Here is a 72,089-nt window from a genome sequence, read left to right on the forward strand (position 1 = left end):
TTTAGTATCTGTATATGTAATAATACATGTCTACTGCCTCAACCGTTTCCTCTGCATTGTGCACATCTTTAGAACATGTCATTATTCATAAATTCACAAAGAAAGTGTTAAGCAACAAACCTCACCATTGTCAAAAACTCTCATGTTCATACCAACTCAAAGACATCTTATTCCTTGGAAAAAAATCAATGGAAGTTATTCACATATGTTAAAAAATCATCTCAAAAACTACTTTTTCTATAAATAAATACATTTTGTGTAAGTAAGCCAAATGTACATAATGTAATTTAGATACACTTGGCATCCTAAAAACACTTGGGAGAGTATTCATGAAATCATTCACTAAATGCTATAATATTCTGTCACTGAATCATAATATTTTATATGCAAAATATGCCCTTCCTAAAGTGGGCCTAAAAACAGTCATTTCTGAGACGTTTATCTGGAATACAAGCGTGTTAATGCACTATGGGGTAAAACACTCAAGTGCCTAAGGATTTTCACTAGGTCTCAGAAATTTATCAAAAGAGAAATTTTTCATTCCTTTTAGTGTACATTCAAAGTTGTTAGCATTTAAACATTAAAGTGCTTATAAAGTATTTTTCAAGTTCCCATTCCATGACATGTTACCCTCTGCGTGGTTGAGATAAACTGGGATGTTGTCTTTGACATGCAAGGGAAGCAAGATGAGATTGGCCAAGAGAAAAAAAGATGGCCTCCATCAATTTATGAGACCACTTTAAGCTTTATCACTGTACAATTCCATAAATAGACAAATGCTTACCTCCCGAAGAAGACGACAAATGTTAACTGCCTCAAAAGTCAACCTAATTCACAAAGTACACATTATAAATATTGCACGTTATGTCATAGTTAATAACAATGTTCTTGTACCCAAAGAAAATTCAGGCGTTGTGTAATGACGTAGTGAATTTGAAAGGATCTAGACAACTCATTTGTACAATCTCATTGCATAACTAACTCAGCTTCCTTAACATGGCCCTCCACCCTGGTTGGACTTGTCCTGTGCTTTCAAAAGACAGACAAAGGAATCACAAACATCACAGAAAGAAAAAGAAGTTCCATAATCCCTTCAGGAAGTTTTGTGGTTAAAAACCCAAGCTCAAAATAATGTAAAGATTAAACTGAATAAAAGGTTTAACATGCAAACTGAAGAGTTAGGACTAAGATTCCACATTGAAGCCATGACAAGGCTAAAAAGGAAAAAGAAATGATTAAGAAAAAATTAATGTCACCACAAATTCCTCGTTATTGAACAAATTACAATAACAAAAGCACTTTACCATTAAACAGTTTTAGCATGTAGGTATAAGCAATGTAAATAGAATAATCCAAAATTCAACATTATTTTAAATGATCAGAAGAATTAAGAATATCTAAAATCAGCTAATCACAAAAATGAAAACAGAAACCAACCCCCTGCTTTATCCACATTGGTATTTTTAAATGCACAAATAGTTACAGCAGAAATGTTCCTTGTTAGAAAAGTTTATCATTAGTTTTACAAGAAAAAGTCAATGATAGCAGCTTTGTTTACTTTAATTAATTTTTTGTGCAAAAATAAGGTCATTTTCTCACTAAATCATTAACACAGTAACAAAAGTAAAGCAATTTAGCGATTATAAATGTTTGCTTCCAGCATAGTCTACCTGTGTAATTTCTGCTCTTTTGCTTTTTAAGGCAAAAATGATTAAATTAAATCTCTGGGCCAAAGAGTTTGCTAAAATAAAAACAGAAATTATAACCACTTACAAGATGGAAAAAATCTACTGAAATCTTACAGCATCCTCTCCACTTAATAAAACTGTCTAGTAAATATAGTTCACTGACTTTTATTAGGGTAATGCATTTTTTAAAATATTATTTTGAACAAATAATAATAAAGAAAAACACTTGGGATCGCCTGCAGCGGAGTAAGAGGTTACCACACAGACACTTTATATGTCATCTTGAAACTACAATTATGTGTGAGTTTAGTATAAAACACACCTATTATAAATTTAAAGATACTCCGGATAGAACCAATTGGCTATAATTGACACAAGCTATCACATACTAGCTATAAATAACAATATCCCCCAGAAATGTAAAAACAAACGTTGGTGTTTTTCCTTTTTTCCAATCAGCACAGTAAATCCACCAGAGTTCAGATATCAACGTTTACTATATAGCTTAAGAGAAAATACCTATGTGCTCCCCCAATACGATATCTCACTGTAGAAGCTTAAATTATACGTATAGTAAACAGCGGTTCAAATAAAGACAGACTATAAGTCAGTATTATCATGGAATCATACATAGGATCCTATCCAGAAATAATGACACGCAGCCTTCTGCAGCATGAGCGCCCTGGAAGCCTGCATATGTTGGCTTCTCAGCAGCCTGACAGCAGGCAGTTTCAAAGTGCATGGGGAGTGGAGAGCTCATGTTAATGAGATTCTCCTTCTGCATCTCTCTACCTCACACGCTGCATCTTCCAGCGCAGGAAAATCACTTTCTTACTAAGACAGAGAAAGCAGGACACCCTTATGAGCCTGGAGTTCACTTCCTTCTTTTTTTTGTCCTTTTTGCCACTAATGTTTTTACAGCCATTTATATTTCTCATTGACACTGGAAGAAATCTTTTCCTTTGCTTGGCTTCTAGAGCAGGATGCTTTGTAATATCCTTTCCCTCACTTCCATGCTTATTATTATTTAAAGTGGCCACTCCATTTCATTCATACTTTTCCCTTCTAAGCTGAGCCAAATTTCAGAAGGGCATGCCAGAGAAAACACTAATAAAAGACAAATGAGAACCCTTCTTACTTCTTTTATCAATTTTATACTGGGTTGAGTTCCATCAACATCACTTCCATTATGAGGAGAACAATTCCATGAGAGTAATATTTTATTAAAAGAAAATATTAAAATCCTTTTACTACATTGACCAAGGTAAGACTTTCCTAGTATAGAATATATGGTCAAGAGTAGATCTAATGCTAAGAAGATCTATGAAAGTAGGAATGGTCCTATTTTTAGGATAGCTTCATTTAAGATTCACTCTGACCTTTATTTGAAAGCATCATATTTAATTCAAACTACAAAAAAAGTTTTTCACATTCTAAATTGAAGTAAACTATTGTTTTTTCTTCCTTTTCCTTCTTTTCATCTAAAAGTTTTCCTAGGAGTGAATAAGCAATATTTTTTGCATTAAAAAAATAAAGCAATACAGTTTACTACTTCCTGAAAATTGCTTCCATTATTTTACAAATGATGTCACTGTAAACCATTTTTCTGATAATCTACCAAATCCCTCTTTCCTTATTTTCTTCCTTGTACCTCAAAGTTATTGCCGCCTTCATTCAATCTAAACAATTCACCTCCTACCTTGGTATTTACTCTCTTCAAATAATCATACATGGTTTTCTTGTCTCTCCTGCCCACTCTACTGCTTGTCTTGTTTGGGTAAGCAATACATAATTTGTTCTTGTAATCTTTCCTCATAAGTCAATTGCACGCCCTTAATCATTTTTGCTGTGGCTCTCTGAAATCTGTCCAATTTGTCAACATCCCTCTGGGGCTGGGATGTTCAGGACTGCAGGCAGGATTCTGGCCCCGCCTCATCAATGCTTTCTACAGAAAAAGATGAGCGCCTCTCTTGGTCTGATGGTGAGAGTCCCTGGGCATGCAGCTTAAAAGCATACAAGCTTTTTTGCTCTAATTTTACATGGAATATTTCTACCTAATTTTTTATGTAGCCTTCACTCCATGCATTCTCATTTTACAAATATTTCTCCTGCACGCATACTCTGTATTTCAAATTTGTTATACTGAGACACATATTGTATATATTTGCTTTCATCTTTCTCAGCTGAGAAGCGCTTTATTTTCTCCATGCATGCCTCACTTGTCTTTGTGCCACTGTATTTCTCCATTCTCACCAAGTTCTCCATTCCATACAATTAATACGATCTTTGCCCATTTTAAGGATTATTAATAATAAGATTAAATAGAAATCTTATAATAGCACCCCCACTGAGTCACTCCATGTCAGCTTATTGCCAGATAACAATTCATTTTATTTATAGTCATTCCACAAATTTTCAGCATATGTGACGGTGCTCATGTTAATCTGAATAAGATTTCAAATAAGATTTTGTGAAACTCTCCCCCAGGTTTCATGTTCCTTTTAATCCCCAGTTTTGTAATTTGATCAAAGGGTTGTTAGGTTTGACTGCTGTGGTTCAGTCTTCAATTTTGGAAGTTACTGTTATTAGCTGGAGAAAAAAACAATGATTAGGCTATTCACAGTCCTGGGAGACTGATTTCTCCAAGTGAAAGCCATAGGAACATAGACTTTTAAAAATAATAAGCGTTCATTGCAAAATCATATACATTTAATAATATCCCTAGTTTCCATATTTATGGTCCTGTTTCACTAAGTTATCATCGAAATTTATGAATATGTCTACATAATGCAAGTATTTGTATTCTGTAACTAGAACTAAACTTCCTTTCCTATATCATATATTGCTACTTGCAATCTAATGAATGATGCATTTCTCCCCCACACCAACTTTCCTATAATCATCAAATTCCATAACTATTTTATATTATGTTACATTGGAATGCTTATTTGGAATACATGTTAAGGGAAATTAACTCAAGGAAAGACAAGCACTTGATTTTCTTTTTCTTGCTTTTCAGTTAAGTACATACAAGAAATGTAATGAATGAATCAACAGTACATATTTTGATGAAAGCAATGTTAAGCATACAAAACACTGCGCATTCAAGGAAAGCCTTGAATTTTTTCCTAACTCATAACATAGAAAATGAGATTCACAATCTTGTTAGTGTCAGACTATAATCACTCACATTGCTCTACAAATCAAAATAATATTTTTAAAAGAGCAGCATGGCACCTTCAACATTAAGGTTTTCTGTTGTTTCATGTTTTGTGAATGAAATTTTGCTCAGGAAGACCCTTAAAGGGATGTGAAAGATGGAAGGCTTTGTTAGGCAAGAAGAGAAACTGGGAGCATATTCAGAGATAGTGCATGCAGCTTTGTCTCTTGATCCCATTTGAATTGCAAGATTCGACATTAAATGCTTGTGCTAACTACAAGTAAACTTATGGTATTCTTGTCAAACCCCGGGCCACAATTGCTGTGTGTGTCATAGAGGTGACGTGTTAGTCCCCAGGGAGAGGGTACAGAGGAAAGTGCACACAAAACTTCCACTCCAGAGGAAAAGCAGCCCTGACACCCTAGACAGAGAAAGTTGCCCCTTTGTCCTCCCACCTGGAGGGACAGTGCTGTCCTGGCATGTGACAACAGGTGGAGATTAAAATCAGGAGAAATATCTGGGACAAAAAAATGTCAAAGCCTTAGAGTCAGTTACGGTCTTAAAGAGAATAACATTTAAAGGGAAGTCACATTATTAGCAACATCAGCTTTAAAGGGGGAAAAGGTAATTAGTAACTCATTAGTTCTGAATTACAAAACTTTCAGCCAAATCTATCCTTAGTCTGAATAGACATTAGAACAGACTTCGGGTAGCACTCATGTTTATCACAAAAGGTCAAAAGTGGTAGCAAAAGCTTTTCAAAGTTGTTGCCTTTTCCAATGCTCAAAAAACAAATGGTAGTTCTTTTGGTAACACAGTACTCATAAATTTGAAAAATGCCCCACAAAAGATTAGCTAAAACCTTTGAACTCATTTACTGAGCTCTGCCTGGAGAACTCATATAGGAGATGGTACAAAGGGAAGACGACCACAGAATCAAGCCTATATCTTATTCAGAGAATGCAGTTGAAATCTCTGATTCTACATGTATTTAGGCATATATTTTCTTACAATATATTATCTCAAGGCCACCTAGATTTCTCAGTTCAGTTGGTAATTCCCTACTAGGGACCTTTTCTCTCTTTCCAAAAATACATGAATAGAGGAAAATTTTAAATGCAACTCAGACGGATTTCAAAACATCTATTCATAAGACCAAATTCTGGTACACAAATTCCTCAGCTTCTGAAAGCATAATCATTCCATAGAGTTGCTTTTTCCTTATTTGCTAATCCAGGAATCTAGGAAAGTTGAGATGTCTGACATGTATCAAATATATTTTTTCTTTAAAAACTAAAAATCAAATTATTCTTCTTTGTATTGCCCTCTTTTTATGGACATAGCACGAAAAGCAATAATAGCCTGATTCATTAAAACATTATTTGCATAAATAACAACAAATCATTCATCCAATAAGCTGGCTTATAGACCCCAAATATAAACACCAAAAGCTGCATTTTAGTAAGAAAATATGCACTATTGGGGAAAAAATGCAAGACAGACAGAGCATTACACCATACATAAAATGTCAAACATGTCAAAACACTCATGAATACCAACATCTCCCACCACACCACGACCAATTTTAAAGGTTATTTAGGGCTAACACATCTGCAAGTGCAGATTCTACAGCAGCAGACTTTATTTTTCTCAGATATATTAAAAATAAGTCACTAATGTGTCATATGTTTTTGATGTTTCCACACATGTGGCCCATGCGTATTCTGCCCAGTACTTCTGAGAGCAGGACAGTTACACAGAATACATACTCTTGGCATCAAATAGATTCATTATGGATTTCTGGAAGCTTGTTTTTAGCCATATCAATTCACTATGCAGGAAGGATAATTAAGTGAAAGACCAAGAAAGCAAATGTAGCTATCTTCGTTCCTCAAAAATAAAAACCCCTATTAGGGTCTCCATAATTCAACTTTTCAGAGCTTCATTTCAGAAAGGCACTTTCAGAACATGTCACAAGGCTTCCTTGTCCCTAAGTCACTGATTGTGAATTATTTCCGGATAGCTGCAGACAAGCAAGTTTTATAAAACAAGAAGCATAACACATGCAGAACATACTTATCTTATTCCTGGCCCTCAGATAAGTGAAGCTTAAATTAAATGTCAAAGACAAACAAAATCTATTGTATAAGCAAACAGCTGACCTAAATCCACCATATTTTGTTTGTCAAGTGTGTATATTCTAATAAATTTTGTAACATAATAAGACTATTTTTGCAACCCTTTAACCACCACGCCAAGTTAGATGCAGATAGTCTTCTGAAAAAATATTACTATCTGCTCGACACGCTAAGCAAAATCTATTCATACCATTTGGTCCACTGTGAGAGTAGCTTTTAAGAAAATGTTAATAACAGTGAAATGTTGTGGACCACGAATACAGGAGAAGTAGAGGAAAGAGTAAATGGCTCGTGCACGGCCAGTTGTTACAAAGTGGTCTGCTTGGGGCTGTGACTAAAGCGAACTTACTGATGTGCAATTTGACTTTCCTAATAGGAAACCTAGAAGCTGGCTAAAAATCAAATGATTAAAATAAGGAAATTCACACAGCTTGAGGAGGAAAAACATTTTTCCTCTTTACTACCTTTACTATGACTTTCTCACTGACATAAACATGGGCAGCAATCATTCCCATTCTTTTCTTGGGCAGTCAAGCAAACAACTTGAAACTCCTTCATGCATTAACTACAAAAAGCAATCAAAATAATCCTTTTTAAGAGAAGAGATTATTCTCTTAAAAAAGAAAGAAGAGCAATATACTATCATCACTACCCTACCGTATGACCTCACTTCAATGCTCCTCTCTGGAAGTCTGAACCCATCTGAAACAACATCCTCAACTCTCAACAGAAACCCATAGTCAGTGTCTGTAGAAGTTGTGGAGAAAGGTACAAGCCTTCTGGACCAAGTAGTGCAAAAGCAAGGCAGTTGGAATTGCACGTCCTGGCTCTGAGTTCAAATTTCAGCTACCCCATCTACTTATAGGCCAAGATATTTAACAAGACCTTTGAGCCTCCTCTCCTCATTTGTAAAATGGAAGTAATAATGTGAACTCACAGACTGGAGATGAGAGGGTTACATGAGATGAGATCTAGGCTTGTAACATATACTAGCTAGAGTTACTGTAGTGGAGGAGTCTCAGAAACCATGGAAGGGAGCCTCATAGCCACATGGCTCTGCCTTTCACATTGGCCCGAATCTTCGGAGTCTACATCACCCCTGCCTGGAGACTGCAGCCCCCTGAGTTAAACAATCCTGCTTTCAAGCCCTTTAGCTAGAACAGAGTGACAAGGGAGGCACCTTTGCAAGCTAATGCTTTTGTTCCTTTTAATTCCTTTATGATATAAATTGAAACTTCTGCATGGTCCCTATGAGCACGAGGCTTCCCACACCTAAAGCAGGCCTCTCCTTACACAATGCTTCTGCTATACCCTCTACATCCAGCTTTCATCTCATACCTGCCTACCCACCCCCCAGCATCCTTTATGTGCCCTTTTTCTTTGCTCTCATCTATCTCTACTTTTTTCTTTAAACTCATCCATGGTATTGTTGGTGCCTTGGCATCCTGTATTTCTAGGCATTTTAGTCCTCTCCTTGCCATCTCCGTGTGCCTTCAATTCTAGCACTCTGCTTAAATAAATCCTCAGGTTTTCCATCCTCTTCCATTTCCTTAGTCCCAGCTCATCTGTTCATTCACAGTGTGGTTCATTAGCTTTATCCATTCCTTTTTCTACCTATTTCCCTCAAAAGCTTTTGTTTCTTTCCTTGTGTTGGGCAAAAGCTTATAAACGAGAAGATCTGGCACTGTGGTGAGTGGACCATGTGACATCCACTCCCCTCCCTTCTTTTTAGCTTCCCCAATGACCTTCTTCACTGTTCACTCTCTTCCCAGGTGCTAGGTTGCTGAGAGAAAGGAAAAGGGGGTGGCTTTATGTGCTTGTCCCCTGGCCCTTACTCAGGATGCTCCAAGCACACAACAGGCCAGAGGATAAAGAGATGTGAAACCTCGTTGGAGTTGGGGAAGGGAAGGAGAAAGATGAAGGAAAAAAACAAACAGAAGGGAGAGGACTGATCACAAAACCACATTGCTGAAATCCCCTTATCAGCATCTCTCAGCACAGAAAGACCCTCTCCTTCACTTCCAGCACAGTCTGATCCATCAGCAGTGGCTCAGACTTTTCGGCTGAGACCCACACTCATAAATATATTTTATATTGTGGTCCAAGAAAAGTTTTGGCAAACAATGCTTAGACATCTTATACTTCTGCTACTCTCTACAAAACACTCATGATTTCTGTTCTGTTACCCTTTCATTTCTTTGAAAGAAAATTCTGATTGCAAGCCATTATATTGATTTTACAGGCCACTAATAGGTCGGGACCCTCAGTGTGAAAAACACGGGCCTACTTGCAGCTTGCTGATGGAGAGTCTTCCCTCTCTCTACCTGGTACCCTTTCCAAATGTCGACTTTAACTTGAGATAGTCAACACAACCCTCTCGTGCAAGCTTCCAGAGGCAGAAAGTCTTAGCAGGTTCAGTTCCTTGGAAGTCCCTCTAGTACCCGATGGCGTACTCGTGCAGCAGCCCCTCGAACCACCACCCTCTGCTGCCCCAGGAAAGTCTCTAACAGAAACTCGGGCACTGTATCTGTTACGACAGGTGGTGCATATCCTGGGAATTCTAGTTTCTCTAAACACGAGTGTAGATAGAAATACAAAGAAATAGGAGTAAGAAAGATCAACTGGGGGAAGCAGAAAAGCGGAGCAAAGCATTGGAAGCAGATCCCTCCGAGGAGCCGGGTCACTGCTCCGCGCTATGGCCAGTGCAGTCAAGCCCGACAACCAAAGCCCCCCTAAGCCGAGAAGACTGCCCCCAGCCGCCGGCAATCGGCGTCTTCAAGGGAGGAAGGAACGCAGCGGCGGCAGGAGGATAGGCAGACGGCTACCCCTCTGCCCCACCGGGCGCAGCAGTCATCTGGCCACCTGACGAGTCGCTGTCTCCGGCGAGCGGGCCTAGGGCTGTCACGCCGATTGCGAGGAGACCTGAAAGCAGGGCCAGGATGCGCGCGATCTCTACTTGGAGCTTCGGAGTCGAGCGCACACGTGCTGGGCAGGCGTGTGGCATGGGTGTGTGGGCCCCTCTCCTGGTCCTTCCCACGATGCGGACGCGCCTCCGACTGGCGCCTTGGCGCTTCTGCCAAGTCCCTGTGTGCGCCTCCACAACTAGAAAAAAAGGTTGTACCCAGTGTGCTGTGGATGGATGCTCCAGCCCGGCTCATAGCTCCCGGAAGACCCAAAACTGACCACTGATCGGTGGGTGCAGGGGAAGCCCGGGGCGCGCTCGGCTGCAAATGCTCGCGCCCTGACGCACCGGACCTGGCTACGCGGCGACTGGAACCTGTTGCGGCCTCCCGCCCTGAGAGACATGAAACAGCTGGGAAAGAAGCAAGGAGCAGCTGGGGAGGGCAGGGCAGGAAACCGAGGAAACAGAGAGTTAACTCGGGCAAGTTCCTGCTAATTGCTCCCGGGCTCCCTCGGCAAAGTCTCCTGGAGCAACCTGCAGAGTCAAACTCTAAGTCTCCAAAACGCAGTGGGTAGAGCAGGAGCGCTCGCGTCTCCATATTCACCTCCGACCGAACCACAAACAGACACACGTCCTCTTCAGTAATCCTGGGGCCTCAAATCAGACCACGCTGGGAGGGGGCCCTAGAGAGAAGGCGTGGGGCGGGGAGAAAGAGGCTAGAGCCCGGCTCTCCGGAGTTTTCCACCACTGTCTGTTGGGCCGAAGCGCACGTCGCAGCTAGGGACCCAGCGCGGCTCTCCTCCTCACGCCCCCAGCGTGGGGTGGGGCCCTGCTTGCGTGCTCCTGGACAGCTCCAGGAGGCGCCCTCCGACCGGAGCAGGACTTTCCCTAAGGAAACGCAAAGTCAAAGTCGGAGGAAAGACCTTGCGGACCCCAGCGGTCGTTTCCAGTCGTGCTCAGCAAACATACTAAGGGAAAATGGCTTCAAATGACAGCCTCGCCATCCTAAATGGTTATGTGTAATAGCCACTTTGCGGTTTCTAGTAAAATTAAAAAGTAAAAATGAAAATTGGATTTTTGTGTGTTTATTTTATTATTAAGAACGAATTGCTAAAAAAACGACGGCTCTGATTGGAATTCATATCTTGCTTTACCAGTGAAGTCAGCCAGTATAAACTGAATCCCAAAAATACATCTATGTGAAACGTGATTGCTCTGGTTCGAGTTCTGTCAGATTCACCGATCTAAGCAGAACCTTTCCCAAAGACTGTTGCAACTGGGTGCGCTCTTTTTAGTCGCGGCAGTGACCTACGCAGAAGAAGGGTTGACTGGGCGTCGGCTGGTACCCCCAACCCCATCCCTCCTCCGTGGGACTTTAAAATTGAGTCAAGTCCCTGTTCGAGGGGTGCCCGGGCAGCTTGGATTGCTGAGAAATTCCCAGCCACGCCCACGAAGCGACAGTTCTTGTTTCCGGATGGTGGAGACAGGTGGGGAAAAGAGGATGTCTTAGAGATACTCTCGGACCTCTGCCCAACCATCAAAATAATACTGAAAAAAGTTTCTAAATCGGCGGGACTAGATACCCTCTTTTCCCCTCCCGCCTTGATAGAAACTGTCTTCATTTTGAGGTGGCTGCGAGCACACGCGGCTTCAAGATGGGCGACTTTCACCGAGAGAGAGGCGAGGAGGGCCCAGGAGACCCCCAGCCCTTACTCTCCTCTCCGCAGCCACCTCGGCGCTGCCGCGCCGCGGATAAAAAAGGAAACGGACGTTTGTGCGGAGCTAGGCAGGGAGCTCATGGCGCGAAGATGCGCAACGCGCGCGATGCCTGGAGGTGCTCTGGCGTCGCCATTCTGTACAGGGTCTGGCGGGATGGAAATGTATCCTCTCCTGGAAAACTCTGTGATCAAAATATTACAGTGAAATAAAACTTTTCCCTCACAGACCTGTTTGTGTCTTGGAAGTATTCACTGCCGACGTCTAGATTTTAGAATATAATTAGATAATTGGATATTCGTGTTGACACACTGACACCGACAAAGCCAAGAAATTTTCAAGGCAAAGTGAAATTGAACCTTCAAAGTGACATTCTAAGTTGGCAAGAATATCTGTTTCTCCTTGTCCGGCTCCCTGCACGCTGAGAAACAGTGTCCCATAAGACTTACGATCAGTATTTTTAGTGGAGGGGGCACCCAAACTCTCTAGGGATGGACTCAAGCAACAAAAAGAAATACACAAGATAAGGTCGTTGGGTGCCGCTGTCACTGCAGGGTGCTATCAGCTCCCTGGGCCAGGCGTATCTCTCTTGTTAGAATCAACATCAGAAATTCAAACTCTCCCTCTCTCTCGCTCAGTCTCTCCGAAAGCTTGCGGGTCCAAGTGAGAGCTGCCTGGGCACCAAGAGAGACTGTCGCGGTCCCCTGGACGGCGGAGACGGGGAATCTAACCAAGAAGCAGGCAGTAGCGCTGCTCCCCGTATTTGGAATTAAGGGCATCTCTCCCTAAAGTCAGGCACCGCTCAAAGTGGGTATAGACCCCGTGATGACTAACATATGACCTCTTTCAGAGCTGAGAAGTATATGGTCATGTCTTCAGAACAATGATTGTATATTTTCCATAGCTGAAAAGATACCCAATAACTGAAACTCTTAAGAGGACTTGGGGAAAGGTGAGTGATAGGAAGTCTCCACTATAAAGTTTTAATCTGTTTCTAAAGAAGTTCCATGCAATGTCTGGCTTTTGCAATGCAGCGTGTCTGTTGCTTTTTCTGGGCTTTACTTCTAGAAAGACGAGGACAGGAAAAGTCCTCAGCTTCGCGGCTCTCCGGAGATGCAGCAGAGACGCGTGAGAGGCTCTTTCCTCGCACAACCCGGTGAGCAGCCGGGAGGTGGAAATTAACTCGGTAATAAGCAGAAAAAAGCACTAGCCACTTTGCAACTTAAGACACAACTGAATGTACGCAGAGCTGGTGGAATCTGCACGCGGACGTGGGAGAGAGCCGTCCCTCCCTCCTTTCACCCCAAATTCTCAGGAGGCGCACTACCTGACACTCCATTGGCCTCGGGTGATGCGCAGCCGCTTCCTTAAAGGAGAACCGGCAACAGAGTTCGTTTCTGGGTTCAATTCTCGGGGATTCTGAGTCGGAATGTGATTGTCTCGGGGCTGCAGACACCTGGGAGACGAGCGCTGACGGCTCTGCAGACTCCCAGCATTTCTAAAGAGATTTCTCTTTTTCTCCGCTTATTAGTGCGCGGCTTTGGTTGGGCAGAAGTTGTGAAAATACAAGGAAATGGCAAGCCCCATCTTTTCAAGAAAACCAGGAAATTGGACATTTCGCTTATTATTTAATCTCTTATGTGGCCACCTACGTTTGCCCCTCAGAGTTACCTGCAGAGAAACACATCTTGTAAAAATAACCTTAAATTACCACGGAGACCTGCCTTCTCTCCCCCCCCCCCCCCCACCCCGGCCCCCGCAAAACACGTCTTTTAAAAAAGAGGAAGAAAAGGCAAAGTAAAAATACGAAGCTGAGAACTCTCTCGGCAATGTACTAACTCTGCATTTTAAAAATAATAACATTCTCTGTAAATCGCAGTGACCCAGAGGCCATCTGTAAGTCACCAGGGTTATGGAAGAAGGCCGTCCCCATCTTGCGCTGCCAATGAATTCGCAGTTAGCCTGCAGTGAAACTCGAGGGACTTCGACTCCACCGCCCAAGGACCTGGTCGCTGAGCGCAAGCTCAGACTGTAATCCGCTTCTACAGCGTTAGTTACTGTCTTTGCTAAAAGTTGGTGCTAGGTGGAATCCTACAGGCTGTGGTATAACTGATTTATGCCAGACACAGGACCTGACAAACGGATATTTTATCATTTCTCTGACAACCTTCAAGGCAGAAATATTATTCCAAAACTGCAAATTGAATCTCATCACTATTCACTGACAGAGAAAAACAAAAAGTTGTAAGAAATGCCCCTGTGGAGTTCTGCTCAATACCAAAGACCCCTGACCCAAGGCCCAAAGGGCCAGAAATGTTTGGCCCTTTCTCCAAGACCCTAGACAACAGTAGTAAGAACAGGAATTGGAAAAATCAGAGATTAGGTACAACACATTTCAAATCCATGTTGACTTCCTGAGTCTTAAAAAAGACTTTCTAAACATTGTACCAAACAGAAACTTGACAGGACTTTGGATCTTGCAAAAGTTCAAAATCTGTGTGGTCTCCTGAACTTCTCTTCTGAAGGCTGCACTTAGTAGCCAAGTTAACAGAAGAGTTGAGATAGTCTCAATTGATTCTGATCAATGTAGGTTGCTCCACTGGAAAATTCTGGTTAAGGAAAAATATTGGACTGAATTCTCTGGATAATTAGTTCAATGCTCCAGTTCCTTTTGCCAGAATTAGTCTAGGCTGTCAGTTTGAAACTCAGATGTTGAACAAGTGACCTATCCCAAATCAATCTTCAACTCTGTCTATTGTATATTGCTATTTAGTCATCATTTTTTCCTCACCCAGAAAGAAGACAAAATTCTGTTCGTTTACATAGTTTATTGTTGTAAACATTAAAATTGTCTTTCTCAAAGAAAGAATTTATCAGAAAAAAAAAATCAGCATCTCTAACTGTCATACACCATAGAAAAAAAGGCAGTGACTCATATCATGTGCCATACTGGAAATATACAAAGAAAAATACTACAGAATATGGCAATATTAAAATTCTTACTCAAACATAAAATAATATATTAACTGACAATTTTAGACATTAAAAAAAACAAAAAAATTCAAAGTGCTCAGTAATTTCCAGGGAGTTATGTCTATTATAAGCACTCTGGAAACAGTCAAAAGCTGCTGCATGCAAGTTCTGTTTAGCTTTAGACAACAAAATAATCAAGATATAAACTTTCTTTTATCAACATCAACAGTACATACAACACTTACAAACAAGGAATGTTGGACGGTGTTACAAACACTATGTGTCCCTTTTGTCAGGATTTTCTGATGTGTAATACTTGTGCCCACCTATTTTACAATTGAGAAAATGTTTAAGCTCAGATAACTACCAATCTTTATAAAATCTAACAGACTACATAGTGTCTGAAATACTATTTATATAATATAGACATTACTGAAGTAGCAAGTGCCTATAACATTTTCAACCTAGAATCAACATGCTTGTCCCTTTTTTGTGTAGTTATTTCTTTTTTTTTGCAAACACACATTTTTTAGAATTTGTAATATTTATTCATAAATAGGCACAAAATAATTTAAAAAGCCAAACTGCATTGGGTAAATTTACAAGCCTTTGCCTTCTTCAACTCATGCCACCCACGCAACATTTAGTTTTACTATATATTACAGCTTTCTTTACAGCAGAAAACTTTGAAGTCTTTTAAAGGGCAATACTTGTGGGTCCCCTTACGAGATGTGTGTGTGTCTGTGTGTGTGTGTGTATTACATTTGTCTTAACTGCAACAACCAAACATGGCCAAACATTTCCCATCATACATTAGGAATCTTTCTTCTGAACAATAAACTGAGTTTGAAACTGATAATAAAAAGTTTATACCACTGTATTGTGTGTAGTCCGTGTCCTAAATCCAGGATGCCCCGGAGCCAAAATGCCCTTTCAGGTTCTGCCTGCAGGTTAGGAAATAGCAACAGTTTTTGTTTTTTTGTTTTTTTCTTTAGGGATCAAGGGGCTGGGGGTTTTATGGAAGGGGCGGGGGCCGGCTAGAGCTGAGGCAGCTCAGAGGGATATCTCTGCCCTTGTGACTTGCCCCCTCTGGACAGTTTTAGGTTTCTTTCCAGTTCCTTTGAAGTGCGTGGGAGGAGGTCTTAGAAAGGTAAAGTGTCCAGGAAAAGTTTGTCAATTATTGCTGGCGGTGGTACCAAGTCTTCCAGTTTCAGGTAGAAAATGCGCTGTAGCCCCTGTGTGCAAAGGGTACGGAGTTCTGGGAGCTTCCCCAATAGTTTGGACAAATAGTTGGGGCGATTCAACCCCCCATTATTGAAAGTCACGTGGTCTTTGAGACAATTTACAATCTTGTTTTGCAGTTCCTCCACTCTCTTGGGTTCCTTGAGCCCGTGTCTCTCTGCAGAAAACACAATCAGAAACAAAAGAGGAAGGCACAAAGCTGTTAGCTAGTTGGCAGGACCAGGGAGCACCGGTGGTGAGGGAAAACCGGGACAAATCCCGCTGGGCAGTTCTGGAGGAGAAGTGCCCTGTGCCTGTGGTACTGACCTGTGACCATAGCCAGGGCAGCAATGCAGGAGAAGGCAGAAATGTCGATGTTCATATTCTGCAAGTTGGAGGAGAATTCAACAATGGAATCAATCCATTCCCCAAAGCCACGAACGCATTGCAACCTGTGCAAGACCACCCCATTGCAAAAGATGAGTTTACCCTCCACTGGGTTGGACCTGCAATTAATACCAAAGAGAGAGAGGGGAGAAAAAGAGAGAGAGAAAAGCTAAACAACTAATTACTTGAAGAGCAATAAATGAGGGATTTAAGAGGCACCTAATTACCGAAGAGTTAATAAAATGTAGACCAGCGGACCTTGAAAGGGTTTAATTTCATAACAATCAAGAACGCCCCCTATCCCACCTCCATTCCATTCATCCAAGGCTTCTGGGCTCCCTCCTTCCCTTCTCTTCCTTTAGTCTACTAGCCTTTCCTTCCTTTTTCCCTCTTTCATTTCCTATTCTGTCCTTCCCTCTTTCCCCCCCTTTCCTTTTCCCTCTTTCTTTTCCTTTCTGGATTCCTATCTTCCTCCTTTCCCCGCCTCCCTGGACTGCCTCCTTCATTACCTGTACGCTAATCGCAGCACAAACAGTTCTAAGAAAGCCGACTCGAAAAGCAGGTCCTGGTCGGCTTTGGGCAGGTCAGCGAAGCCCGGGATCTTCTCCGCCCAGCCCCTGATGATCTCCATGGAGCCAGTGAGGAGATCATAGAATTGCTGGATATGCTGGGTGTCATCTCCACTCATCTGATAGTCAGGGTTCGCCTGGAACTGGAATTTCATTTTAAAAAGCACTTAATGAGGTTCTCTAAAATATATAACCCGTGAAATTGCTAACCCCGTTTCTAGTAGGGGAGCCAGGTTTTTATAACAATTAAACCTTTCTCTGACCAGTACGGAAATTAGATGTTCCGGGGCAATTAATTCAATTAGGGATGGTGCTATGAGGTCGCTGCTTTAAATATGTAAATTACCATTTCCATACAGACTAAATACAGTGCCATCCAGCCCTGGGAAACGTTCACTCTTATCTCCACAAAACAATTGACACGTTAGTATTCATGCCAGTCCCAGAGTGGGTCTGGAGCAGAGACGCCCTTTGCAAATCTTCATAAAATTGCAGTGGCTTCTAGGTTTGCCCAGCACACTCCCTCCAATTAAAGCCCACACATTCCTCACAGCTGGGGTAAAAAAAGGAATCTGACCACTTGACCCCCGCCCCACTGCCATTCCTTATACCCTCTCTCTTTCCCTTCGCCAACCCCCAAGCAGGCATCCCGCACCCTGACAGAGCCAGAGAAGATGAGGACGGAAACATCTCTGGAAGATGGGGGATAGAATCCAAGTGGGGGCATTTTGCACAGCCTCTGCTTTTGGCATGAGAGGCATTAGTGTGTGAGTATGTGTGTATACTGTGGTAGTGGGAATGGGCAGCTCACACAGATTTGACCACTGGGGCCTATCCTCTCCTTCTTCCTCTGCCCTGTCCTCACGGGTACACCCCCAGCAACACGGTTTTTCTGTCTGTCTCTCTATCTCCTGCTGAGCTGACCAGAGCTGGGGAGCCACAGCCCTGCTTGCCTCCTTTATCCCTTGAGCCTGGGGTTAGTGATGGCTGTGGGGAGGGGTCCTGCCGGTTTGTCCACATGATACCCCGTCAGCTTCTTACCCTGGAATAGTCCAGGCTGGTCATAGCCGGGTTGGAGTCGACATGGGCCCTGACGAGGGCACTGATCAGACTCACCGGGGGCGAGGGGGGAGAGGGCTCCTGTGGGCTCTTCGGTTTCGAGGGTAAACGACCTCTCCGGCCTTTTAAACTGTCGGTGCGAACCACTGCAAAGGAACAGCCCGGTTAGCGCCGATCCCTCCAGCAGGACCCAGCTGTCGCCTCGGCCCCTCCCTGGGGAAGGCCAGAGCCGCGGGGCGCCCGGCCGGGCGCAGGGCCCCAAGGCTTGTAAAGCCCTCACTGACGCCCTCACTGACGAGACACTTAAAAAATGCAGGGTTGCTTTCCATCTTCTTCCAAACAGGCCGTATAGTTAACGGAAAGTATGGCCCGGCGGCTGTCTCCAGGGCAGGATGAGCAAGCAGACAGCTGCCGGGTCGTGGAGGCCAGACGCGGGTGGGAGGACCCGGGAGACCCCCGGCTCTGGGAAGTGGAAAATGGGGTTGGGGTAGGAGCAGCGATTTCCCAAGAGCGCAGACTGGGGAGTGGGCTGCTTGCCCCGACCTACCTTCTTTGACCATCCCAACAGCCAGGCACTTCTGAAATCGGCAGTACTGACAGCGATTCCGGCGCCGCTTGTCCACTGGGCAGTTTTTATTTGCTAAACACACGTATTTCGCGTTTTTTTGCACCGTGCGCTGCAAAAGGAGATAATACAGGCCGAAAATTATTACATTTTTCTCTTGAAAGTCCAGCAACCCAGGGAATCCAGAGACAATTTCTGAACGGCTGGATCTACACTCCCTCCCTACAAACAAATACATACACACAACTCCTTTTTATTTTTTCCTTCTCCTTTTCTTTCTCTTTCCTTTCTTTTTCCTCCCCCAGGGCATTTAACTGAAGAAAATTGATAGCGTTAACATTTGAGCTAACCTTGCCGCTCCTTGCTGTGTTTTATATGCCAAGAGAAGGAGAAGGAGACGCTCAGTAAATACAAATCCGTGGGCATTCATATTATTTACATTCCTTGGAGACCTTCTCTATTTAAAATGATAAGATTATTCAATCAGGATGGCGAAATAAAGAGATCACTTAATTTGACCATAGGGAATTCTGTTCCACTTGGTTAGCTCAGACACGGTTCTCTGTCCTAACCAATTTCAATCTGAACAGAGAAGACAGCTCCTAGCACATGCAAATGACCCTCTTCCAACTCCGGCTCTAGCAACTTCGGGCGGGGTCCTGCCGGGTCGGCTGCGCGCAGCGGATGCGACCCCGGGTCTCCCGGTCTTCCTACTTGCCGTCCTCAGGCACCCAGGAGCCCCGCCGCAGGCCGTCGGTGGCTACAAGGCAGCCTCGGCGGACCCAGGAGTCGGACCCCCCAGACCAGCTGGTGTGGGAAGCCTGCACCAAGGCAGAACGCGCACTCCAAGGCTCCGGGCACTAGGGGGCCCCTACCTGCTTCCTCCGCCCCCGTTCTTGCTCACCTTAAAGAAACCTTTGCAGCCCTCACAGGTGCGCACGCCGTAGTGCTGGCAGGCTGCATTGTCGCCGCACACGGCGCACAGCCCCTCGTTGGAGGGGGAGCCTCGCGACGGCGGCGAGGGCACCTGCGTGTCGAGCAGCTGCGACGCGTGGCCGATCTGCAGGCCTGGGAAGCCCATGGACGCGGGCTTTCGGATGGGGTTGGGCACAGCAAAGGTCTGCCCGTCCACTACGTGGTGGCTGCCCGCCGGCTCAGGGTTCATGGGGACGTGCAGGGGCCCGTCGAAGCGCATCTGGCAACTAGACACTGGGGTGCCGGGGGGCGACTGCTTAAAGGAGAAGAGGGAGAGGCGGGAGACGGGCGTTTTCCTCTGCTCGATCATGTGCGTGGTGGCCACGTAGTTCTGGTGGAAGTTGTGTAGGGAGCCTGGGTCGTCCCACATAGAGCTGTGCTGCACCTGGAAGCCCGGGGTAGTGGGCGTCGGGGGCGAGGACGGCTTGTAGTAAACCGACCCGGAGTGCGGCATCATCTCCTCAGACTGAGGGGGCAGGTGGCTGTGTTGCTGGTAGTTGTGCATCTGAATGTCTTCTACCTTAATGGAGGACTGCTGTCCGGACAGGGGCATTTGGTACAAGCAAGGTGGCTTGACGTCGTAGCCTGTGCTGTAGTTGTCCATAAAGGTACTGAAGCTGGGGAGAGAAGTGGTGGCAGTGATTTCAGTGTTGGTGAGGTCCATGCTAAACTTGACAAACTCTGGAGTTAAGAAATCGGAGCTGTATTCTCCCGAAGAGTGGTAACTGTAGCTCTGAGAAGCGGGGCTGGCTCCTTGAGGCGAGGACCCATACTGCGCCTGAACACAAGGCATGGCTGGAAATGAAACAGGGTAATATACACTCAGCCTGGTCAACTGAACACTTTCTCCCGGGCTCGGGTACACCTGGAGCTACACCGGCAGCCCGCGGCGGTGAAAGGGGCGCGAGGGGAAGGGCGGAGAGCGCGACTGCTGCGGAACAAAACGGTGCAGGGCATGGAAAGGCTGATCAAATAAAGACCCAGCGCTAGAGAGCCATTGAGGGTCTCCGTTCCCGGATATTTCCAAACGCCTCCCCCTTCACCCTCTTCCACGGACAATCCCGCTCAGATGAGCCTTTCCTCTGAGGCTCGGGTTCAACAAGCTCATTCTAGAAATGAAGTTGAATTGCACAATGAGAAAGTTGTTCCCGAAGGCGATGGGTCGGGAAAATCTTAAGTTACAGGGTTTACTGAGGAAGATCGTGTCACCCTGTTTCTTGACGTTTAGGCAACTGGGGGAAGGGAAAGAAAGAAAGGAAGTTGCACTAACCTTCAGCCGAGTTACAGGCGTTTTGGAGGAAATTAAAGGTGGACAGTGTCGTAATTCAATGAAGGACAAAGTTTCCAAGATTTTTAGAAAAGCAATGGGGAGTCCAGCCTGTCAGATCTCTTCCCTGCAATACAGACACAGGAAGCTTCAGGGCGACTTTCCAGACAGATTCAGCTGGACATTTGTACACTCGCCAGGCAGGCCCTTCTGTGCCCTCCTTGACTGTTTCATTGGAAATTAGTGTGTGGCCTTTATCAAACTTAGCAGTTAAAATGCATGTGTAAAAGCAATGGCTGGAAACAACAGAAAATGCCACTCATTGCACTGTGTAAATCCTTGCAGAGAGAGGGTTCTGGAGAAGAAAAGGTATTCCATGTACTTATTTAATACTTATGTAATAAATTGGCCCCTTTGCTAGGATGTGAGTGTAGGGGTGCAAGGGGAGTGTCATTTCCACTTTAGTTTAATTCCGACTTCAATAAGGAAAAACTAGAGTCTAATAAAATACAGCATTGGAACCCTGTCGAATTTTTTTCTGTGGTGAAACTGGCTTTTCTTTTGGGAGGGCGAAGAAAGTAGAAGTCAAGAATATAAAATGAGAAAACAATCTCTCCCTCTACCCCCACCGGTTACAAAACGTTAGCAAGGCCTGGGCAGCCCTGACGCCAATCTGAATGGAAGCATCTGGATTTCCCAAGTGCTTCTGGAGAGCACTGAGTTTGGGAATACAGGTGAATTGGCATTCACTTTTCCAGGAAACTTGCCTTTCAACATCTTTACTGGTCAATGGGTGGAAAGAGGAGATCCTGTTTTTCCAGGAACATCTTAGATCAATTGCAGAGGGAGGGAAATACTGGTTATCTGGTATTGGCAGCAACCTGAGAAGCACTTCCCAACACAGCAAGCGGAACATCCTCCCTATATACAGCCTTCCCCACTCTGCCTTCTTGCTGGAACAAGGCATTCTCTCGTCCTAGTAACTTTCAGATGTTCCCACTGGGAAGGCATTCTTGAGCATAGACTATCTTATTACTAATGAAAAAGAAAGCCAAACACGCACTCCTTCTGTCCACCCCCCCCCCCCCATAATCTTGCTTCACAGGGGAGGGAGGTTAACCAGAAAAAAGTGGAAAGAAAGGAGAAGCTTGGCCCCCACAGGCCTGAGAGAGATGCCTGTGCTGGATATTAACTCCCTGATAACTTCGCAGCTTCGGAACTGTGCTTTTTACATATTCTCTCTGTCTCTGTCTTTCTCTGACACACTCACATACACAAGAGCGGCTTATGTCAAAACCAGACATTTCAGGCAACTTAGTAACAGGACACTCTACCAACAACCCCCTCCCCCCTCCCTCACTCGACAATATCCAGGAAACCCTGGCACGCTGGCCAGCCGCGGTGACACAGTTCCCAAGCAACACATAAACTGAAGAACTTTCTCTCTCCTTGTCACTTTGTAGGCAGCGTCCAGGCCCCTCGAATACACAGGACTTGGAGTCCCCGTGCCCAAAGGCCACAATCAATTCCGCACTAAGAGCAAACTTTGCGCATATTTCCGTGAGCAAGTTCGCAGCTCCCCTAACTATGCAAGCCTCCCTTCCACCTCTACCAATAGGAGCCTGGAAGCCTCTGTTGGGAGCCAACTCCCCCCTAGTGCCAAAGCTGGAGTTCGGACAAATGCCCTCTAGCTGCGCGCACCTATTCCCCATCCTCCGGCCCCGCTCGCGCGCCGCGCCTCTGGCGCCCATTTCCAAAGAACCTGTACACGCATGTGGAAGGAGAGACGTGCAAAAGAAGAAAGAAGGATAAAAGAATGCGAGCTGCACCGGCTGTAACTACTCACTTAGGGGTTCTCGGCGTCTCTCTTCATTCATTCAACTCGGCCGAAGAGTAGTTCCCTCTGCGAGTCCGGGTGGCAGGGTCGGGGAGGGTGGGCGAGAGGCGTGAAGGGAGTCGAGCCGCCGAGAGCGGGGTGGGAGCAGGGCAAGGCGGCCGGCTGGGCTGGCGAGCGGGACCACAGAGCTTTGCGCGAGCCGCCGGCGGACTGGCCCTGGCCGCCAATGTGCCTTTGTTTATGTGGCTCGCGCTGCCGCTGCCAACATGCACCTAAAGTCTCCGCGCGTCAGCGCGCGTCAGCGGCCCGCCGCCCAATCGCCGCGCCGCCGCGCTCCCCGGACTCCTGGCCGGCGCTCGCTTTGGTATATTTCCGACCTGACGTCACGAGCAGGGCCGATTTTAAGGTGGGAACCGTTCTGGGTTCACCTTGGTAGCCAGCTTGGGTTTTTTTTTTTTCTTTTTTTCCGAAAGAGGTGTGACCTCTCCACTCAGGTCCGCGCAACCCACAGCGCCGCGACATCTCACCTCACCCTCCCCCAAGCCCCCGCGCCACCGCTGCCGCCCGGCCGCTCACACGTGGGGGAGGGTGCAACAAAAACCGGAGCAGAAGAGAACGCTGGCGTGGGCCAGGTAGCGAGCACCTGGAATCGCACGGGATGGGGTGTGCCTGGCAGCGCCCTGACCTCACCCACCACAATTGTCACCCCCATTAGCGGAAGCGCTACAGATGTCCCATGACACAAGACGCTCAGAGGGCTCAGGCAATTGGGGTGGGACTTCCCTAGCCCGGTGCATCCCCCCTTTTCCTGTCCCGTCCCTGGCCTCCTCCTCCTCCAGCATTCTCTCTCCCTCTCTCTCCATCTCTCTCTGTCTCTCTCTCTCTCTCTGTCTCTCTCTCTCTCTCTGTCTCTCTCTCTCTCTCACACACACACACAGAGTCCAAGGTGGAAGGGAGTGAGTAGGGCCTGTTTTTTCTGTTCCCTTCTTGCCTTGCACTGCCCACGTGCGAGGTAGGACGTGGTGCGTAAAGAGGGGAGGGGAGTAGTAGGGAGGGGGTAGACAGTGACCTAGCCCTTCAGGGACCCCAAAAGTCAGAGTGAGGCGTTGCCCACTTTCCTTTCGCAGACAATGCAGCTGAGCAGCGGGCAACAGGTGCGCCTTCTGCAGAAAGGTGCTCTAATCTCACGTTTTGCCAACTCTAATACTTTCGACACTCCTCAGTGCCCGCCAAATCGTACCCTTCCACGAGTTCTAGGGAAATAAATCGACCCTCCTCTGAAACACAGGGGCTCTTGCAGCCTCACTCCCAGAGCCAAGAGGGAAAGACAAAACATGGGGAGAGGGCGAGGGGACGCGGACATCTCCGCGAAGCGTCAAGTGTGTGCGTCCAGCCCTCTTAGGAGAGAGGCTGCGGCTGGCAGGGGGAGCATGCCGCACCCCCGCGGCGCTCCGAGTCGCTGCCGACCCCGCTTTGCGGAGTCCATCCACCCGCCACGCCGAGTGCGCAAGGCGCTTTCTAGCAAAGGAAATGTCACTTCTCCCGGCAGCGAGCCCCCTTCCCCGTCCCTCGGCCCGAGCTGGGCGGGCCTCTGAGGGCTTCTGGCGAGGGACGGAAAGAGGCTGGGAGGAGGGGAGGGAGGTTCGGAGGCGTCCCCCTTCTCCGCCTGCGGAGAGTTCCAACAGCCCCTCCTCCCTCGGCGTGGATTGCTTCCAGGCTGCGGGGGGCCCATTTGCAACTCCCCCCCATCCTGATGTTCCCGGTCTGGGCCGAAAGCGCCGTGGCACTCTAGGCGTTCCGGAGCTGCTCGACTCGGGTCTGCACCCCCGCCTCCGCCCGCTCCCCGCCGCCTCCGGCTCCCCAGCGACCGGAGAGGCGTTGCCGTCAGGTGCCCTGCGGCTGCCCCGGGAAGCCGCAGGCTCTTCTGCGCCGCAGCCTCAAGAAAACCTACGTGACCACCTTAAGTTCCCCCCAGATGTTGCGACTGCCGCTGCTGCTGCCGCCGCCGCTGCGGTTCAGCGGTGCCCTAGCGGGCGCGAGAAAAAATAAAACCAGGAAGTCTGTGTGTGTGCGTGTGTGTGTGTGTGTGTGTGTGTGAATGGGGGGTGGGGGGGGCGTTGTGGTGGCGGGTGAGGGTGTGTGAGTAGGGGGATCAGGGGAGGAGGGTGAAGAATAGCTTATTAGCATGCGCTCGGTAGCGTCAGAGCCCCGTGGGCAGAAGCGACTCCACACGAACGAAAGGGAAAAAGTGAGAGTTTGGAGAGCAGGGGAGAAGGAAAGGGGTGGGGGTGGCGGTGACGCAGGGGCGCAGGCATTGACGCACCCGCCGGGCTGGGCCCAAAATAGCAGCAGCTCTAGCTCGGTGGCGCCCTCCCGGGTTCCCTTCCCCTTCCGCGAGGGAGCAGGGCGCGGCCACGGGGAGCTTTCCTTGATCCCAGCGGTGGGCCAGGCTCCAGGCGGCTATTTTCAGGCAGTCGGAAACTCAAGCGCAGCCACGCTGGGGTGGCAGTTATTATTTTTTAATACATTCCTAGGAAAGCGGGGGCCGGGAGAACTTTACGGCTGTAACCATCACCCTCTATACACAAATATGCACATCCAAGTATATGTGTTCCCTCCACACGCTCCTCCTCCCCTATTGCCATTAAAAAAACACTTGCCTTTAGCCTGGGTTGAATCTGGGGACAACCTGAGAGTTCTCTCCCACAGAGTGGAAAAGTGTTCTGGAGTTCTTAAAGTGAGCTCCACGGAAGACAAACATTGTAATGTGATGCTTTATTCTGTAACAGCAACCTGTCGAGTCTGGCTTCTTGATAACAGAGCCTTTGCCCAAGTTTTAACGCACCCAAGACCCGAGAGGCAGTTTTCAAAGCAGCTTATAATAATTATTAGTAACTGGGAATAGAGTGATTAAATACAACATTAAAATGAGAGAAAAGCTGGACTTTCTCCCTTCTATTCTAAAATCCGTATAAAAGTCCTCTCTCTCCTCTTCAAATACCTATTCTAGTTCCTGGGAATCGTTACTTCTTAGGAAGACACACTGGATGCAAGACCGATAAACTCACCTAAACCAACTTTGGATAAGCTACTTCTTGGGTTGGCTTTTTGGGTAGGGCTCCGATGTGCTTTCGGGGTGGGAAGAATCCAGCACGGGCATCAGAACGTGTAAAGAAAGACCACGCTCAAAACTCCAGTCTCCTGTGTCCCAACCAGGGGCACAGGGAACCAAGTCTCAGTAGAACCGCCAATGTCTGTAATTGACTGATCCTGTCAGTAGGGGGCCTGACTCCACAGCGTTCAGGAGGATAACACGTACACACACGTGTACACACACACACACACACACACACACACACACACACACAACTAGCTATTCTAGCTATTTACTACTTAGGCCAAGCCCGAAAAGCACATGCTGCAGGCCCAAATATTCGTATTGTGGTGGAATTTATAAATAACTACAAACCTTTGACTGTCTTCCATTTTTTCTAGAAAAGGGAAACAGTTTGACACGTGGAATTAGGTTCACAACAGATTTTCTTTATTTCCTCCTGCCCATGTTTAACTTACTGTTAGATCACAGAGGGAAAAAAACTGAAATGGTAATAAAATCTCTCATTTTATCACTAAGCAGTTCAAATTGGCATATAGTTTGGAAAAATGAAAGCATGTTTTAAAATCCTATGATTACATGTTTAAATAAATTATAGTTTAGAGGGGGATTCCTGTGGGTGTATTTGCTAGTACATAAGAGAATGCTTTTGTGCATAGAGGTTTAATTACACATATAATGGAATCAAAATGTAGAATGGAACAACCTTTAAGAAAATGTTAAAATGATGCTTTAGGCTAAAAGAAACTGAAATTCTGCATTTATATGACTGCAACCCTTCAAGATTCTTGAACATAAATAGACTCTTGAATATAATCCATTGTATAACTCAATGAAAATGACAATAATGGTTTTTTTAAGCCTAGAATCTGATATAACTTTATTGCCATGTAAAAATGTATAATGTTACCCCAAAATGAAGGTCTATTTTCTTAACAATTTAAATAGGAGTAAAAATTGGTCCTATCCATAGGTAGCTCCTTCTTTTGAAATCAACTAAAATAAATTACAAAATTATTGTTACTATCAATATATACCATTAGATGACCTCAGAAAAGCGTTTAGGAAAGTAATGTTACTACATTATCTCTTATGATATTAACCAATATTAAGCAGAACATATTGATGCGTGTATAGAAAAATATTTTTATGAAAAAGTCAATATAAATGATACATAAACTCACATCTAAACCAAAGTATTTTATTTTATGCATGGCTTGGTAGATTATACTTAATAAAATTGAGCTTTTGGTATAATTTAGAAAGCAAACATGGATGTAATACCATAGGATTTTCTATCTTAATGCATGGGAAAGGGGCCTTTGGGGATTTATTTCACTGTTCTCCCAAAATGAACTCAGAGTAGCCATTACAATTCAGATATAGTGAATAGACACAACTGTTATGCTGTCAGAGTTGAGGTAACTTTAAGATATTTCATAATAAAATTACTTAATGGAACCTATTTTAAGCATAAAAATGAGCTATATATTTTAAGTTATATTTGGACAAACTTAACATTCATGGCATTTGTTGCCTTTTGGCAGAAAGTTTGACATTAGTGATAGAAGAAAGAAATTTTCACTTTGAAAAAAATTTCAGTTTCTGAAAAATATAAAATCATTTTTTAACCTTGAAGTGTTTTGTTTGTCTTTCTCCATTTCATTTGCATTAAGAGGATACTAGTCAATCAATCATTTGTTCCTTTCCTATAGGATGCTTGGAAACAAGTCAATTGCTTAGCTGATGTTCACATTTTGGGTGGCTGGGGCTTCTACTCAGCCCATTTTCCACCAAAAACCACTTAACGCAAAGAATTGAAAAATTATGTCTTACTTCGATTCAGAACTCAGTTCTAGAAATGTGTAAAGATGTGCAGAAGAAAACAGCACATTTTTTCTAGAAGCATCTACTTGTAAATTAAAATTATAAAACTGAACATATGGTAAAACCTCATGCCACTCAAAAAGTATTTTGCATAATAAAAATTCTTCATCTTTTCTCTAATGCTTGACTCTCAGTAACAATCTCCTAAATATTTGCTTTTAAAGTAACCACTTAATATTTTCTTTTTCGTTGTGCTAAAATACACGGAACGTAAAATTTGCCATCTTAACTATTTTTAAGTATACAATTCAGTGATGTTAAATACATTCACAATGTTGTGCACCCATCATCACCATCCATGCCCGTAACTCTTCAACTTATAAAACTGAAACTCTATACCCATTAAACATAACTCTCCATTCTCCCCTCCTCCAGCCCCTGACAACCACCAATATTTTCTTATGTAAGAATTCTTTTTGACTAAGCAAGGAAGAGTAACTTTGGTTTTGGATTTCATTGCTAATTTCAGTAAACAGGGGAGTCATTAAAATCTACAAAGTCCTAAAATATGTTTTAAAGATTCTGAAAATAAGTTGCTACATGCTAAAAAAAAATATCAAGGACACTTGAAATTCTACAAGTAGCTAATTACATTAATAACCATCACAGTATTATATGGCTTTTTCTTTAAGCAGATAAAATATATACACTTTGTAACAGTTTTTATATGTATATCACAGCTGGCTAGTTTTTGTCCTATCTTTTGTGATAAAATAACTTTCGATGTTTTTCCTCAGGCTAACTGGTGGATTGGAACCCCTCAATTTAATAAAAAATGAAGATACGGCATTGATATATTATGACAAAGACAAATATGCTATTTTCCTCATCATAATTCTGCAATTATCAAGTCTACAATTTTAACACTACAAAAGTAACTTATAGCAAGGACCCTTATAGTGATAAGTAATAAATCTAATTACCATATCCTTCAAATAGATGTAATATAAATTTCATTGCTCACTTAAAAGTTCTAAAGTTAACAGCATAAACTTGAAGTTGAGTAATTAAGTAATCCTTATATAGACACTTATTAAAGTATTTATACATATTATCTTAAATCTACATCTATCATTTTGCCAATTAAAATTAGGACTTTAATTGCAATTAAGTAATTTAATTGCCAATTGAACAGCAAAATTGCTAAGTGACTAATTTTAATGCCTATTTTAATTACCAATCATGACTGGGGAGGGAGCTAATCAAGTTACATCAAGCAGTACCAGAGTAATGATGTGAAGAAAAAAAAAAAGTAGAACAAACATTCAAGGCTACATGCTTTAAAAAAAAGAAACATAAATTAAATAAATGCAAACACAATCTTATAAATGTATAAAAATACTGTATTTCAATATCTGAATACAGAACACGAGAGAGAACAAGATTAATTAAAAGAAGTCCCTGTCAATCTTCAGTCAAAGTAAGGAAAACCAAGTCAAATTTTTCTGTCTAATTTACATGGCACTCACACCAACCCAGATAAAAACAAAGCTGCATAGAGCTGGAAATAAAAGACTGTTTCCTGCTTGGCTGGTTAAATATTTACAGATTGACAGTTTTTCAAAAATTCTTTAAAAATGAAATACTATAAAAGAGAGAAACAAGTTTCCAATGCAGCAATGTGGGTTTTGAATTTGAAAAGCACACAGCCAGTGTGCTGGGGACTATAAACTCTTTCCTGATGGCTCTCCTCCCCACCCCCACTCACTCACTCGAAGGAAGAGTTCTGTGAGAGGCCTAATGCCTAGCCATAACTTGTCCCATGTTACCTTGAGAAAGGCATAAATCTGCCCTATCTTAAATATTTTAAAATACATTCGTGAGTCAAAAATAAGAAAGCAGCTAGGATTACATCACAGTTAAAATGACTTAGAGCATGGGAATAGACCTTGTTCTAACAGTATTTCTTCCTTTTCAGTTAAAATAAACATGCCAGCTCAAGAAAAAGGCTGTAAACCAGCAGGCCACAAGAAACACCCGTGCAGATCGACTTGGCGAAGACAAACCCATTTCCAAAAGTTTTCATATCCAAACCAATTCTTAGATTAGCAATGTGGAAGGGCAATATTGAAAGAGGGAGGTGAAGTTTAGAGCTCAAAAAATAGAAAGCCATTCCCTGGTAGACAATAACGACGCTAGGACTTTCCAGCTATAGGGATCGCCTTGGCAGTCAGCCACTTCATTTAGAGTAACAATGGACATCCATCAAATCTTCATTTAAAATAAAAGTGAAGATACAAGACACATATTTTTATTACTGTGTATGTTTACCAAAAATAAACATGGCTTATGTCTACAAAAGGGCCCAAAATTATTCACGAACTACATGTAATGTTATAACTTGAGCAAAAGCAAATGATGCTGCTTAGGATTTTATTTACTATGGGACTTGAATTCTGACAGGAAGCACAGCAGGACTTTCAGCCCGGCTTTTGAAGGAGGAACACGTTAATAATCATGGGGCCTAACAAAAGGCTGCAATATCTGCTCATGACAATAACAGCTTTATAAGGCAAGTGCAGTGTGACTGATTAAAGGACACACTCACTGCCTATTCAGAAGTCACAGAGATGGAGTCATTATTGACAAGCTCGATACTGATCAAGGGTGACACTCATTGAGTGCTGATGCTACAGAGAGAAATAAAATCTCAGCCATGAAAAGATTACCAAAAACAGCCGCCAGAAAAGACTGCCACAACTCAGATGTATCTTAATGTGTTCTGTATAAGATTTTCTGCTATATACATACACAAAAGATCTTATATTATTTGATGATAATCAAAATTATTGCACTAACTCAAGCACTAGAAACAAATCATCAGCCATTACAAAAGGAGACAAAAAGGCAAAACATTATCCTGTAATTTCAAAATGATTCTGAAAGGACGTAATGTGTAGACAAACTTTCAAAATATTAACTTTCTGAAACTTGACATGAATGAAAATATGTACTTTCTTAGATTGTTTATGTCTATTTTGTGTATTTTGCTAGTTCACATGAATTAACATGGTTTACATATTGTTGGAAGCAAAATCTTTTAAAGACAGTCTATCTATAGCTTTCAGATATCCCTTAATAGGTAAAAGTCAAAAAAAAGTCACCATAAGTTATTTTTTGACCTTATTTCTTGTTTTTCAGTGTTGCCTCTCTGCATTAGTGAAGGAAAAAGGAGGGATACGGTAAAAAGACAACCATGTTTGTAATCTAAGATTAGAGGCAATCAATTAAACATTTTATTAGTCACCAGGATATCTGAAATAAGACCAGTGAAATATTACAGAATCATTCTACTAGAATCTAAGCAGTGACTTCAGTATGCTGTTACTCACACGTTGGGGTGGGGGAAAACAAGACCCGTGCCACCACATATGTGATCCAAGTTAAAGTACACACATGGGGGGGGGGGGGAGCTACAGAAATTGGTTTGCTGAGGTCTTCCTTATATCTCTTACATTTCATATTTCTGAGCACTGTTTTCTGTACGTTACTTTACTAAGCTTAAGAATGTTTGAAGCGTAAAAAAAAAAGCCCAGAATTTCAAATAGTTAATGGATTTAGGAGTTATATTGAAACAAGTGGCAGAACACATTTTGCCTAGGAGTCCTCTAATTTTTTGGATTCTAAAAGTGTGGTGTTCCTAAAGATCGCTACCTCTTAAGTAACGAGCTGTGGAAATCATATTTTCCATTTATCCACACTCTCATCGATTAGTATTTGGTCGGCTGATTGGCAATCTCTAAGACAACAGTGTTGCTAAACTTTATAAACTTTGTATCATCCAGAGGTGGCAGAGGGGAGGGGGAAGGCAATACAGAAACAGATTTTACAGCCAGAAGGATTGAACAGGGCCCCTCAAACTACAAATAGATGTTACAGAATTTGAAATGTAGCTCTGTCGCTCAATTTATACACAGGAACTGTGAGATGCTATCTTCCTGTTGTTATAACGGATCAGGTCAAGGGATATAAATTGTACCAGGTAATTCATTTTGCCGTTCAGAGAGTCATTAAGTTCTTCCCAGAATATATGTGATTGATATCCCTGGAGGTGAAAGGCTAAAGGAACCATATGGCAACATGTTGCATTCCGTATGCTATCTGCCCATCCGTGCTTAAGCTGCCATTAGCAACATCTGTACCTTACGGAAATCCAGCTGCGCCGACGACGGCTGACGGAATTGTACTTGGGGGGGAAATCTAGCTTAGCGCCATTAACTTGAGACTTCGAGTCTATCTACCAGGACGGATGGAAGCTTTCACAATTAGACGAGACGACACAAATGCTTTATTAAAGTTTAATTTTGAACTCCCAATTAACGAAACTGCATTACAAATCGACTGCAATTTCCTAGAAGGCACAGCAAGTTCTCTGCCTGCCTGCCACGTGCGAGGGGCTCCAGGGCAAGCTTTCTCAGCTCCCGGCAGCTGAAAGGAGACGGTTCAGAGCTTGTCTCCGTAGCCCAGGAAGTCCCTAAAATCCTCGCCAGCCCCTCCTTCCGCAGGGCGGGGGCCGTACAAGGACAGAACCCGAGGGGAGGGGGGCGGGGGAGTCCTCTATTATCTCGGCCTCCCGGGAGGAGCCTCGTCTAGTCAGTTACGCAGAAGTTTCTCTTTCGCTCTTCGCGCCACACACCCAGCTGGGCTTCCTGCGCGCAGGCGAGGGGGGCGAAGGAGCGGGGGAGACAGGAGTCCCGGCGGGGCTGCCCGGCGTTCACACGCACCCCGCTCCCCCTCCCCCACCCCACACAAAGCCCCGCTCCGGGTCCGGATACGTTACCTGCCCGGCGCTCCCGGCCCCTTGGTCACCGCATCCCCCGCTGGGCGCGCCTTGTGCGGCTCCCGCTCCCCGGGACGCATAAAGTGGTGGCCCCTGGCAGGCTACATCCCCCTCTCTCGTCATGTTAGGGGGCAAGAGAGGGGAACCAGGGAAAGTGGAAGTGGAGGCTGGGGCAAGAGGAACTTACTGATGAAATTTATAAAAAAAAAAAAAAAAAAAGGAAAAAAAAGAAAGAAAAAGGAAAAGCAGCTGGCGGGGCCCGGGTCCTGGCCAGGGGCAGCAAAGGCCCATCACCTTTCGGGGGTCGCGGGCGGGAGGGCGGGGGGTCGGGCAGCGGCCGCCCGCCCCCCTTTCCCGGCCCCCAGCGGCGGCAGCAGCTGCACACACAGAAGCCCATTGTCGCCGGCGCCCGGCGCGCAGCCCCGCGGACTCGGCCCCGCGGCCAAGCGCGTCAGCGGCCCCGTCAGCCGGGCCGGGCTCCGTGACGCGCGCGCAGCCCGCTCTATAAATAACCCGCCGCCGGGCGGCTCGGGCGGCTTTCCAGTGACGCCGGGGCAGGGCGCGGGAGGAGGAGGAGGGCAGGAGGAAACAATAAAACCTCCCTCCCGCCTCCCGAGCCTCCTTCCGCCCTCCCTCGGCCGCCCTCGGCCCTTCCCGCCGCGCTCCCCTGCCCCGCCCCGGCCAGCCCTGCGCCGCGCGCCGTACCGGGAGCGCCTGGCCGAGCCAGCCTCCTGCCCGCCTGCTGCGAGACCCCGGGGTGGGGACCGCAAACTCCCCCCCGCGGCGCGAGGGGCGGTTACTTACACACCGGGGAACAGCGGGGGGACGTGGAGGGGACTTGGCGACGAGTTACTGTCGCTGTGTTACTTCCTTCCAGATTGATTTAAACCTCTTGATGCTTTCTCCCCTCTCCCGCAGCCACTCTGGTACAGGTCGGATGTGTTTATGGTAGTAAATCCTCAATTCAAAACAAAACAAAAAACTTCGATCTTAAACGTCCTCTCTGAGCTTATTTTAAAGTATATGCGTGTGTTTGCATCTCATGGGGTTTCGCCTACACCCCGCTCTATATCTGGACCATATCCTTCCTTTTCTCAAACCCCACCAGAATTATTTATCCAAGTTTTCGTGGGGCCAGGCCCACGTTACTTTTTTAATTTAGGGAGTTGTTTGAAGGGTTCCGGGACTCATGCTCCCAGTCCCATAGCATTTTGCACGTTTTTTCGGCACTGAGCATAACATAGGCCTTGAGCATAGCCCATTTGAATTTTCCAGAAGTCTATAATCTTTCAACGTTCTGGTCTTTCATCAAGGCTGCCACTTAAAAGAGGCTTACTCTATCGGTAAATTTTGTGTGGGGACTTTCCGGTCTGGCTTCTGTACTTAGGCAATTCTGTCCCACGCCCCACACTCCTCCTGCCGCTTAAGGTGCCCATACATGACTGGAGGTAGTCTGTTTTCTTGAGACCATCAATTAATAGACTAGTAAGACAATTACTACCTCCTCCAGAGCAAAATGTCCCAGATACATGAACTGTAAATGTTCTGGGATGCTGATGTATAATTTGCAGATGCAAGCAAAGCGACCTGGTGTGCATAGAGTGAGTTAAAAGGGCTGAGGACGTGGTTCTTGGCTCACAATCATGACAAGATGGTGTAGTGAAGGCTTCACTGGGCTGGGAGTTCCAAGACTAGGAAATTTGAGTTTTAATTCTGTTTTCATTTGCCCCTCTGTGCTGCCTGGCAGAAATCACAGCCACTCTCTACCTCAGTTTCTCCATCTTCAACATGAAGGACTGGTGGTTTCTCAGCCACTTTCAACACAAACATTCTAGGATGCTAAAAGACATAATTGTGTTCAGGTCTGAAGTTACTAATGTAAGCAACTAGTATCTCATGGGAAAAGGATAACCAAATGTAGACTAATTCAGTCTTCTGACAACTTAATATTTTGTATATTTTGCAAAAAGAAAATATATTAGGGTCACTTCAGGAAAGAATGAATTCAACTATACCATTCAAACTCTTTTAAAGAGAAAAAATGGTTGTCACTATATGCTTTGTTTTCATGACAGGGGACATCATTACAGTCTCTGATGTCTCAGGCCCTTTCCCATATGGCTTGCTTTCATATGGGTGAATGAATTATGGGAAGCAAAATGTACTAGGACTACTTTCTCCAATTTTTCCCCCAAATCTGGCTTGTGTGGTCTGTAGGAGGAAGTTTTCACTTGAAAGACGCTAAATTATTTGTCAATGAGTGGTGTTTGTGAGACAGGCAAAAGTCTTCTTCTGATTGACCTTCATCAGAGAGCGAGAATCTGCCTTTTTCTCTTGTCTCCAGGTTGGTGAAAGCAGAAAACGTAAAAGCGTCAGAAACAAGTTTAGAGCCAAAACATTTGCTTCACATTGACACCATCCAAGTGTGATCACAACTTCAAAAGTTAACCAGTGTTTTCCCGGTTCCAAAAGCACATCTGTCTCCCTTCCCCATGAAATGTTCAGTATCTCTAATTTAATTTCGTCTTAAAGTTCTTTCTTCTGCAATTTATAAAGAGGTATTTTTCTTTCACTGCTACTTCCTGAAACTTCCAGCCTCTTGCATAGTTTTAAGTTAAAACTCTTTCGCTTACTTCTTATCCCTTGTCAATGTAGTCGGTTCCATTCTCCATTCTCCTTACCCTTCAAAGTCTAACACAGTGAGAATTGGAGTAGGCAGGCTAAAATGGAAACATGCCCAGTTTTTGAGGGGGGAGAAAGCTTAGCTCTGAGACCAGTGGAAACACAGTGAAACAACTCGTTTCCTCAAAACAAAAGAAAAAAACAAAACAATCATCCTGAAATTTGTGAAACAGGAAACTGAAAGTAGGGAAAATCTTTTATTTGGATCTCCTTGATAGCATAAAGCTTGTTACAATTTTTCAAACATAGTGGATGTTTTAAAATGTGGACATTTCTCAATATTTCTGAAGTTTCTGTCTACCTGAGGTTAAATCCTTTGAAAAGACTCCTCTTACAGTAACGGTATTGAAGAATTTATTAAAGAAACTACTGTGCACTCTTGCCTTATTACTCAGTTAATCCTGATCTGTGTTTAGAGAGTGGTGCCAGCCAGGTTGAGGCTTCAAAGAAATGAACACAAATATTTGCCATACCCTGTGCACTATAGTTTTGGTGATAGAAAATTCATTTTGGAAAATATCATTGAAGTTATAGTATAAGCAAATCTCAGCAACCTTCACACGGATAAATAGAAGGTTAATAAGAAAAAGGATGAGGGATTCTCAGTATTCCTAATGAAAAGAGAGGGGCAACCTAGCTTATAAAGCTAGGAGCTTTCTGCATTTAAAAGGCCAAGAAATTAGGGCAGGCAGTGTTCTTAAAAATAAGGTTGATTAAATTCAGCAAAATAAACAGGGCTGCCAGCATCAGTTCAAAATATGACCATACATACATAACCAGCCCTTCTGATAAGGTTGCCCTGATTTTCATCTGCACAGACTGGTAACTCAATGAGGGGATCCATTACAAACAACTTTGTTCTTCTGGTATATGTTATAACATCAAACCGGGATTTGTTAAGAGTGAATTTTTAAAAATGATTTCTGAGGGTTCTGGGTCCCAGGGCTGTTTGTCCTCTGATCCATTCCTAGCTGTTCGTTCTTTTTCTCTGGCCTGTATCATGGCGGAGCTGATCCTGCAAGCAGTATTTCTCTGCCTTCCTAGGGATCTGGCTGCCAGCTGATCTGTAGGAAGGAGAGCAGGAAAGTGAGAGCTGGAGGATGGGAAAAGTCAGAGTAGTCCCCACCTGCCCTCACACTCTAGCTTATGCCAGAAGACCTGTGACCCGTGACCCCTGACCCGTAGCATTGCCTTTCTCTTTGATTTCTCCAACTTAAGGGTTGAAGTGGCTTTATCCTGTTGAAAATCACTGTCCTCTTTTTAGCTTCTCAGCTCTTCTGTCACCTGTTTTACAAATTACTTGAATTAAATTCTCTCTGGGTTGAAAACTTAGAGCGGTTTCTGTTTTCCTGGCTGGAGCCTAACTACGTACATTATATTGAAAGGCATTTTTGGACGATACACGTGGAAAACTCTATGTTCCTTGATTTTTTTTGCTATAATTTTTTTAATGTGCTATTTAGAGGTGCTAATAAGGGGTTCATCCTCAGAACAGCAGAAAGAAACCCAACAAAGTTTTAAAAATCATTTTTCCATAGAGATAATATTTAAAATTGTAAACACAAAATATTATAAACTTTATAGTTCATTAGTCAGAACAGGGCAAATACTTAGCTGAGACTGATACATAAATTACATGCTAAAAAGAAAAATGGCATGTAATACCTGTCAAGGTTTAATTTATATCACACACCTTCTTTAAGGCCCACTCCTTCCACTGGCTTATTTGCCTCTGGTCTCTCTGTTCCCTCAGATCTTTTATTTTTTTTGTGTGAGGAAGATTAGCCCTGAGCTAACATCTGCTGCCAATCTTCCTCTTTTGGCTGTGGAAGGCTGGCCCTGAGCTAAATCCGTGCCCATCTTCCTCTACTTTATATGTTGGATGCCTACCACAGCATGCCTTGCCAAGCGGTGCTATGTCCGCACCAGGGATCTGAACCGCTGAACCGAACCAGTGAACCGAACTGGTGAACCCCAGGCCGCTCAAAGCAAAACGTGTGTGCTTAACCTCTGAGCCACCGGGCTGGCCCCTCCCTCAGATCTTAAAGAGAGAGAGGGAAAGAAAAGGGGAGAGAAAGAGAAAAAAGAAAAGAAAAAAAGAGAAAAATTCTGTATTACTATTTTGAAATACCATGTGTGTGAATCTTTGGGATAATATGTTGAAATCTAAATTGTCTACACTTTTTGTCTCCCTGTATTTTCTGCTATTGCTTCTCTCCTCTCTCCCCACCCTTGTAAACAGGTCTCCTGCTAGGTATTCATTATCCCAGAAAGAGGCAAAAAGAAGGGCAAATAGAAGTGGTCTGTGAGTATTTCTGGCTTTGTTTTATAAAATCTTAAATTGTCAGGGAAAAGGGTTCCAGGACACAAGCTGAGTATCTTAAAGAATCTTCAAAGGGGAAAGGATTTCCCCAAAACTGGAAAGAGGATTCCGTGGACACATATAACGGGAGAGGATAACAGAGAACGATCAGTGTTTCCTGAAGGAGAAACAGGTAGCTGGGAGCTGATACTGGAAGAGTTGCCCAAAAAAGAGGAGACCCTGGGTGGACTTGCTAAGGAGTCCCGTGAGGTCATGATTCTAGCATCCAGGTATGTCATGACAGATGAGTCATCACAGAAATATTCCCTAGACCTCAATCATCTGTACCAGGGGTTACACCAATTCTTCCTTCTGTCGACCAATCAACACCCCAGGTAGCCACAGTGACTGGTCAGGACTCGTGTGGGAGCCACCCAGAAGGATCTCTCCCTTTTTCTGTTCTCTGTACTTGAGCATGGAAAGATGTAAACTGCCACCACAGGCAAGAGTCTGCTGGAAAATACAGCCCATGTAGAGAAAGTGGATCCAAGAGATGGAGAAGGAGAAATTGGGTGTTGAAGACATTTGAGCCTGGGTCAAGCTGTTCCTGGAACTAACCCTATCACCCGATTCTCAAGTTATGTGAATAAATCAGTTCTCTTTTAGCTAAAGTCAATTGGGATTGATTTTCTGTCATTTGCGTTGGAAAGAATCCTCACTGATACTCTTGTCCCTAACACCTGTTCAAAGCCTTAGTAGTGGGGCATAGTAAGTACAGAACTCACCTGATGATCAGATCAATGCACATACATATGATATCAGTTCATTATGCTACTGCTACTGGGGGGGGGGGGCGGCTGGGGGCTCGGGCTATGGAGGGGGCGTATTTAATACTATCACATAGGAAGTAGCATGTCAAAAGCAAATGGGAATGCCCATTTTTGGTTAAACCTCCAGGAAGGATGAGGTTCTTCTTCCACAGAGACATTAAACCCTTCTGTCACCACAACAGAGAATTCAATGGGCCAAGCTGGGAACATGAAACATAGCATTGGCCTCTGTGCATCTCGCACCTCTTTCTTTATTGCTGCACCCTGCTTCCATCTTCCAGTCCTAGTCAACTAATAGTAGTTCCTCAAATTGCCCAGGCTGCTTCATGTATTAGTATCTTTTCATCAGCTCTTTCCTCAGGCTGGAATGAACTTCCTATGCTGTCTACCCTTCAAGAGTCAGCTCTGGTGCACCAGCTTTTGTGAAATTCTACCTGGTAGCAACACTGCCCTGTTCCTCATACCTCCTGCCTACATAATCTAAAATTGATCAGTTACTTGTCACACTCTGTACATCCTTCTATTGTGACCTATATGCAATTTTTTTTATTTCTCTCTCCCTCCTGCTAGATTGAGCTTCATGAAGGCAAGAATTCTCCCCAATTCATCTTGGAATTTTTAAGAACCTGTCCATTAGGTTATCTACAATTATCTGTGAATAGTAGAAATAATTGCATACATAAAACGAATGAATGTGGAAGCAGAAAAAGTCACACATTTTTATAGCTGGGACCTTAGAGTTCACCTAATCCTTGTGAGTCAAATATTTACCACAATAACAGGAATAGCAAAGTTATAAATTCTGAGAGAGTAGAATATTGAATTTCATCAGAACTCATCATATGACAGCATTCCTTATTTTATTCTTGCGCAAATATAGCAATAATTACAAAGTTTAAGAATTCTCATTCCTTAAATTTCGCTACTTTCTTTGTCTCTTTTAAACTTAAGACATTCTTTTCATTCCCTTTAAGTATTTTATTTCCCATGCATGTCTGTTAGCTCCCCGATCTATATAGCATACAAAGCATTAGGTATACTATGTATGTATGGTATTTTATTATAGCCCAAAACCAAAACATTAGTGCAAATAGCAAATGAATTCAGATTCTTAAAAGAGTCAAGCTAATTATCACTAGAAAAACGACCCTCCACCCACTTTATACAACCACACACACAGACATTCATATTCGTACTCTTTAATAATTCCATGATTTCAACGTCTTTGTGTAGGAAGGGAGTTGCTGTCACTTGAAAAGGTTACTGTAATGCATCCTGTTTCTTATAGACCTATAGGAATCTAGGCATGGTTAGAAGCAGGAGAATGACCAAATGGGAATTGACACAGCTCTGCATAAAAATGTAGCCAGTTACCTCCACTTAGGTTAGACTCAGTGCAGATTATGTTATATTTGAGGAAATGTTTCTCTTCCTTAATATGAACTGCTTTTGATAATTATTATTTGCCCTTGGGATATATATATGTGTAGAACTGATGGATGATCAAGACGAATGAAGTGGTAAATCTTCACTGCTACCAATAGGCAAAAATTGAAATGCAAACCCTAAAGGGACTGTGCTGTTAAGAGACCTCCTCTAGTATTACTTTGGACTGCCTAACTCAGGCTTTGAGAAAGGTATTGCTACAAACATTACCCTATGGGTTGCACTGGTTGGGATGGGGAATGGACCCTCCCTGAGATTAAACTACCGAGAGCTGGGGCTAGGTGGTACAGATGTGTACTGCAGAGGTATGAAGAAAGGCACTTTCTAAGAGGGGAGTAAATAATGGTGGACCTTGAGACAGGGGACTTGAGACAAGGACGCAAGGCTAGGAATCCAGGTCTGCTCTTAAGAGCATCTCTGTGTAAATGTTTTTTTCTTGTCCTTTTCCTTTGAGCTATTGGGAAAGTTTTATTTAGTGAACAGTTTTTCATCTTTCCTTTAAGTTATAATTCCCTTCCTTTGTTTCTAACCTTCAGTTGTTATTAAAACCTGCAGAGACTTGTGTGGAGGGGTATGGGACAAGCAAGGAAAAGATCATAAAGTATGACTTTCTATATATTGCGCCTCCCGAGGCCAATGTTGTGGTCCTCACTTCTGGCAAATAGCAGAGAAATGAGTGATGGCCTGCAAAGGAGCATGGAAGAGAACAAGGGCCCTGAAAGGGCTATAAGTACGCAGATAACTTAGGAGCAACAGGGGGGTTGGGGGGGTAACTTCTTTCCCAAAAGTATCAGCTTCCTGTCCATCTACCTTTAAATACTGCATCTGATAAATAAATGAAAAGCAATAGGACATATGGTAGTATATGAGGAAGCCATTTGGTTTAAAACTAATTTGGCCTGACCTTATTTTGCCAGAAGGACCTGACACGGCCTGTTGAGCATGCATTGTACATCTGCTTTAAATATTTACTATGTCCCAAAGACAAGAATGACGCCCTTAAAGATAGGGATGTAACTTCCCTTATAACAGCATTTCCTTTAGGATAAGCATTTCTCCCCAAACTAAGGATTAATTACTGACCTACTTGTGACCTTGTGACTGCTCACCTTGTGACCACCGACCTGCTGTGTTCACCAATCTGCTGTGCCAGCTAAGCATCTCATGATAATTGTAAAGTGACATTCCTAACATACGAGATTTATGCTCTTTGTTCCAAGATGGTATATAGCCACTCTGTACTCCCCACTTCTTTAATGGCCTTCCTTCCTTGGGGAAAGAAGGCCCTGGGCTATTCCTCGGATCTGGCTCAAAATAAACTCACCCCAATTTAGATTTATAGATTGATTATGGATTATTTGCATCAACAGATCCCTGCACCCTCATCTCCTCCCCACAAAAATCTGGCTATTTCCTTCCTCTTTCTTCAACTTTCATCATTTTTTACCTGGATTTTGGCAAGAGCTGCTTATGTTGTCTCCTGTCACCAATGGCTTCCTTGCTCTGGTCTGGTTCTACTCCCCATCATTGCCATGGTTGTCTTTTTAAAGAGAGCTGGCCCCATGACCTTCCCCAGGACTCTGCCAATACCTCCAGTGAAAACCTTCTTTCTGCCTGTTTATTGCCCTCAGGATTTCTTTTGAAAGTTGCACCTTTCATTTGGACACTTAGGTATTCAAAGTTAGTAGACCTTTGTTCGGTTAAGAGGTGCTATTAAAGTCATTTGTCATGCTAAGAGGATTCCATTTAAAGATTTACCCATTTAAAGATTACCCAAGTTTTTAGTATTGAGACAGATGGCACCACAGAGAAGCAGTGATGTCCTGGAAAATCTGTCGAATTTGTTTGGAAAAGTAAATCTTCACATAGTGATTGAAAGGCTTGTGGAATATGCTTCTTTAATAATTCTATAATTCCATCAAATATTTCTGCTCTAGAAGAATCTGAGTGGGGAGAGATGGTAATATGGGATATGACAGAGAGCATGGTGGGGTCTGTGAACAGAGATTTTGGTACAAAAGGACTACTTCTTGGGCAAGGCTCTTCACCTCTGCCCCTCGTCTTTATCATGTTACATCAGGGAATTTATGATACACACAGCCCACTTAATTTCCTGAAAGTAAGTTATTTATAACATTTTCAAAAGTTTTCCATGAAGTTAGGTTCATGCCCAAATTTCTAATATGCATAATGGTTTATAAACGCACAGAAAATATGCCCCTCTGTCCATCCCAGTAAGTCATACCGTTGAAAATTGATCCAGATATAGCTTTGAAATCCAGTCTGGAGTTCCCATTATCCCTCTCTTCATATCTCGGGTCTATCTTGATTGAACGGATAGCCTAAAGCTGATATATAGAGTCTTGTCCTCATATGTGTCATAGAGAAGTACATCACCAATGTCTTCATAAATATCGTTGATTTGAGATTTCTCCTCTATCGACAGTGATGTTATAATACATTCAACTTTGGTATTTAGTTTATATGCCTTAAATTCAAAAGCTCTTCACCCACTGCTGCCCACACATGCTAACAACTGTTCTGATCCCAGCAGGAGTAACAGATTTTATTTCTTAAGCATTGCAGAACTACAACCAGAGTGTTATTATTAGATGAAAGATCTCCTACTGGCTTTGTGATAGAGAAAAAAAAGAAAGAATTGAGATGAAGATAATCTAAGCTATTTTAAAATGCCCCACATTTTCAAAATTGTAATTCAGTTTGGTTTTCAAAGGTAACATATTCAAATGGCTCAAAATTCAAAAGGTACAATATTGTATGCAGAGAATAATTTCTGCCATATCCCTTTCCTCTGCTGTCTAGTTCTTTCCAGGCTAATTCATTGTTATAAAATGTTTGCATTTTCTCCCAGAGATAGTCTATGTATATACAAGCAAATATGAGCAGACATATGTGTTTAAGTATGTATCTCGTCTATTTTCCCTTAACTTATTTCGGAGATAGTTTTTTATCAGTACATAAAGGGCTTTTAAATTATTTTTTATGGCTGCATACTATTCCACTGCAGGGATACGCATAATTTATTTCACCAGTACCCAGTGAACGGACATATAAGTTGTTTCCAATCTTTTGATAACACGAAGATTTTGCTGCACCTACATCATTTTGCTTACGGACAGATATTTCTTTGGTATAAACTCCTAGAAGTTGAATTTCTTGCTTAAACCTATGTGTTATAATTTTTTAAAGAGTGTAATTTATTCATTTTTGAATTGTGATAAAAAATTCAAACGGAACAAAAGCATAGATTTTGAAAAGTAAGACTTCCTCACACCTCCTTTGCCCAACCACACACTTCCTTTCCTCAGAAGCAAATGTCTCCAGCTTCTTGTAGATCCTTTCAGAGATTTTACACACACAGGCACACACACATACACACCCATATGCACAAGAATGCGCATATAGGAGAATTTAATTTATTTAGGCAGACTTGTATAGTCTTTTGCCTTGTGGTCTACAGGGACCAGACGGCTCCTGCAAAAATGGCTGAAAGGATTCAGTGTAACCATTTACGTTAGGAACATACTCTTTTATTGCCTCATACGCCATCCTAATGTAAAGTGGTAATTCCACTAGTCTGTTCTGTGTGGAGGGAAGGGAGGCTATAGATAAAGAGCCCCCGCACCGTCCTCAGCCAAACATTGTCTGAGGAGATCCAGTGTGGAGTTGGCCCTGTCAGCCTGGTGAACAGCAGTTATCCTGAAACCCTGTCCTCCTTATCTAGGGCCTCTCTTCCTCTTTTGCTTGTGTTGGATCCATCTCTTGTACTGGATTTCCTCTGGCCCATGTAATCCTCTGTTTCTTAGTATTCTTTCCCCTTCTCCTCACCCTCCCCCTGTCCTCCGCAGCCCCCTGCGCCACATACACACGCTCTCTCTTTCAGAATATATCTTCCAGTAACCCCAGAGCAAGAGTGTCTAGGAGTAAATTTTTTGAGATCTTGTATTTCTGAAAATCTCTTTATTCTTCCTTCTCATTCAATTAATAGTTTGACTGGTAATACAGTCTTAGGTGGGAAATACTTTTTCAGAAATTTATAGGCATTGCTCTAGCCTTACTGTTAAGAAATACAATGTCATTGTGATTTCAGACTCAATTTTCTTCCTCTCTGGAAACTTTCATGATCTTATCTTTGTCCTTAATGTTCTCAAATTTTCCAGTAATATGCCCTGATGTGATTTTATTTTTATCCATTTTATTGAGCACTGGTTAGGACTTGCAATGTGGAGATCAATGTATTATAGTTGTGGGGAATTTTCTTGAATTATTTCACTAATGACTTTCTCTTGTCTGTATTCTTTTTCTTTCTTTCTGATAAATAGATACTTCCTGGATTGGTCCTCCAATTTTCCTATTCCTTTTCTCCTCTGTTTCACTTCATTTGGTTTTGCTGTATTTTTTGAGAAAATTCCTCAAATTTATTTATTTATTTTGGCTGGGAAAGATTCACCTTGAGCTAACATCTGTTACCAATCTTCCTCTTTTTTTTTTTTCCTCCCAAAGCCCCAGTACATAGTTGTATACTCTAGTTGTATGTCCTTCTAGTTCTTCTATGTGAGCTGCTGCCACAGCATGGCTACCGACAGATAAGTGGTGTGATTCCACACCCAGGAAGCAAACCCAGGCCACTGAAGTAGAGCATGCCGAACTTTAACCACTAGGCCATCAAGGATGGCTCTGTATTTTTAATTTTTGTTCATTTATATTTATGGTGGCAAAATATATATAACATAAAATTTATCATTTTAACTAATTTTAGGTATACAGTTCAGTGGCATTAAGTACATTCACATTGTTGTGCAACCATCATGATCATCTGTCTCCAGAACTTTTTCATCTTCCTAAACTGAAACTCTGTACCCATTAAATAATAGCTCCCCATTCTTCTCCTTGCCAAGTCCCCTGGAAACTGTCATTCTATTTTCTTTCTCTATAGCTTTGATAGGATATATGTACCTCATATGAATGGAATCATATGTCTGGCTTATTTCCATCTTCAAGGTCCATCCGTATTATGTATGTGTCAGAATTTTATTCTTCTTACGGCTGAATAATATTTCATTGTATGCATATATCATATTTTGTTTATCTATTCATCTGTCAGTGGAAGTCTGGTGTGTTTCCATATTTTGGATGTTGTGAATAATGCTCCTATAAACATTGGACTATCATACTTTTTATTTATACTATTATATATATTTTTATTTTCAAGAGTTCCATAAATGTTCCATTTGTGTAGTATTTTGTTCTTTTTTCAAGGCAATTAAATCTTACTTTAACCCTCTGAGAACACGAATGATGGTATATATGTATATAGATGTACATATATATGTGTATGAATATATGTATATGTATGTGTATACACAAATTTTTCTCCCCTTGCATGATATCCATTTCCTCCAAGTTACATTTGATTGCTTGTTTATTTTGCTCCCTCTTTTCCATGTTAGAGGCTTTCTCAGATGTCTTGTAATCCTTGATTTTCTGCTCTTGATTAAGAATGAAAGGGTAAAAGCTGATTGAGAGCTCTGAATGCACATACGCATATGGTGCTCACTGACTTTGAGGTTTACTGCAAGGAGATCTGGGAATGTCGTTTGTTGGGCTTCCTTGTTAGCAGTATTTTTAGGTCTCTCCAGCTGAGATGGTCAGGCTACCAAAGAGAAGTTCACCTATCTCCTTCCTGGGGGGTCAAGATCTGGCTGCGTGTGTCCTGGAGCAGATGCGGGAAGGGGATTGAGGGGATGTTTTCGGATAGAACATTGAGATCTTCAACTATGCTTGGCCTCCCTCAGTCCAAAATAAAACCACAGACTTATTCCAAGGCGGGGAGAGTCGGTCTCCCACTGGTGTGGAGTTGGGAAGGAGATCTGAGGAGCTAATTGCTTCCAGTCAGCTTTCACCCCGTCCTCCTTTAGCACTGACCTTCCCTCCTTCGCTTTCAGGTCCAGAGTTACCTGGGGCTACCATTTCTGGAACATTTTGAGGATTCTATTGTATTAATGGAGATGTTCCACAGCTTTCCCCATTACCAGCTTAGTTTCCACTCTCTGGGGTCTACTAATTCAGTCAGGTTTCATCCACCTATTTTCCAGTTTTCAAAAGTATGTTGCTATCTCCTCTCTTCCTTCCCATCTTTTTGTCTCTTTGAAAAGATGTTTTTGAGGGGCTGGCCCCGTGGTCGGGTGGTTAAGTTTGCGCACTCCACTGCTGGCAGCCCGGTGTTTCGTTGGTTCGAATCCTGGGCGCGGACATGGCACTGCTCATCAAACCACGCTGAGGCAGCATCCCACATGCCACAACTATGTACTGGGGGTCTTTGGGGAGAAAAAGGAAAAAAATAAAATCTTTTAAAAAGATGTTTTTGAGATTGCTTTCACAGGACTCCCTGAAGTGATGACAGTTAATGCATGTGTTCAAGCCTTACTTTAACCCTGTCCTGGCGCAGCATATTTAATGCCTGTCTGGAAAAGAGATTGAGGATCTCCTTGATTTGCCCAACTTCCAATAGATTTAGGGACTTAGAATTTAGTTTTATACCATTCACTTAATGTCATCTTACCAAAAGTTATCTCATTCTCTCATTTTAAGGTAAGATTTAGAAATTGGTTCATTTCTCCACAACTAAGGCATTAAAGTTGGACCTAAATCATATGAAGTGCCCGTTCTGAAAAGGCAGTTGACGTGTCAGCAAATAAATCTATTTTTTAGAGGCGCGATTTGCCTATAGACACTCTATGAGAAGGAATAATTTTTGAAAAGATTACATTTATTTACGATGGATTTTTAAATTATAAATGATTTGTGTTATTTGCTCCTCTAGGTGGTCTTTTTGAAGAAGTTTCACATACTTTCTTTGAGGTCATTGCAATTGGTCAAATTAGTGTTGCAGTAATTGAAGTGAATCTGCAAGGAAAAAAACTTAAAAATAAAAATGGCACCTGTTTATTACCCAGATATATCTGTTCCCTCTGCTTCATTTTAGTCATAGCTATTTAATTTCCTGAAACAAAAAACAAACAGATTTTTCACTAATGTCAGTACTGCAGAGCTAGCATAGGAGCGAAGAGCCAGCTGTACTCGATTTCGTCTTATGCATCATCAACAAAATTGGCAGCTAAGTTCTGATTTCAGAGCCTTTATGGTTAATGATGATGTACAAGCTGTGCTTGATTTTCAGATACAAGACTGATCTTTGCTGACAGAAAAATCTATTTTTGATTTGTAAACTGAGCAAATTTGATGCAAAATTATTGATGTAGGACAAACGCAGATCATGAAGATATCATTTTTAGACTCACATTTCTAACCCTAAAACCACTTCTATTTATTATTATTATAATCATCATCATCATCATCCTTATAATTATTAGCATTATGATGATGGTAACTAAGTATTTAACTAAAATTGCAGTTAAGTTTTGTGAATGAGTCATATACTAAAGAATGTGACTGCAATGAAAAGGAGCAACAGAATTAATTAGCAATCAATTTTATTAGCATCCCTGTTCTGGGTATAAGGCTAATTCAGAATCATATGTTGCAAGTGATCATGGGTAAAATCTTCTGACATTATGTAAAGAATGCTGGAGCAAATAGGTGTGAAAGAGGGAGAAAATGCTTCCTTGATTATAAGCTCTTTGACAACAGAAATTATATTTCAGTCATTGCTTAGAGCAGTGACTATTTTTTGAATTCATACAAATCAATTTTATCATACTTGCTAATGGTGTACCATTGAATTTTTTTAGAATCAGCAATAATGGCCTTGTGCAAAATTATGTAGATCTAAAATCTTCTCTTAGATGTTTTTTCATCTTGTCCCCATTTGGGAGCTCGCACCACACATATCCAGTTCTTTCACGCTGCCTGTTGCCTGGAGGTAGTACTCCCTACCCCTGCTCTAGTTTGCCCCTTCCTATTTCACTCCTATCACTCCTTAACCTTATAAAACTTATCTGTCCTTTGTCCCATTCCTTTAAGATTTGTAAGGACACACATGTTAAGAGCTTGAAAATGTTTGTTTTTTAAATATATTATCCTTCTAGGAGTACAGATTTGCATTTTTTAAGAGGAACTCTTGAAGACCTACCCTCAGCAGTTGAAATGTTACATCTTTCTGTCTGTCAAGAGTGGGAAAAATCCATATCTTACAATAACCAGCTTTTACATATTGATTCTACCCAGCTTAGAATGTGTGTTTCTGAAGCATAATGAGATAGAGATTAAGATCAAGGACTTTGCAGTCAAATGGATCTAATTTTGAAACTAACTCTGCCACTTACTAGCTCTTAAGCACAATTAACTCATCTTTAAGACGGGATACCAGTACCCACCTCATAGGCTTGTTGTGAGAGGGAAATGAATTAATGCATGTAGAGTGATTACTATAAGGTTGAGTAATAGTAGGGGTTCAATAATTGTGAACTGTTATTATTATTTATGTAAGTGATATTGTATAATTCAAATATTCTTTCTCAATTGTTGACTTTTCTTGGTTATATACATATATTTGTACATACATCTGTATTACACATACATATATATTTGTATCCTATAAAAAGGACATATAAACCTAAATAAACCAAGGATCTGTAAGGCATTAAACCTTGTTCAACTTTGTGTCTCCAAGAGTGTGCATATAATAATTGCTAAATGAATGTCAAATTTTATTCAATCCACCACGAAATGTCTTTGATTACAATATATATTTTCTACAAGGCAAAAATACCTTAAATAAAGAGAAAAGATAGGTTTTCACACTAATGTACTTTAATTGAATTAAACCGTCTTTTGTGTTTTTCTTCAGTAAGATAAAATGAAGCATACTTTTAAAAGAGGGCCTGTCTATTTTGTCATCAGTATAACAGAAATCTCACACGTTGTAAACAATAAACCAGTATCCTAGGGTCTAATTTCCTATCAAGAAACACATTAGATACCTTTGGATTACTAGCAAAGTACACTAAATTATACTCCGGGGGTCTTAAAGAGTTAATATCTCCCTATAAACTGCTACCTGGTTTGTTATCAAGGAATAATTTAAACATTTGGAGAATCGATTTTAATAATAGCAACAAAACAACAACAGCCTCAATGATGTTTGGCCAATTCTGAAGGGTATGATTAGGGCTGGAAGTTAAAAATCTTTTAGAAATGTGAGTGAAAACCTGTTGTTCAATCACCATTAAAAATGAGCATCCAAGAGACCGTCCCCAGGTACAGAGTTTACTTAGTCCTTGCAGTGAACTCAACTCAGGGATCTTTTAATTTAATTTTATTTTTTGCCTTCTTCTCCCCATAGCCTCCCAGTTCATAGTTGTATATCCTAGTTGTGGGTCTTTCTAGTTCTGCTATGTGGGATGCCTGCTCAACATGGCCTGATGAGCGGTGCTAGGTCCACACCCAGGATCCGAACCAGCGAAACCCTGGGCCACCAGAGCAGAGCACGCGAACTTAACTACTTGCCATGGGGGCTGGGTTCAGAGATCTTTAAATTATTTCTATAGACTGAGTTCAAGATGCTGTCATAATGAACAAGTGGTGAGTGACTTTAAATGAGTCTGATGCAAAACACCAGGCCCTCAAATAGACAATTCAATGTCTGACAAAATCTAAAAGACTGCTTGATTGGAAGCTGTTGACTCATTTTTAAACATTGCAAAAACTTGACTTACCCTACAGAGTGACTGAGTTTTTGGATATGGACATGAGCGGAGTAAGATAAGAAAACCTTGCCCATTCCCATACTTACTAGCATTTGCATCTTCTTTCTTTAGAAATTCAGTCAATGCGCTTCTGCCTATGTGAAGCCTTGCCTTGCCCTTTCCCCTTAAACTGGAGTCAACTTCCTGGAGGCAAGAACACGGAGTGTCCTGGAGAAGAAGTAGTCCCAAGTGTCTAGCTCTAGGGGAGAGCCATATACCATCCTGTACTAAACTGGGCTCACTTGAAAGCAGATGTCCTCACCAAAACTAATGCTCTTTGTCCCGATCACAGCAGTTCCATGTCAAGATCTTCTCTCATCCCTAGCTGCCACATGTGACAGCTGCAGACGTGAACACATACTTGGTAGCTTGACATCTTCAGTCTTAAACTGACTATCATCTTTCTCCAGGAAAGTATCAAACATCTATTTTGATCCACATTTCTACTTCTTGCCTCACTCAACATCAGAAGCCCAAGTTCACTTTGTTACCTGCTCTTTTTATTGCTCACAGAGCAAACCCAGTCCACTGCCTGTTTTTTGTAAATAAAGTTGTATTGGAACACAACCACATCCATTTCTTTACATATTGTCTATGGCTGCTTTCACATTAAAAGGACAGAGTTGAGTAGCTGTGACAGAAGCCATCTGGCCTTCAAAGCTTAAAATATTTACTATACGGCCCTTTATAGGAAAGGTTTGCCGACCCCAGCCTAGACATTCATTCTCATACTGGTCTGTATGTCCACTCATCTGACCTGCTCTTTCACTTCTGCTGACATTGCAAGCCCTTCCGCTCTGCCAGCTGGAGCTAACAGTTCATCATCAGCAAAATTGTCTGCATCCTTAACTTCATCTCTGAGTGTTCCATTTGCTTTCTTACTCTAAGTAAAACCTGGATGTGTCCTCTTGAAATGACTTCTGATGCACTGTAGTCAGTAGGCTGTTTTTCATTTACATCTTCCCTAACTACAGGCCTGACCCTGGAGTGGGTGTTCTCCATGCTCTTCAGCGCCACTTCCAAATCTATTCTCTTCCCTCATCCTTCCAAACTCCTTAGCTCTTTGAAGTTTGTGCCATCAGACTTTGTCACCTACTACCCCTCCTTGTCATTGTCGTCTAAAGAGCTCAGTTGCCTTCTTATTTGATAACTCTAGCACCTGGTTTATTGTCTTTTTATTATTTGCCATCATTCTCATAGACTTCCTTCTTACTCAATACCCACGTGGAAGATATGTCTAATACCTTAGACTCTCAGTTTCCAGACCTCTCCACCTTGTAATAGAATGATATTATTTTTCACCCACCCTCAGCTGCTTTCTTCTGTGGTCATTCTTTTGACCTTGTTGCCATCAGTGAATCCATCATCTCCAAAATCTCAAGTTCAAGCCTCCTAAACTGATGGCTCATTAAATCAAGTGCATGTATGCAAGCAATTTTTTGACTTCATTAAGACTTTCTGATCTGTTGAGTTTGTGACTGTATCACTATCAATCTGTCCTCCTCAGGTCCTCCCTTCTCTCTATACCTGCTTAGATTCTAAGATACATTATTAGGCCACTTTTTGACAACACCTTCACTCCCTTGTTTCTGCCTCCCTCTCTCACCTGACTGAGCAGCAACCCTGGTTACACCCAGTAGTCACCCAAACAACTGAACACAGATGAAGACACAATACCTATGCTGGACAGTATCACTTTAAATTCTGGCTATAAACCTCAAATGGATAGTTGTATTAGTCAGGATTTTCTAGAGAAACAGATCAATAGGAGATAGATGGATAGATAGAGAGAGAGAGATTATAAGGAACTGGCTCTTGTGATTATGGAATCTAAGTCCCAGGACCTGTAGCCTGCAAGCTGGAGACCTAGGAGAATGCATGGTATAGTTTCAGTCCGTATCTGGAGGCCTGAGAACCAGAAAAGCCAACGATATTAAGTTCCAGTCTGAGTCTGAGGGGAAAGACCAATGTCCCAGCTCCAAGACAGTCAGACAAAGAGAGCAAATTCTCCCTTCCTCAGCCTTTCGGTTCTATTCAGGCCTTCAGGATGAAGCCCACTGGGGAGAACAATCTGCTTTGCTCAGTGCACTGATTCAAATGTTAATCTCATGCAGAATCATCCTCACAAACCCACCCAGAATAATGTTTAACCGGATATCTGGGCACCTCATGGCTCAGTCAAGTTGACATATAAAATTAACCATTGCAGTAGTCAAGAGCAATCTATAAAATGATAATTTCACATCTTACCTTTACTCCTTAAATCTCCTAGCCCCTTTTACTCTTTGTACCCTCAGTTTATAGCATTGCTTCATAAATCACTGAGAAAATGGAAGTAATCCTATAAAAATTCCCTCATCTTTCCAACCTAAAATTGTCTACCCACCTAACTCTATACCTGTTCTTGTTTTATTATAGAGCAAGTGCGTCTGCTGGTATCACTGAAACACCCCTCCAGTTTGGCTCTGGCTCCCATTCCCCTCTCCTTCCCAGGGGCTTGGTTTCTCAATGATCTCTTCATCCTCTCTTGAATCATCGCTTCTTTGCTCAACTACTCCCGTCGTCATAAACCACCTCTAGTAACTCCTTTCTTAAACATGCACACAACAACAACTCCAACAACAATAACAATAGCAGCAACAGCAGCAGCACAAAGTCCCTCACTTCACCTTACATCTTCCTCCAATGGTCTCTTGGGCCTCCACTAAAATGTTTTCTCGGAGGAGTCTTCCCCGTCGACCCATTGAAAAGCAGTCACACAGGTACATTTTATCATCATTCCACTTGAAGTCTCCACATTGCGCCTGTCACTCTCTTCTGCGTATATGCATTGATGCTGTTTGTTTACTGTTTTCCTCCCCCAATATTACATAAGCTCTGTGAAAGCAGGTATCTTCACTGTCTTTTCACCTCTGTGTTAGCACACATGACAGACATAGAGGATCCTCAACAACATTGTTTGAATGATTGAACGAATGAATTATTTCCTCTTTTTTCTCTCCACTACTAGACCAGAGGATTCTCCAGGGCAAGGACTTTGTCTTTTTGTCTTATCTGTATTTTTAGCTAGTTTCATAAACACTTGTTGAACAAGTGAATGAATCATTGATATAAATGAGCAATAACCTAAAGATAAAAGTTATTAACATGATGTTCTACTTTTAAAATTTGCATTGGCATTTTTACTTTAAAAAAATATGAATGATTTTTTTAAGCATTATACTAATTCCTTTTAAACTAGTGCTAATTTGTGTGACTTATCCATATGCATCTAAATTAATTTTTCTAACTTTAACTAAGGCTTATAAATAAATAAGTATACATATATGTATGTAGATGGGTGGCTATATATACACCTACCCACACATATATAAAACATATGTTAGTCCTGTTCTTAGAATCTGCCAAACTTTCTTGGTAAGATTTGCCAATTGCAATCATGTGACAGGATGACAGTTCTCTTCTCTGGGAGAAGTCCAGACTTCCAGTGTCTGGGACAGAAATAATATAGACCAAGAAACATATATAGCTGATGATGGATGATTTTTGGCTCCCATAATGTGAGGTTTGATCTTACTGGGAGACTTTGAAAATCATTAGACTAGAAAGTATTTTTATTTCTACTCAGCTGAAAATCTTCCTTCTTGTATTTCTGTATGCAGGCATACTGCAAAGACAATTTGCCTGGTCAATATGGGTTTATACTAAACTCAACCACTCAAGGATAGCATGTGATCTTTTTGCCAGTATAGCTGCCTTATTTTTATTGGCATAGTCAGGATGTGTCCAAATATACGCGATTACAGAGGCTTTCCTGTTGTCAGTAATATAGTACTGCTTAGGAGTGAAGACGTTTTCACTCTCAGGCAGAGCTGATTCTGAAGAGATGACAGGGACCCTTCAGTGATTGTATTTATGGACTCAGAGGAGGTAAGAGCTAGGAATGTTTTCAGCTGCAAGCCACAGAAGAATCAGCTAGCAGTGGCTTCAACAAATTTAGGTTCAGTGGCTCAATGACATTAAGGCTGCCATGTCTGCAATTCTACTAGCCTTCCCGTCACAGTCAAATGATGGCTGCAACACACGAATGTTCCGGCACACCTGTCATGGCAAAAAAGTGTGTAAATGCAGCAGGAAGGAGGTAGGATGGGCAAGTCAGTTTCTCCTTATATGCTGCCCTCTCCTTAAGGAGATAAAACCCTTCCTTGAAACCCTCAACAGACGTCTCTTTACATCTTATTGGTTACAAATTAGTCCCATGACAGTGCTTCGACCAGTTACTGGAGCCACCTTTCCTGAGAACTAGGGATGGTTCCCTGATTTCTGAACAAATGTAGGGCTCCATTTGACAGAATAAAAGTGCAATGGCTTTTGGGTCGGCAAGGAATAGCGTCTCCCACAGAAAGCCGCGAAGTACACCCATGAGGTTTCAAGGAGGAGATCATGCTTATATTGAATCTTGAATTCAAGTAGAAGTTAGCCAGGTGAGTAAAGTTTGTAAAGGCAGAGAGAGCTGCTTCTGCAAGTGTGTGGAGCCATCAGAGAACTGCAAATAATCAGCTACAGCTGGGGATTCTGTATGTGTAGTGCGAGAAGAGACCGCAGTGCGTGGCAGGAGTCATGTCACGAAGGCAGTGTGGAAGCTGGGAGTCAAGTTCTCACTCCTTCAGGCACTCATTCTGTGGTTTCCAACATTGCCAGTAAACACCTGCCTGGGCTTTCTCTCCATACATGGTTGAGAAAATCTAGACATTTCAAGGACAATGCTGTCATCTCTCTATTTTAAAGAAGAAAGGTGAGAATAGTCATTGCTTATGATATCTTGTTGCTCTCTCTCTCCCCAGCTAGATCTTGCTTGGAGATCTTTCAGCTGTTTGTTAAACCACATTGTATTCAATGGGTTATGGAGCCTCAGAGGACTTGCCAGCTATGCTTCCTCTACTAAAACCTTTGGAGAAAAGAAGCTGAGTGCTTGGAGTGAAACCAGTCCTGCTTCCTTGACCGTTATTTATCAGGCCAAAGGATCAGTACCTGAGCCAAAAACTGCCCGACAGGAGTGTACCTTACTGGGTAACAAGAAACCAACATAATCAGCTCTTTTCACCTTGGGAAGGTTAGTAGAGTGAGGGACAGATGCAGAAATGTCAGTAGCAGAGGCAAGGTGTGGAGGAGGGAAGTGGAAGAGGAGAGAGAGAGAGAATAAGAGAAAGAGGGAAAGCCGTGCACAATAGCTGAGCTCTAGCAATTAACACAATAAGTCTTTGATCTGGAAACTAGGGGGAGAAAAGAACATGGAAAGTGTCAATTCTTGAACAATTCTCTAGTGACCTGGATTGTATTATCATTATCATTATCATCAGACCATAGGAATCATTGAATCTATTTTCAAAATGCGATGTAATCCTATTCTCCTGAAGAATAGAATATATTCAGATAAAATGATTGATGAAGAGTGCAGTCATGACTTATTTTGGATAAGATTGAATTAATGCCCACCCTCCAGGGTAAGTATCTGAGGTGTCAGGTCTTTAGGAATAGTGATGCCACTGTTTTCTGTGAGCTTGTGGTTAATGGCTCACAGAGCAGCCTTCCTTTCCTTGCTGGGTAGTTCTGAATAAGAAAACAATAGTCAAAATGGAATCAGGTAATCATTGAGGCCACAAGAGAAAGAGAAATAATTTTTAATTATTAGGAACTGAGGGCCAGAAGAGACCTGACTCATGGATCTGCCAGGCTGAGAAGTTTAGCCTGAAATGCAAATGAAGGCAGACTGGAGAACAGGAAAGAAACGTCTGGGGAAAGCAGGCAACAGGGACCTGTTCCAGTTGAAGCACTCCTTATGTCTCCCAGAAGAATAGTTCTCCATCATGACTGCTCATCAGAATTACCTGGAGTACTTTTGAAAAACCCCATTTCCAGACCTTACTCAAGTCCTGCTGAATCAGAATATGACTTTTTATGCAGGTAGCCTAGCACCCTCCACGATGGAGCTTTCACCTGTCTATAATGAAAATAGCTCTGTAATGATGACAGCAGTCCTTTCTTGAGGACTGTCTTTTGTTCTCAGACCATGGCCATCTTTTTTTTTTTGAGGAAGATTGGTCCTCAGCTAACATCTATTACCAATCTTCCTCTTTTTCTTTTTCTCCCCAAAGCCCCAGTACATAGTTGTATATCCTGGTTGCAAGTCGTTCTAGTTCTTTTATGTGGGATACTGCCACAGGGTGGCTTGATGAGTGCTGCACAGGGCTGCGCCCAGGATCCAAACCCACAGACCCCGGGCCGCCAAAGCAGAGTGCGCCAATTTAACCTCTCTGCCACGGGGCCAGCCCCAGACCATGGCCATCTTAATTTTCCACTAGAATGTTCTTCCTTTTATAAAATTGTTATGATAAAACATGGTACTTTTAAAAAATGTTCTAGAAAAATAATCATCAAAATTATTGCTACGTTTTGACCTTGAGTAATTTACAATATCACTATCACTAGTTTCCTGATTTTGACATGAGAGTAATAAAATGTAACAGCATGGTTTCATGCAGATTAAATAAGATAACCTGTATAATATAGCTGGCACGTAAGAAACACTTAAAATTTTCTCTTCCTTTATCCATAAGATAGCTGGTTTGCAAAGTTTGACTCCTCCTGCTTAAACAATAAAGGTGATTTATTGTTTCAGGTAAGTAGAAAGTCTAGATCTCATGTTGGACATCACCACACAGGCATTGTTTAAACAAGACTCTGGCTCTACTTTTCTGTGATTCTTTCTGTTCTACCCTCCTCTGTGTCATGGTTTTGCCTCTGGGCTAGCTTCTTAAGGTAGCTGCCAGGACACACACAGTGAGAGAGAATGCTGTTCCTGAAACCAGGACCAAAACTCCTGTCCTAAGGAGATGAGACCAACCCTGAGCCAATGATTACGGCCAGGGAATGCCGCACACTGACTGGCTCAGCCCTGAGTTAGACTGTTCCTGAACCAATGCTGGTGCTAAGGGAAATGGGGTTACCCTCATCAATTTAACACAGCAAGACCAGTCCCTGAAGCTGGAAGATGCTGTAAATCCCATCACGCCCAAAAGGCTGCCACACAATGGGCAGGAGGAGAATTAAAATTGGAGGAATTACCACAATTCCCCTCATAGCCTTATCCTAGAATATACTTACAACTGGCTACCTGCATACAGCAGCTCCCTTCACACACACCTGCTGCCTGCCTTAAAGGAGTTTGGCTTAGGAGCCAAGATGGCGCCGTGAGTAGTCCTCTTTGTCTCTCGCCCTTCGAGTCTACAATTATTTGGACACTTATCGCTTGACAAAGGATATCCAGACAGCATCTCAGGACGTCTGAGACACCCACGCGACTATACATCGGAAGGCGGATGGACTTTCCTCCGGGAGGATGTGGAAATAGGTGAAAACTCTCCGACCCCGACGGGCAGCCTAGTACCCGCAAGCGGCTTTCTTCCAACGGACGCCCCCAGAGGATCCACACACATCTAGGGCAGGAGCGAGAACACAACAGAGGAGCGACGGTGGAAACAGGTGACCAGAACCCTACCTAAACCCCCCGCAATTACTCCTAAACGCAGAGGGAAACTTTGGAGTTGCACACCTGAGCCCGCGGGGAGAGTCTCTCCCCGCCATTGGCAGGGAGACCCAGCCTGGTGCTCGGGGCGCCCGGAGGGTCCCAGAGAGAGACACGGAGGGCACGGAGGTCTCCCAGCTGCCGTTGCCCGCCCCGTGGGACTAGGGATTGCCGGAGATCTCGGAGAGGACCGGGGCTGGGGGAACTTTCAAAGGCCGGTTCGGCGACCCAGAGGGGAAGCGCCGGAGCTCCGCCCGGGCAGCAGACAAAACTCTCTGTCTGCCATTAGCAGAGGGGCCACGCTGAGCATTCACGGCTCCGGGAGAGGCCCTGAGAGAATCCCAGAGGGCGGGGCGACCCCCAGCTGCCATTGCCCGCCCCGTGGGGCTAGGGATTGCCAGAGATCTCGGAGAGGACCGGGGCAGGGGAACTTTCAAAGGCCGGTTGGGCGACCCAGAGGGGAAGCGCCGGAGCTCCGCCAGGCAGCAGACAAAACTCTCTGTCTGCCATTAGCAGAGGGGCCACGCCCAGCATTGAGGGCTCCCGGGAGAGGCCCGAAGAGAAGCCCAGAGGGCGGGGCGATCCCCAGCTGCCGTTGCCCGCCCCGTGGGACTAGGGATTGCCAGAGATCTCGGAGAGGAGAGCACCAGGGCTGGGGGAACTCTCAAAGGCCGGTTCTGCGACCCGGAGGGGAAGCGCCGGAGCTCCGCCCGGGCAGCAGACAAAACTCTCTGTGTGCCGTTAGCAGAGGGGCCACGCTGAGCATTCACGGCTCCGGGAGAGGCCCGGAGAGAATCCCAGAGGGCGGGGCGACCCCCAGCTGCTGTTGCCCACCCCGTGAGGCTAGGGATTGCCGGAGATCTCGGAGAGGACTGGGGCTGGAGAGAGTTCCAGAGACCCAGCTTAGTAGCCTAGGGGGAAACCCTACAGGCTCACAGCAGCCTTGGGGAAAGCCTCTGCACAGCACCAGTAGAAGGCACCCAGCCGCCAGCCACAAGGCTGGAAGACCCCAGGGCAAAAGCAGCATAGCTAGGTGTACTAACCACAGACTGTAGAAGATGCCAATAGCTCTCCTGCGACCCATAGAGGACAAGTGAGATTTGGTGGGTGCCGACAGCAACGGAGCGACAAATATAAGTGATCCCACCCCTGGCTGCTGGAAAAGCCCATAACACCATTGCAGACCCCAAGGAGAGAGCGCATCTAGGTGGGCAACAACAGTAGGCACCTGCAGCCGGAAGCCCCCCTGTGACGGCCCCCACGGCAGAGGAGGGAATCCAAAGGGCCACTGTGGCTACGAAGAGGGGCCAAGGCCCAGTTAGCAACTACGGACAGGGTTCCTGGTTGGTGAAGTATAAACAGCTGCTCCCCCCACCGCAGCAGCTGAAACAAGTGAAAGGAGCAACTAAACTCTATCTCCATGCGGAGGCACAAATCAACATCATCAAGCAATATGAAAAAATACATTAAATCTCCAGAACAGAAAGAAAGTAACAAATACACAGAAAACAATCCCAAAGAAAATGAGATATATAACCTAAATGATGATGACTTCAAAACAGCCATCATTAGGATTCTCAATGAGTTAAGAGAGAATTCTGACCGACAACTCAACGAGTTCAGGAGCTATGTCACAAAAGAGTTTGATACGATAAAGAAGAACCAAACAGAAATATTGGAAATGAAGAACACAATAGAGGAGATTAAGAAAAATCTAGATGCTCTGAACAGTAGGGCCGATAATATGGAGGAAAGAATTAGCAATTTGGAAGATGGCAATATAGAATTCTTGCAGGCAGAGGAGGAGAGAGAAGCAAGACTTAAAAGAAATGAAGAAACTCTCCGAGAATTACCAGACACAATTAGGAGATGCAACGTAAGGATTATAGGTATACCAGAGGGAGAAGAGAAGGAGAAAGGGGCAGAAAACCTATTCAAAGAAATAATGGCTGAGAACTTCACAAATCTGGTGAGGGAGATGGATCTTCAGGTGACAGAAGCCAATAGATCTCCAAACTTTATCAATGCAAGAAGACCAACTCCACGGCATATAGTAGTGAAGCTAGCAAAAGTCAACGACAAGGAGAAAATATTAAGGACAGCCAGGCAAAAGAAACTAACCTACAAAGGAACCCCCATCAGGCTATCAGCAGATTTCTCAGCAGAAACTTTACAGGCTAGAAGAGAGTGGAATGATATATTCAAAAATCTGAAGGACAAAAATCTACAGCCGAGAATTCTCTACCCAGTGAAAATATCCTTCAAATATGATGGAGAAATAAAAACTTTCCCAGATAAACAAAAATTAAGGGAGTTCATTGCCACAAAACCTCCTCTTCAGGAAATCCTCAGGAAAACCCTCATTCCTGAAAAATCCAAAAAAGGAAAGGGGCTACAAAACCAAGAGCAGAGGAGATAAGTAGAAGGACAACAACAGAGAGTAGCAGCTCTACATCAGAACAGATTAAACCATGGGACGAGAAACAAAGGAAACTGAAGAAAACTGGAAAACAAGACACAAAATGGTAGTGGTAGGCCCCCACGTCTCAATAATCACTCTAAATGTAAATGGATTGAACTCCCCAATCAAAAGACACAGAGTGGCAGGATGGATCAAAGAACAAGATCCAACAATATGCTGCCTCCAGGAAACACACCTCAGCCCCAAAGACAAACACAGACTCAGAGTGAAGGGATGGAGAACAATACTCCAAGCTAATAATGAACAAAAGAAAGCAGGTGTCGCTATACTAATATCAGACAAGGTAGATTTCAAAGCAAAACAGATAAAGAAAGATAAAGAGGGACAGTATAGAATGATAAAAGGGACTCTCCACCAAGAAGACATAACACTTATAAATATATACGCACCCAACACAGGAGCACCAAAATTTGTAAAGCAACTCTTAATAGAACTAAAAGAAGACATCAACAACAATACAATAATAGTAGGGGACCTCAACACACCATTAACACCAATGGACAGAACATCCAGACAGAAAATCAACAAGGAAATAATAGAATTAAATGAAAAATTAGACCAGATGGACTTAATAGATATATATAGAACACTTCATCCAAAAACAGCAGGTTACACATTCTTCTCAAGTGCACATGGAACATTCTCAAGGATTGACCATATTTTGGGAACCAAAGCAAACATCAATAAATACAAGAGAGTTGAAATAATATCAAGCATCTTTTCTGATCATAACGCTATTAAACTAGAAATCAACTACAAGAAAAAAGCAGAGAAAGGGGCAAAAATGTGGAGACTAAACAACACGCTTCTCAACAAACAATGGATCGTTGAAGAAATTAAAGAAGAAATCAAATATTATCTAGAGACAAATGAAAATGAGAACACGACATACCAAATCATTTGGGATGCAGCAAAAGCAGTCCTAAGAGGGAAATTCATCGCAATACAGGCTCACCTCACTAAACAAGAAAAAGCTCACGTAAGCAACCTCAAACGACACCTAACAGAACTAGAAAAAGAAGAACAAACAAAGCCCAGAGTCAGTAGAAGGAGGGAAATAATAAAAATAAGAGCAGAAATAAACGATATTGAAACAAAAAAGACAATAGAAAGGATCAATGAAACAAAGAGTTGGTTCTTCGAAAGAATTAACAAAATTGACAAACCCCTAGCCAGACTCACCAAGAAAAGAAGAGAGAAATCGCAAATTAATAAAATCAGGAATGACAGAGGAGAAATCACAACAGATACCAATGAAATACAAGAGATCATAAGAGAATACTATGAAAAACTATATGCCAACAAATTGAACAACCTGGAAGAAATGGACAAATTCCTAGACTCCTACAATCTCCCCAAACTGAATCAGGAAGAAATGGAGAATCTGAATAGACCAATCACAAGTAAGGAAATAGAAACGGTAATCAAAAACCTCCCCAAAAACAAGAGTCCAGGACCAGACGGCTTCTCTGGAGAATTCTACCAAACATTCAAAGAAGACTTAATACCTATTCTCCTCAAACTGTTCCAGAAAATTGAGAAAGATGGAGAACTCCCTAACACATTCTATGAAGCCAACATCACTCTGATCCCCAAACCTGACAAGGACAACACAAAGAAGGAGAACTACAGGCCGATATCACTGATGAACATAGATGCAAAAATCCTCAACAAAATTTTGGCAAACCAATTACAGCAATACATCAAAAAGATTATACACCATGATCAAGTGGGATTTATACCAGGGACACAGGGATGGTTCAACATCCGCAAGTCAATCAACGTGATTCACTACATCAACAAAATGAAAAACAAAAACCACATGATCATCTCAATAGATGCAGAGAAAGCATTCGACAAGATCCAACACCCATTTATGATAAAAACCCTCAGTAAAATGGGTATAGAAGGAAAGTACCTCAACATAATAAAGGCCATATATGATAGACCCACAGCCAACATCATACTCAATGGACAAAAGCTGAAAGCCATCCCTCTGAGGACAGGAACAAGACAAGGGTGCCCACTTTCACCACTCCTATTCAACATAGTACTGGAGGTGCTGGCCAGAGCAATTCGGCAGGAAAAAGAAATAAAAGGAATCCAAATAGGTAACAAAGAAGTAAAACTCTCGTTGTTTGCAGACGACATGATCTTATACATAGAAAACCCCAAAGAATCCACAGAAAAACTATTAGAAATAATCAACAACTACAGCAAAGTAGCAGGGTATAAAATTAACGTGCATAAATCAGTAGCATTTCTATACACTAACAATAAACTAACAGAAAAAGAACTCAAGAACTCTATCCCATTCACAATCGCAACGAAAAGAATAAAATACCTTGGGATAAACTTAACCAAGGAAGTGAAGGATCTATACAATGAAAACTACAAGACTTTCTTGAAAGAAATAGGCGATGACATAAACAGATGGAAAAACATTCCTTGCACATGGATTGGAAGAATAAACATAGTTAAAATGTCCATACTACCTAAAGCAATATACAGATTCAATGCTATCCCAATCAGAATCCCAAGAACATTCTTCACAGAAATTGAACAAATAATCCTAAAATTCATATGGGGGAACAAAAGACTGCGAATTGTGAAAGCAATCCTGAGCAAGAAAAACAAAGCCGGCGGAATCACAATCCCCGATTTCAAAACATACTACAAAGCTACAGTGATCAAAACAGCATGGTACTGGTACAAAAACAGGTCCACAGATCAATGGAACAGAATTGAAAGCCCAGAGATAAAACCACACATCTATGGACAGCTAATCTTCGACAAAGGAGCAGAGGGCCTACAATGGAGAAAAGAAAGTCTCTTCAACAAATGGTGCTGGGAAAACTGGACAGCCACATGCAAAAGATTGAAAATTGACCATTCTTTTTCACCACACACCAAAATAAACTCAAAATGGATCAAAGACCTAAAGATTAGGCCTGAGACAATAAGTCTTTTGGAAGAGAATATAGGCAGTACACTCTTTGACATCAGTTTCAAAAGAATCTTTTCGGACACTGTAACTCCTCAGTTGAGGGAAACAATAGAAAGAATAAACAAATGGGACTTCATCAGACTAAAGAGCTTCTTCAAGGCAAGGGAAAACAGAATTGAAACAAAAAAACAGCTCACTAATTGGGAAAAAATATTTACAAGCCACTTATCCGACAAAGGGTTAATCTCCATAATATACAAAGAACTCACACTGCTTAACAACAAAAAAACAAACAACCCGATCAAAAAATGGGCAGAGGACATGAACAGACATTTCTCAAAAGAAGATATGAATATGGCCAATAGACACATGAAAAGATGTTCATCATCGCTAATCATCAGGGAAATGCAAATCAAAACTACACTAAGATATCACCTTACCCCCGTTAGATTGGCAAAAACATCCAAAACCAAGAACGACAAATGTTGGAGAGGCTGTGGAGAAAGAGGAACCCTCATACACTGTTGGTGGGAATGCAAACTGGTACAGCCACTATGGAAAACAGTATGGAGATTTCTCAAAAAGTTAAAAATAGAAATACCCTATGACCCAGCCATCCCATTACTGGGTATCTATCCTAAGAACCTGATAACAGATATCTCAAGAGTCTGTTGCACCCCTATGTTCATCGCAGCATTATTTACAATAGCCAAGACGTGGAACCAGCCTACATGCCCAGAAACTGATGACTGGATAAAGAAGATGTGGTATATATACACAATGGAATACTACTCAGCCATAAAAAAAGACGAAATTGGCCCATTCACAACAACGTGGATGGACCTCGAGGGCATTATGTTAAGCGAAATAAGCCAGTCAGAGAAAGACGAACTCTATATGACTCCACTCATAGGTGGAAATTAGTATATTGAGAAGGAGATCTGATCGGTGGTTACCAGGGAAAAGGGGGGGTGGGGGGAGGGTACGGAGGGGGAAGTGGTGTACCCACAACATGACTAACAAAAATGTACAACTGAAATCTCACAAGCTTGTAATCTATCATAACATTAATAAAAAAAATAAATAAATAAAAAAATAAAAATAAAAAAAAAAAAAGGAGTTTGGCTTAAAATGAAAGTTGCCAGGATTATCTTTAAGGAAAATGTTACTTACTTTACTTAATACTTAGAAGTACTAAAATGTTACTGAAGCTTTAAAAATATAGAAAACTAGAAGGGAGCAAAAAGGCTCTTAGCCCACCAGAAAGATAACTATCATTAAAATTTTAGTATATTATCATTGTCGTTCTCTTAAGTGTGTGTATATTAAATGTTATATACAAAATTTTGAATGTTTATATTTTATTTTAAATTGAGTTTTAAACTAGTATACATATTTCTTGGTTATAAGAGAAGTATCTAGTCAAGTTTTTAAAATAGAAAAGTACAGAAGTGTAAAAAAAAAGAAAAAGAAGGAAAGAAGGGAAAAAAATCTCATTGAGATCTCACCTCTATTTTTCAGTATGCATCAAATATTTGTTTTATGTGGTAGAGGCAAAGCTATTTATACTTGTGTTTTAAACGTAATTAACAAAGAAATGCTCATTTGTCTTAGATGACAGATAATATTTACCACTGGATGGTTTATTAGTCTTTCCCAATTAAAAAAAAACGACTCAGGTAATCAATATGAGTTTTAAAGATGTGGAAACCCATAGCTCAAGCCTGCTAGCAATAAAAATGACCACTATTGCCATATGTAGCTCTAGTTCACGGTGGGAGGAAAGGGGCTCATGTACAATAATTCTCTCAGTGTGGCTCACAGCTTAGTAAATAGTTTAGCCATTTTTTATTTTAATTTCTTTATCAAAGTGGTATATGCATATAATTTTAAAAGACAAAGCAATCACAGCAGTCCTCTACTCCAGCTCTCCTCCTGGTCCACCTCCCCAGCAATAACCACTTTTAATTCTTTTAGCTATGCCTTCTAGACTCTACCATCATGTTTCTTAATGCTTTTAGTGCCATTTATAGTTATCGATTTTAGACATTACTTATTACCTCCTAACTCTAGAAGAGAAGGATTCAGCACTCTTCCACTCCCCTCTCCCATCCTCCAAATATTATTATGCCACAATATTGGGTTAAATCAACACAGATTGTTTATATTGCTGTATTCATATAAATACCATTTATAGATGAATATGTAATTTATTATGATTACATTTTCTTTCTTCTATAACTTTGCTTTCCTGGCTTAATTATTGTCTGATTTTGTTGTTGCTATAAGTTTGCTTAACCTTCTGTACACCTAAAATTATCTACCACCAAAAATCTTAATCTTTTAACTAAACTATCCCACTGAAGTGAAAAACATCAGTAGAGTCAAACATATCAAATTCCTCTTTCTTGCTTGTTTGCTTGCATTTTTTTCTGCCATCCCCTCGCCCCTCACATCTGCCGTCCTGTTCCAATGACACAGTCTGCTTTCTAAGTCTTCTGCACAGCTTCTGTTCTCGGAATTCTCCTCACCACTCCCCTGTGTTGACTCTTTTTTGAACCAAAGTCTTCCCCTGCTTCAGCCTACTCCCTCATTTTTGTAGAGTGGATCATACACTGGAGGAACATTCTTTGAGAACTTGCTTGTCTGATAAATTTTTATTTATTCACATTTGATTGATAGTTTGGGGCGGGTAAATAATTCAAGGCTAAACATTTACTCTTGGAGCATTAAAGGTGTTTCTCCACTCTTCTGGCATCCTGGGTTTGCAGTTAACCTTTCCTTGAATGAGATCTCTGCTTTCTCTCTGGAAGCCCTAACCTCTACCACAGGTGTTCTGTAATCTTAGCATTGTGTGCTTAGATGTCTGCCTCTTTTCATTCATTGTACCAAGAACTCAATGGGAACGTGTTCTTCAGTAACAGGATATTTTCTTATATTATGTCTTTGATCATTTCTTCTGATCAATTTGCCCTCTCTCTCTCTCTCTGGAATTCTTCTTTTTTTCTTTTTCTTTTGTGAGGAAGACTAGCCTCGAGCTAATATCTGTTGTCAATCTTCCTCTTCTTGCTTGATTTCCCCAACTTTATGTTCTAAACATTCTATTAATTTAAAAAATTTCTGCTGACATGTTTTTAAACGTCTATGAATTTTTATTCATTTCTTTCTTCCTATCCACTTCTTTTTCTTCAAAGACATCTACTTCTTGATTTATGGAGACAGTGTCTCTCTTAGCTTCCTGGTTATATTAATTATAGATTTTTCAACACATTTTTTCTGTCCTTCACATTTCTATTTCTTCTGCATTCAAAGCTATCTTTTAAAAAAATATTTATTTCTATTTTATGTTTTGGTGGTTGCTAAAGATAGTTGTCTGTTCAGACTCAACACAGCAGCTGTCGGGGCTGGCTCCGTGGCCGAGGGGTTAAGTTCACGGGCTCCGCTGGGGCGGCCCAGGGTTCCAACCCTGGGTGCGGACATGGCACTGCTCGTCAGGCCACGTTGAGGCAGCGTCCCACATCCCACAACTAGAAGGACCTGCAACTAATGATATGCAACTATGTACGGGGGGGTTTGGGGAGATAAAGCAGGAAAAAAAAAAAAGATTGGCAACAGTTGTTAGCCCAGGTGCCAATCTTAAAAAAAAAAAAAAAAGACAGCAGCTCTCTGTGCTAATTGGAGACTGTGCACGTGTATGTTTGGCGGGGGGGAGTTGTTTGAAGTGAGGGGGATGGTTGTCGACTTGAGGCTTTACTACCACAGGGTGAAAGGCAAGGCACCTGGCTGTCCCAATCTTAGTATTTTCTGGCCTTTTATTTTGGCCAGACCCTTTGTATTAGTTTTCTATGATTGCTGTAACAAATTGCGACAAACGTAGCAACTTAAACCAACACTAATTTATCTTTTAGTTCTGTAGCTCAGAAGCCTAAAAAATGTCTCACGGGGCTAAAACAGGGGTGTGGGCAGGGCTGCGTTTCTTTCTACAGGCTCTACAGGAGAATTGTTTTCTTGCCTTTTCCACTTTCCAATGGCTCACCACATTCCTTTGCTCCTGGTCCCCTTCCATTTCCAAAACCAGCAGTGATGGGTCGAATCTTTCTCACGTCTCTTCACTCTGATCCTGACTTTTCTGCCTCTCTCTTCCACATTTAAAAGACCCTGTGACTGCTTTGGGCCCCTCAGATAATCCAGGATAATCTCCTTACTTTAAGGTCAGCAGAAAAGCAAACTTAATTCCCCCTTGCCATGTAACATAACATACTCACAGGTTTGGGGGAATAGGGACATCTTTAAGGGGTCACCATTCTGCCCCCCTAAAGGGAACCAGCCACATTGGTAGCATTGTAATGTTGGTAACTATTCAATTTCCTGTCTGATGATTTCTTCTAGGAGCAGAGGAGGGAACAGGGCCGAGACGTCTTGATATTTTATTGGAATTTCACACGTTCCCCCTGTTTTCTGCAGAGGCTCACTTCCCATTCTCTGGTGTGCATTGTTTCCCCCAGTGTGGATTCTCTGTGGTTTAATTTACCCAGAAAATGAATATCTGGCTCTTGCCAAAGATAGAAAGAAATCCTTCCAGAAGCCTGAAACCTGCCTGTGAAGGTGACAGATCCCTGGATGGGAAGAGGCTGGTGGTGGGCGTGCTGTGTGGCTGGGTAGCGTGGATTGAGGGGATGTGGGAGGCTAAAGGCTGTTTTTCAGCCTTTTGAATAATCTTTACATTTTCAATTCCAGCCCCTTCTCCCACCTTTTTAGATACCTGGTGTATTACTGAGCTTTCCCAGCATTCAATCATCTTCTTTACTTCTTCCAAATTTGCTGCCTCCTCCCTTCCATAACTTCTTCTCACATTATTTTTCCTCCTGTGGGTTTATACCTTATTTTATTCCTTTATTTTTATTTCAGTGAGATTTTTGGAAGGATCAAAGATAAACAAATATAATCATTAACCAGAAGTTGTTTATCATTTTTAAACAAGTGATAAAACTACAGAACAACAGATATTATTTTAGGTTGTCTCTAAACATGGAGAGAAGTTCTATATAAATTGAGAGGTACAGATTCGCAAATAAACATTCCTCTTCAGCTAATTGGAAAAGAAGCAAAAAAGAAAAAGAGGGAAAAGATTAGGAAAGCACTGCAGATTAAGATTGTTCCAAAACTGCAGAATTCATCTGATATAACCTTTTCAACTGGATTAATGAGAGGAGTAGTCAGCCCTGATGGTCTAGTGGTTAAGATTCAGCGCAAACACCACTGTGGTCCAGATTTGTTTCCTGGTCAGGGAACCACACCACTCATCTGTCAGTTGTCATATTATGGTGGCTGCATGTTGCTGTGATGCTGAAAGCCATGCCACCAATGTTTCAAATACAAGCAGGGTCACCCATGGTGGATAGGTTTCAGTGGAGCTTCCAGACTAAGACAGACTAGGAAGAAGGACCCGGCCACCCACTTCCGAAAAAGTTAGCCACAAAAACCCTATGGATAGCAGTGGAGCATTGTCTGATATAGTGCTGGAAAGTGAGAGGATGGTGCAAAAACACCCAGGCAGGGTTCTGCTCTGCTGTACACAGGGTCACTAGAAGTTAAAATCCACTCTATGGCACTAACAACAAAATGAGAGGAGTCCAGACTAAGTAAGAAAAACTATGCAAGTTCTTTCATATCACTACTTCTGCATTTTTGAATTCTTAATTTTGAATCAACTCTGAATTATCCAGATTATAACTCGAGGACACAGGATATTTTCTCAGACAATGCACACCTAAGAATCTCTTCCTTTGCTCTCATGCCTGAAAGACAGCTCATCCAAGTATAAATGTTTTTAGTCATTTTTTTCTTTAAATCTCTTTAGATGTCTCTGCATTGTATTGAGAATGTCTTGTTGTGCAGGTGTGTGAGGATGGCTTTTTGCTCCTTTCCGTACAGCCTGCCTCGATGATCTGAGACTCTTTTTGTTCAGTTCTTGAATTCATTAAATGTAGACAAATTTGGATTATGTGCTATTGACAGTCTAAAAAATAAACAGTGAAAGTTACTTTAACATACATATTGACACATTTATGAGATTAGGGTAAAATATGGAATAATGTTATAATCAAGGGTTCTTTCAATTAAATACAGATGGTCCTGCTTAATGATCTGTCCTAATTAAAAGCTGTCTTAATTTTTAAATCAGATTTTCTATGGATTCACAAGTGGGATTATAAATTAAAGGCCTGTAAAAAGCTGAATCACTTAATTACCTGGAAATTCCTTACATTAAAATCTGTGTAAATCTATATCACTACATTCAACCTCTTTATTTCAGAATGTCAAAGCCATAAAGGCTGGTGTTTACTTTTTTGTAGGAGCTGACATGTGTGTGGCGGTTTAGCTTTTATTACAGAGAGTGGACATTGTTATAATTCTACGTGGGCATTTTATAGGCAAAAAAACTATTTCAGATTATTTAATTATCATTTCAATTTTTCCCCTTATTTTTTAATTTTGGAGAAATTCTTTATTCAAATTACAAGTGCTATTTTGTTTCTTCCAAACCCTGTTGCCTCGGAGTGTCATTTGTATGGGCTATACAGTCCTTAAAGGCAGGGTCAGGTGTCATCCATTTCTATATCTGCAGGGCCAAGCCCAACAATCAGCTTGAAAGATACTGAGTGGGGGTGAACTGTGAGTTGTATGCATTTCTGCCAGAGCGTACATTTAAGCTAGGAGTCACAATGGCCTTCCTCCTATCACTGCATACTCCTCTGGGCCTCCCAGAGCAGATAGTCTGACCTCTGGCTTTAGTGGTGAACTTCCTATCTGGAGGCATGTGTTGTAACTGAACATACGCAGGATATTTTCCTTTGGGAGGTCCATTCCCCATGGCACCTATGGTACTGCCAATGGCATATTTGACAACATCTCCAGAGCTTCAGGTGAGGGTTGGGATCCCTGTCGTGAAGCTATGGTACCATGGAACCAACAGCCCGATACATGTAATTGCTGAAGGAGATGAGAAAGAACTGCACGTCCTGAAACCTCCCCAGGAAGGTGAGCTTTACCTTGATGGCAGGGCTAGAGAACAGCATAGGACAGCAAACAATGAATTGCCAAATTCCTTGGCACAAAACATGAGAATTTGGATTTATATATCCTAAGAGAGTCTCCCTCGTTATTTAGGCGCTGAATAGAGGGACCTCACTATTCTCTTCACATCCACAGGACATATATATCTGTATAGTAAATTGCACTATATTTGATGCCCATTGAAGAGTTAAATCTATTTAATCTCCATTGGAGATTCTTTTAATCACGGTCTCTGTCCATTGCTTTAACGAACAAGTGAAGTCCTGTGAATAGCTTGTGTTTCAACAACCGTCAAGTAAACTTGGAAGCAGGAGCTTCTATGTAATTGCTTGGCCATTGCCTTTACCTAAGCAAAATGAGATAAAGCAAGAATTAACCGTTCTAAATTACACTCTAAATGTTTGTTTCAGCTTCTGGCCTTGCCACAAGTCTGTGAGAGATCAGGGTAGTGTTTACAAACAGCCTTCCCGATGGGTGGGAGCAAGCATCTCCCCTGTCCTCTGTCAAATTGCTCCCCTGCAGACTTCTCCAGTCCTTCCTGGTACCTTTGTCATGGAGGAATTCCAGGATCATGACAGCTCAGATTAGTCAAAATAATTGGGCAAAGCTTTCTTTTTTTTTTTTTAAAGATTGGCACCTGAGCTAACAGCTGTTGCCAATCTTTTTTTTTTTTTTCCTGCTTCACCTCCCTAAATCCCCCGCCCCAGTACATAGTTGTATACCTTAGTTGCAGGTTGGGCAAAGGTTTCATTCAGATCTTAACCCCCTTGTGAAACAGATATTGAAACTGAGTAAAATCACAAATAGCCACAGAAGAGTCCTTAAATACCTCCTACTAATGGATTATTTCTTTATGATGCAAGTTGAAATTCAAGTCAATAAGTAATAATCTTCAAAGCAATAAATAAATAAAACAGTAAAATAGAGTAAAAATTCAAAGCAGTAAGTAAAAAAATAAGGAAATTCTCTCAAATTCCTCCCAGAATTATCCTACTTAGGCATGCTGGGAATCTCATGTGTATAGCCTCCAAACTCTGTGGTACCTATGTTCCTGGTAACTGATCTATAAATTTTATTCTATTTAATGCCGTTATATAGAAATAGCTAACATTTAGTACTTTTATGTGGCAGGCGCAGTTCTAAGTGCTTTGCATATATTTACTACTGAGTCTTCACTCAATTTTTGTTACTCCTGTCTGGAAACTAAGGCACAGAAAAGATAGGAACTTTCTCAAGTTTGCACGGGTTGGAAGTAGCAGCAGATCCAATCCCAGGAAATCTGATTCCAGCATCAAAGTACTTAATCACGCACAATCATGTCTCTCGAAAATTCTTAATTTGCTACACATGCTTATCAGATCCTATGATTTTAAGCGGTTTCCTCAGTGGAAAGAGGAAGCAAAGGAGAGCTGTTTAAAAATGCTGGAATCGGGGCTGGCCCGGTGGCGCAGCGGTTAAATTCGTAGGTTCTGCTTCAGCGGCTTGGGGTTCGCCAGTTGGAATCCTGGGTGCGGACATGGCACCGCTTGGCACGCCATGCTGTGGGAGGCGTCCCACGTATAAAGTAAAGGAAGGTGGGCACAGATGATAGCTCAGGGCCAGTCTTCCTCAGCAAAAAGGAGGATTGGCAGCAGATGTTAGCTCAAGGCTAATCTTCCTCAAAAAACAAAAGTTAGAATCAAATGTTATACTGCTCATTTAAAAAAAATCTCTCCCTGCCCTTCTGAGTACAAAGAAATGTGTCCCCATCCAGATCCAAAACCAAAGTGGGTGTTCCAGAAATGGATTTGAACTCGGAATCTTTGATGATTATAGATAAAAGACATGGGAGAACCTAATCTAAACAAATTCATTTGAGCTAAACACAAAGCTCAAATTAATGGTGCAACCTAGAAATGCTCTGAAAGGCTAAATCTTTGGATTTTTATACTATTTGGAAGAGGAGTGGGTTCTGTTAATAGGACAGACTTCATGCAACATATGTTAAGAAAAAATTTGGAAGCACTTAAAAAATACAAGTTGGAAGCTCAATCTTGCAAAAAAAAAAAGGAAAAAAAGCTCCTTAAAATATTTTGGAGCTTTTAGGAGAAAGTCAATATTAAAATTAGTACGAACATAGAGAAAGGGCTTTATGAGTCGAGTGACTGTTGTTTTTCTAAATGTCAGCATGGAAACCCAAACAGAAAGAGGTGAGTTGGGTCCCTGGAAAGGCTGACTGGGAAAGATGAGTGTTAAGTTTGTGACGCGGTTGATGGCAACCAAAAATTGTCAAGTGCATGATGACAAAGTATTTCCTGGAACTAGGGGCTGCTTCAAGGCATATAAACAAGGGTAATGTTGTGGGGGCCTGCGCTTTAAGCCAAGATGGGATCTATATGTGGCAATGTTACCAGTGGTTTGAACAATGTTCCCAGACAGAGGTCTCTGGAATTTGGAAACCGTTCATAGATAGTTTGAGCTGAGCTATATGCTGAATTGATAATCTTTGTATACAGCAGAGGAAAATAACCTACTTTAAGACATAACTTGCTTTCTGCCTTTATTTTGATGTCACAGAAAATAACCAATTTTAAAACATAACTTGCACTCTGCTTTCATTTTAATGCTATGATCTGAAAATAGAATACTTGCTATTAACAGAGACTAAGACTTACTTCATTACAGCTTTTAGCGTTTCACCTTGAAAATCATATGTAATTGAATTCTTAACTTTAATTCAAGATAACTTCTCTAAAGGTGTGAACACCTACTCTAAGGAAAACAGGAAAGCG

The 72,089-nt window shown here is 42.3% G+C and overlaps 1 protein-coding gene across 10 annotated transcripts; it reads right to left on the minus strand.

Annotated features, from left to right (window-relative positions):
• Window positions 1-14,412: 14,412 nt before the first annotated feature.
• On the minus strand, window positions 14,413-32,646 carry NR4A2 (nuclear receptor subfamily 4 group A member 2). Of its 10 annotated transcripts, none has more exons than XR_011428496.1 (8): window positions 32,240-32,377; window positions 20,624-20,747; window positions 19,283-20,148; window positions 18,361-18,490; window positions 17,796-17,959; window positions 16,695-16,897; window positions 16,126-16,183; window positions 14,413-15,976 (listed from the first exon to the last, which is right to left on the minus strand). XR_011428496.1 is itself a non-coding variant. In XM_023622940.2 (8 exons), the coding sequence occupies exons 3-8, from the start codon at window positions 20,144-20,146 to the stop codon at window positions 15,720-15,722; spliced, it is 1,797 nt and encodes a 598-aa protein (XP_023478708.1). In that variant the 5' UTR covers window positions 20,147-20,148; window positions 20,624-20,747; window positions 32,240-32,646; the 3' UTR covers window positions 14,413-15,719. The 10 variants fall into 10 exon arrangements, 7 of the variants coding, with proteins under 7 accessions (XP_023478708.1, XP_070097972.1, XP_001490544.1 ...); XR_011428495.1 differs by lacking the exon at window positions 32,240-32,377 and adding an exon at window positions 22,467-23,165; XM_023622940.2 differs by having other exon boundaries at window positions 16,126-16,304; window positions 32,240-32,646.
• Window positions 32,647-72,089: the final 39,443 nt, after the last annotated feature.

This window comes from Equus caballus, chromosome 18 (assembly GCF_041296265.1).
Source record: "Equus caballus isolate H_3958 breed thoroughbred chromosome 18, TB-T2T, whole genome shotgun sequence".
In the NCBI taxonomy this organism is placed as follows: domain Eukaryota; kingdom Metazoa; phylum Chordata; class Mammalia; order Perissodactyla; family Equidae; genus Equus; species Equus caballus.

What these genes read in the sequence shown, in the direction of transcription:
- NR4A2 (XM_003363259.5), bottom strand. Translation starts at nt 22,497, where the DNA reads ATGAATGAAGAGAGACGCCGAGAACCCCTAA. An exon ending in GCTGCAAAGGTTTCTTTAAG is followed by an intron (nt 18,491 to 19,282) that starts GTGAGCAAGAAC and finishes CTCCTTTTGCAG; the next exon opens with CGCACGGTGCAAAAAAACGC. An exon ending in CCAGCCTGGACTATTCCAGG is followed by an intron (nt 16,898 to 17,795) that starts GTAAGAAGCTGA and finishes ATGAAATTCCAG; the next exon opens with TTCCAGGCGAACCCTGACTA.